Raw genomic sequence first — 72,089 nt, forward strand, 5'->3', positions numbered from 1 at the left:
CCATAGGTGGCGCTACAGCGACCAAAAGTACAAAATCGCCCATAACTCTTAGACCGTTTGTCCCAGGATCAAGTGTCTTATATCGTTGGAATCCTTGGCTCAAGGCGGACAAAATGGCTATCTCCGATTTTGATTTAGGCAGGGAAAAATTTCTGCTATATCGAATTTTGTCCGAAACCTACTTTTGCGAACTAGTCCTAGGTTTTTCGCCAGATCGGAACCAAACCAGTCTAGGACATTTCTCTGGACTCTCTCGATCAATAGTTATCGAAAAAAAGTAGAATTTTTGCATTTGGTTGGCTATAACAGGGTCATTTGGAAAATGGCCGGGGCAAAATACAGTCAAAAGCCTATAAATCCTAAACAAAAACTCAGAACATCACGAAAATCGCTGAGCATATGTGTCCTGACATGGTGAACAAGCGTGCCGAGTTTCATGCAGATCGGAGCATAGGTGGCGCTATAAATGGCAAAAAGGTTCCCTTATTATTAGGGGCCAAGCACAGAATGTGCGTAGGCACCTATTGTATCTGTTAGCGTACCAAAAATAATTCTTCTTTTTCTTCCGCTCTGGGAGTCTATGGCAGCCCATAGAACCGCTTGCGGGAAAGTTGTGCAATTTGGCACACTGATAGAGGACAGACTGAACAGTCACCATAGCAAATTTGGAGTCTCCAACTCATTCCCTCTAGCGCCACCAGCTGTCCAAATTTGCACTCATGTTTAGGCTAATAACTTTTGAACCACAAGGGCTAGAAACAAAATTCCTTTTTCCTCTGATTCCCTAGCTCAAGACGATTCGATTGCACCCTATGACGTCATTTTCCGTCATGGAAAGTTTTCCGCCATTTAGAATTTTCCGAAAAACCTACTTTTTCGAACTCCTCCTAGGCCGTTGCTCCGATTTTCACGAAAATTGAACCAGATCATCTACAGACCATGCCGACAAAAAGTTATGGAATTCAAGTTGATTTGCTTAGCAATTTTCGAAAAAAACCACCAACAAATTTTACGTAGCGCTTGCGAAAACAGACGTAAGGCTGTATCTCCGCAACGCTTTATTGGATTCAGACCAAACTCGGTACATGTCATCCCAACCATGACCTGAGGCTACATGCTGCGTTTCGGCGCAGCGCCACCTACTGGTCCGGAGATATGAAAAATGGCTATTTTTGCTTATAACTTCTGAATAGTTTGCCCAAAAACCATAAAATTGGTCTCGTTAGATTCAGGCCGACATGCTGAGTCGACTGATATCCAATTTTACCATATCGGCCATTTTGGCTGTCGGCCATTTTGAATTTTGTGCTAAAATGCTGTATTTTAAGAACGCATGAATGGATTCTTACGAAACATGGTATGGGTCATCAGCACGATGCCCTGAAGGAGCGTGAGAAGTTTCGAAACAGCGCCACCTTGTGGTCGAAAGTTATAACAACATTTCCAAAAAGGCTAATAACCTTTGAATAAATCTGCCAATTGAAATGCCACTGTTCTTAATAGATTCCCTGGGTCACGCTGAGAACATAGATACCAAGTTTGCCATATTTGGCCGAACTTCCTGTCCGCCATCTTGATTTTCAGTCAAAACCTACTTTTTCGAACTCCTCCTAGACCGTTTGTCCGATTTTCACCAAAATCGAATCGTATCATCTCCACACTGTACCGACAAAAAGTTATGGAATTCGTGTTGATTCGTCAAACCGTTCTCGAATACCGCGCAAACAAATTTTACGTTGTGCTACAGCTACAGATTTAGTGCAAAAGTACTAAATCGCCCATAACTCCTAGACCGTTTGTCCTAGACTCAAGTGTCTTACACCACTGTGATCCCTGGCTCAAGGCGGACAAAATGGCTATCTCCAAATTCGATTTAGGCCAGAATTTCTTTTTGCTATGTCGAATTTTGTCCGAAACCTACTTTTGCGAACTAGTCCTAGGTTTTTCGCCAGATCGGAACCAAACCAGTCTAGGACATTTCTCTGGACTCTCTAGATCAATAATTATCGAAAAAAAGTTGAACTTTTGCATTTGGGTGGCTGTAACAGGGTCATTTAGAAAAGGGGCGTGGCAAAATACACTAAAAATCCTATAAATCCCAAATGAAAACTCAGGACTTCACCAAAATTGATGAGCATATGTGTCAGAACATGGTGAGGAAGCATGCAGAGTTTCATGGAGATCGGACCATAGGTGGCGCTATAACTGGCAAAAAGCCTTCATTCTTATTAGGGGTTCAAGCATGAAATGCTGAAACCCTATTGTAATTGTAAGGATTCGTAAAACGCATCGTGCAGGCCAAACCGTAAGGCCTAGAGACGTGAAACCTGGCCAGATGGTAGGCCTCGATTTGGGGACAACCTATCAGAGTATGACCCCGAATGGCCCATAGGTGGCGCTACAGCGACCAAAAGTACAAAATCGCCCATAACTCTTAGACCGTTTGTCCCAGGATCAAGTGTCTTATATCGTTGGAATCCTTGGCTCAAGGCGGACAAAATGGCTATCTCCGATTTTGATTTAGGCAGGGAAAAATTTCTGCTATATCGAATTTTGTCCGAAACCTACTTTTGCGAACTAGTCCTAGGTTTTTCGCCAGATCGGAACCAAACCAGTCTAGGACATTTCTCTGGACTCTCTCGATCAATAGTTATCGAAAAAAAGTAGAATTTTTGCATTTGGTTGGCTATAACAGGGTCATTTGGAAAATGGCCGGGGCAAAATACAGTCAAAAGCCTATAAATCCTAAACAAAAACTCAGAACATCACGAAAATCGCTGAGCATATGTGTCCTGACATGGTGAACAAGCGTGCCGAGTTTCATGCAGATCGGAGCATAGGTGGCGCTATAAATGGCAAAAAGGTTCCCTTATTATTAGGGGCCAAGCACAGAATGTGCGTAGGCACCTATTGTATCTGTTAGCGTACCAAAAATAATTCTTCTTTTTCTTCCGCTCTGGGAGTCTATGGCAGCCCATAGAACCGCTTGCGGGAAAGTTGTGCAATTTGGCACACTGATAGAGGACAGACTGAACAGTCACCATAGCAAATTTGGAGTCTCCAACTCATTCCCTCTAGCGCCACCAGCTGTCCAAATTTGCACTCATGTTTAGGCTAATAACTTTTGAACCACAAGGGCTAGAAACAAAATTCCTTTTTCCTCTGATTCCCTAGCTCAAGACGATTCGATTGCACCCTATGACGTCATTTTCCGTCATGGAAAGTTTTCCGCCATTTAGAATTTTCCGAAAAACCTACTTTTTCGAACTCCTCCTAGGCCGTTGCTCCGATTTTCACGAAAATTGAACCAGATCATCTACAGACCATGCCGACAAAAAGTTATGGAATTCAAGTTGATTTGCTTAGCAATTTTCGAAAAAAACCACCAACAAATTTTACGTAGCGCTTGCGAAAACAGACGTAAGGCTGTATCTCCGCAACGCTTTATTGGATTCAGACCAAACTCGGTACATGTCATCCCAACCATGACCTGAGGCTACATGCTGCGTTTCGGCGCAGCGCCACCTACTGGTCCGGAGATATGAAAAATGGCTATTTTTGCTTATAACTTCTGAATAGTTTGCCCAAAAACCATAAAATTGGTCTCGTTAGATTCAGGCCGACATGCTGAGTCGACTGATATCCAATTTTACCATATCGGCCATTTTGGCTGTCGGCCATTTTGAATTTTGTGCTAAAATGCTGTATTTTAAGAACGCATGAATGGATTCTTACGAAACATGGTATGGGTCATCAGCACGATGCCCTGAAGGAGCGTGAGAAGTTTCGAAACAGCGCCACCTTGTGGTCGAAAGTTATAACAACATTTCCAAAAAGGCTAATAACCTTTGAATAAATCTGCCAATTGAAATGCCACTGTTCTTAATAGATTCCCTGGGTCACGCTGAGAACATAGATACCAAGTTTGCCATATTTGGCCGAACTTCCTGTCCGCCATCTTGATTTTCAGTCAAAACCTACTTTTTCGAACTCCTCCTAGACCGTTTGTCCGATTTTCACCAAAATCGAATCGTATCATCTCCACACTGTACCGACAAAAAGTTATGGAATTCGTGTTGATTCGTCAAACCGTTCTCGAATACCGCGCAAACAAATTTTACGTTGTGCTACAGCTACAGATTTAGTGCAAAAGTACTAAATCGCCCATAACTCCTAGACCGTTTGTCCTAGACTCAAGTGTCTTACACCACTGTGATCCCTGGCTCAAGGCGGACAAAATGGCTATCTCCAAATTCGATTTAGGCCAGAATTTCTTTTTGCTATGTCGAATTTTGTCCGAAACCTACTTTTGCGAACTAGTCCTAGGTTTTTCGCCAGATCGGAACCAAACCAGTCTAGGACATTTCTCTGGACTCTCTAGATCAATAATTATCGAAAAAAAGTTGAACTTTTGCATTTGGGTGGCTGTAACAGGGTCATTTAGAAAAGGGGCGTGGCAAAATACACTAAAAATCCTATAAATCCCAAATGAAAACTCAGGACTTCACCAAAATTGATGAGCATATGTGTCAGAACATGGTGAGGAAGCATGCAGAGTTTCATGGAGATCGGACCATAGGTGGCGCTATAACTGGCAAAAAGCCTTCATTCTTATTAGGGGTTCAAGCATGAAATGCTGAAACCCTATTGTAATTGTAAGGATTCGTAAAACGCATCGTGCAGGCCAAACCGTAAGGCCTAGAGACGTGAAACCTGGCCAGATGGTAGGCCTCGATTTGGGGACAACCTATCAGAGTATGACCCCGAATGGCCCATAGGTGGCGCTACAGCGACCAAAAGTACAAAATCGCCCATAACTCTTAGACCGTTTGTCCCAGGATCAAGTGTCTTATATCGTTGGAATCCTTGGCTCAAGGCGGACAAAATGGCTATCTCCGATTTTGATTTAGGCAGGGAAAAATTTCTGCTATATCGAATTTTGTCCGAAACCTACTTTTGCGAACTAGTCCTAGGTTTTTCGCCAGATCGGAACCAAACCAGTCTAGGACATTTCTCTGGACTCTCTCGATCAATAGTTATCGAAAAAAAGTAGAATTTTTGCATTTGGTTGGCTATAACAGGGTCATTTGGAAAATGGCCGGGGCAAAATACAGTCAAAAGCCTATAAATCCTAAACAAAAACTCAGAACATCACGAAAATCGCTGAGCATATGTGTCCTGACATGGTGAACAAGCGTGCCGAGTTTCATGCAGATCGGAGCATAGGTGGCGCTATAAATGGCAAAAAGGTTCCCTTATTATTAGGGGCCAAGCACAGAATGTGCGTAGGCACCTATTGTATCTGTTAGCGTACCAAAAATAATTCTTCTTTTTCTTCCGCTCTGGGAGTCTATGGCAGCCCATAGAACCGCTTGCGGGAAAGTTGTGCAATTTGGCACACTGATAGAGGACAGACTGAACAGTCACCATAGCAAATTTGGAGTCTCCAACTCATTCCCTCTAGCGCCACCAGCTGTCCAAATTTGCACTCATGTTTAGGCTAATAACTTTTGAACCACAAGGGCTAGAAACAAAATTCCTTTTTCCTCTGATTCCCTAGCTCAAGACGATTCGATTGCACCCTATGACGTCATTTTCCGTCATGGAAAGTTTTCCGCCATTTAGAATTTTCCGAAAAACCTACTTTTTCGAACTCCTCCTAGGCCGTTGCTCCGATTTTCACGAAAATTGAACCAGATCATCTACAGACCATGCCGACAAAAAGTTATGGAATTCAAGTTGATTTGCTTAGCAATTTTCGAAAAAAACCACCAACAAATTTTACGTAGCGCTTGCGAAAACAGACGTAAGGCTGTATCTCCGCAACGCTTTATTGGATTCAGACCAAACTCGGTACATGTCATCCCAACCATGACCTGAGGCTACATGCTGCGTTTCGGCGCAGCGCCACCTACTGGTCCGGAGATATGAAAAATGGCTATTTTTGCTTATAACTTCTGAATAGTTTGCCCAAAAACCATAAAATTGGTCTCGTTAGATTCAGGCCGACATGCTGAGTCGACTGATATCCAATTTTACCATATCGGCCATTTTGGCTGTCGGCCATTTTGAATTTTGTGCTAAAATGCTGTATTTTAAGAACGCATGAATGGATTCTTACGAAACATGGTATGGGTCATCAGCACGATGCCCTGAAGGAGCGTGAGAAGTTTCGAAACAGCGCCAGCTTGTGGTCGAAAGTTATAACAACATTTCCAAAAAGGCTAATAACCTTTGAATAAATCTGCCAATTGAAATGCCACTGTTCTTAATAGATTCCCTGGGTCACGCTGAGAACATAGATACCAAGTTTGCCATATTTGGCCGAACTTCCTGTCCGCCATCTTGATTTTCAGTCAAAACCTACTTTTTCGAACTCCTCCTAGACCGTTTGTCCGATTTTCACCAAAATCGAATCGTATCATCTCCACACTGTACCGACAAAAAGTTATGGAATTCGTGTTGATTCGTCAAACCGTTCTCGAATACCGCGCAAACAAATTTTACGTTGTGCTACAGCTACAGATTTAGTGCAAAAGTACTAAATCGCCCATAACTCCTAGACCGTTTGTCCTAGACTCAAGTGTCTTACACCACTGTGATCCCTGGCTCAAGGCGGACAAAATGGCTATCTCCAAATTCGATTTAGGCCAGAATTTCTTTTTGCTATGTCGAATTTTGTCCGAAACCTACTTTTGCGAACTAGTCCTAGGTTTTTCGCCAGATCGGAACCAAACCAGTCTAGGACATTTCTCTGGACTCTCTAGATCAATAATTATCGAAAAAAAGTTGAACTTTTGCATTTGGGTGGCTGTAACAGGGTCATTTAGAAAAGGGGCGTGGCAAAATACACTAAAAATCCTATAAATCCCAAATGAAAACTCAGGACTTCACCAAAATTGATGAGCATATGTGTCAGAACATGGTGAGGAAGCATGCAGAGTTTCATGGAGATCGGACCATAGGTGGCGCTATAACTGGCAAAAAGCCTTCATTCTTATTAGGGGTTCAAGCATGAAATGCTGAAACCCTATTGTAATTGTAAGGATTCGTAAAACGCATCGTGCAGGCCAAACCGTAAGGCCTAGAGACGTGAAACCTGGCCAGATGGTAGGCCTCGATTTGGGGACAACCTATCAGAGTATGACCCCGAATGGCCCATAGGTGGCGCTACAGCGACCAAAAGTACAAAATCGCCCATAACTCTTAGACCGTTTGTCCCAGGATCAAGTGTCTTATATCGTTGGAATCCTTGGCTCAAGGCGGACAAAATGGCTATCTCCGATTTTGATTTAGGCAGGGAAAAATTTCTGCTATATCGAATTTTGTCCGAAACCTACTTTTGCGAACTAGTCCTAGGTTTTTCGCCAGATCGGAACCAAACCAGTCTAGGACATTTCTCTGGACTCTCTCGATCAATAGTTATCGAAAAAAAGTTGAACTTTTGCATTTGGGTGGCTGTAACAGGGTCATTTAGAAAAGGGGCGTGGCAAAATACACTAAAAATCCTATAAATCCCAAATGAAAACTCAGGACTTCACCAAAATTGATGAGCATATGTGTCAGAACATGGTGAGGAAGCATGCAGAGTTTCATGGAGATCGGACCATAGGTGGCGCTATAACTGGCAAAAAGCCTTCATTCTTATTAGGGGTTCAAGCATGAAATGCTGAAACCCTATTGTAATTGTAAGGATTCGTAAAACGCATCGTGCAGGCCAAACCGTAAGGCCTAGAGACGTGAAACCTGGCCAGATGGTAGGCCTCGATTTGGGGACAACCTATCAGAGTATGACCCCGAATGGCCCATAGGTGGCGCTACAGCGACCAAAAGTACAAAATCGCCCATAACTCTTAGACCGTTTGTCCCAGGATCAAGTGTCTTATATCGTTGGAATCCTTGGCTCAAGGCGGACAAAATGGCTATCTCCGATTTTGATTTAGGCAGGGAAAAATTTCTGCTATATCGAATTTTGTCCGAAACCTACTTTTGCGAACTAGTCCTAGGTTTTTCGCCAGATCGGAACCAAACCAGTCTAGGACATTTCTCTGGACTCTCTCGATCAATAGTTATCGAAAAAAAGTAGAATTTTTGCATTTGGTTGGCTATAACAGGGTCATTTGGAAAATGGCCGGGGCAAAATACAGTCAAAAGCCTATAAATCCTAAACAAAAACTCAGAACATCACGAAAATCGCTGAGCATATGTGTCCTGACATGGTGAACAAGCGTGCCGAGTTTCATGCAGATCGGAGCATAGGTGGCGCTATAAATGGCAAAAAGGTTCCCTTATTATTAGGGGCCAAGCACAGAATGTGCGTAGGCACCTATTGTATCTGTTAGCGTACCAAAAATAATTCTTCTTTTTCTTCCGCTCTGGGAGTCTATGGCAGCCCATAGAACCGCTTGCGGGAAAGTTGTGCAATTTGGCACACTGATAGAGGACAGACTGAACAGTCACCATAGCAAATTTGGAGTCTCCAACTCATTCCCTCTAGCGCCACCAGCTGTCCAAATTTGCACTCATGTTTAGGCTAATAACTTTTGAACCACAAGGGCTAGAAACAAAATTCCTTTTTCCTCTGATTCCCTAGCTCAAGACGATTCGATTGCACCCTATGACGTCATTTTCCGTCATGGAAAGTTTTCCGCCATTTAGAATTTTCCGAAAAACCTACTTTTTCGAACTCCTCCTAGGCCGTTGCTCCGATTTTCACGAAAATTGAACCAGATCATCTACAGACCATGCCGACAAAAAGTTATGGAATTCAAGTTGATTTGCTTAGCAATTTTCGAAAAAAACCACCAACAAATTTTACGTAGCGCTTGCGAAAACAGACGTAAGGCTGTATCTCCGCAACGCTTTATTGGATTCAGACCAAACTCGGTACATGTCATCCCAACCATGACCTGAGGCTACATGCTGCGTTTCGGCGCAGCGCCACCTACTGGTCCGGAGATATGAAAAATGGCTATTTTTGCTTATAACTTCTGAATAGTTTGCCCAAAAACCATAAAATTGGTCTCGTTAGATTCAGGCCGACATGCTGAGTCGACTGATATCCAATTTTACCATATCGGCCATTTTGGCTGTCGGCCATTTTGAATTTTGTGCTAAAATGCTGTATTTTAAGAACGCATGAATGGATTCTTACGAAACATGGTATGGGTCATCAGCACGATGCCCTGAAGGAGCGTGAGAAGTTTCGAAACAGCGCCAGCTTGTGGTCGAAAGTTATAACAACATTTCCAAAAAGGCTAATAACCTTTGAATAAATCTGCCAATTGAAATGCCACTGTTCTTAATAGATTCCCTGGGTCACGCTGAGAACATAGATACCAAGTTTGCCATATTTGGCCGAACTTCCTGTCCGCCATCTTGATTTTCAGTCAAAACCTACTTTTTCGAACTCCTCCTAGACCGTTTGTCCGATTTTCACCAAAATCGAATCGTATCATCTCCACACTGTACCGACAAAAAGTTATGGAATTCGTGTTGATTCGTCAAACCGTTCTCGAATACCGCGCAAACAAATTTTACGTTGTGCTACAGCTACAGATTTAGTGCAAAAGTACTAAATCGCCCATAACTCCTAGACCGTTTGTCCTAGACTCAAGTGTCTTACACCACTGTGATCCCTGGCTCAAGGCGGACAAAATGGCTATCTCCAAATTCGATTTAGGCCAGAATTTCTTTTTGCTATGTCGAATTTTGTCCGAAACCTACTTTTGCGAACTAGTCCTAGGTTTTTCGCCAGATCGGAACCAAACCAGTCTAGGACATTTCTCTGGACTCTCTAGATCAATAATTATCGAAAAAAAGTTGAACTTTTGCATTTGGGTGGCTGTAACAGGGTCATTTAGAAAAGGGGCGTGGCAAAATACACTAAAAATCCTATAAATCCCAAATGAAAACTCAGGACTTCACCAAAATTGATGAGCATATGTGTCAGAACATGGTGAGGAAGCATGCAGAGTTTCATGGAGATCGGACCATAGGTGGCGCTATAACTGGCAAAAAGCCTTCATTCTTATTAGGGGTTCAAGCATGAAATGCTGAAACCCTATTGTAATTGTAAGGATTCGTAAAACGCATCGTGCAGGCCAAACCGTAAGGCCTAGAGACGTGAAACCTGGCCAGATGGTAGGCCTCGATTTGGGGACAACCTATCAGAGTATGACCCCGAATGGCCCATAGGTGGCGCTACAGCGACCAAAAGTACAAAATCGCCCATAACTCTTAGACCGTTTGTCCCAGGATCAAGTGTCTTATATCGTTGGAATCCTTGGCTCAAGGCGGACAAAATGGCTATCTCCGATTTTGATTTAGGCAGGGAAAAATTTCTGCTATATCGAATTTTGTCCGAAACCTACTTTTGCGAACTAGTCCTAGGTTTTTCGCCAGATCGGAACCAAACCAGTCTAGGACATTTCTCTGGACTCTCTCGATCAATAGTTATCGAAAAAAAGTTGAACTTTTGCATTTGGGTGGCTGTAACAGGGTCATTTAGAAAAGGGGCGTGGCAAAATACACTAAAAATCCTATAAATCCCAAATGAAAACTCAGGACTTCACCAAAATTGATGAGCATATGTGTCAGAACATGGTGAGGAAGCATGCAGAGTTTCATGGAGATCGGACCATAGGTGGCGCTATAACTGGCAAAAAGCCTTCATTCTTATTAGGGGTTCAAGCATGAAATGCTGAAACCCTATTGTAATTGTAAGGATTCGTAAAACGCATCGTGCAGGCCAAACCGTAAGGCCTAGAGACGTGAAACCTGGCCAGATGGTAGGCCTCGATTTGGGGACAACCTATCAGAGTATGACCCCGAATGGCCCATAGGTGGCGCTACAGCGACCAAAAGTACAAAATCGCCCATAACTCTTAGACCGTTTGTCCCAGGATCAAGTGTCTTATATCGTTGGAATCCTTGGCTCAAGGCGGACAAAATGGCTATCTCCGATTTTGATTTAGGCAGGGAAAAATTTCTGCTATATCGTATTTTGTCCGAAACCTACTTTTGCGAACTAGTCCTAGGTTTTTCGCCAGATCGGAACCAAACCAGTCTAGGACATTTCTCTGGACTCTCTCGATCAATAGTTATCGAAAAAAAGTAGAATTTTTGCATTTGGTTGGCTATAACAGGGTCATTTGGAAAATGGCCGGGGCAAAATACAGTCAAAAGCCTATAAATCCTAAACAAAAACTCAGAACATCACGAAAATCGCTGAGCATATGTGTCCTGACATGGTGAACAAGCGTGCCGAGTTTCATGCAGATCGGAGCATAGGTGGCGCTATAAATGGCAAAAAGGTTCCCTTATTATTAGGGGCCAAGCACAGAATGTGCGTAGGCACCTATTGTATCTGTTAGCGTACCAAAAATAATTCTTCTTTTTCTTCCGCTCTGGGAGTCTATGGCAGCCCATAGAACCGCTTGCGGGAAAGTTGTGCAATTTGGCACACTGATAGAGGACAGACTGAACAGTCACCATAGCAAATTTGGAGTCTCCAACTCATTCCCTCTAGCGCCACCAGCTGTCCAAATTTGCACTCATGTTTAGGCTAATAACTTTTGAACCACAAGGGCTAGAAACAAAATTCCTTTTTCCTCTGATTCCCTAGCTCAAGACGATTCGATTGCACCCTATGACGTCATTTTCCGTCATGGAAAGTTTTCCGCCATTTAGAATTTTCCGAAAAACCTACTTTTTCGAACTCCTCCTAGGCCGTTGCTCCGATTTTCACGAAAATTGAACCAGATCATCTACAGACCATGCCGACAAAAAGTTATGGAATTCAAGTTGATTTGCTTAGCAATTTTCGAAAAAAACCACCAACAAATTTTACGTAGCGCTTGCGAAAACAGACGTAAGGCTGTATCTCCGCAACGCTTTATTGGATTCAGACCAAACTCGGTACATGTCATCCCAACCATGACCTGAGGCTACATGCTGCGTTTCGGCGCAGCGCCACCTACTGGTCCGGAGATATGAAAAATGGCTATTTTTGCTTATAACTTCTGAATAGTTTGCCCAAAAACCATAAAATTGGTCTCGTTAGATTCAGGCCGACATGCTGAGTCGACTGATATCCAATTTTACCATATCGGCCATTTTGGCTGTCGGCCATTTTGAATTTTGTGCTAAAATGCTGTATTTTAAGAACGCATGAATGGATTCTTACGAAACATGGTATGGGTCATCAGCACGATGCCCTGAAGGAGCGTGAGAAGTTTCGAAACAGCGCCACCTTGTGGTCGAAAGTTATAACAACATTTCCAAAAAGGCTAATAACCTTTGAATAAATCTGCCAATTGAAATGCCACTGTTCTTAATAGATTCCCTGGGTCACGCTGAGAACATAGATACCAAGTTTGCCATATTTGGCCGAACTTCCTGTCCGCCATCTTGATTTTCAGTCAAAACCTACTTTTTCGAACTCCTCCTAGACCGTTTGTCCGATTTTCACCAAAATCGAATCGTATCATCTCCACACTGTACCGACAAAAAGTTATGGAATTCGTGTTGATTCGTCAAACCGTTCTCGAATACCGCGCAAACAAATTTTACGTTGTGCTACAGCTACAGATTTAGTGCAAAAGTACTAAATCGCCCATAACTCCTAGACCGTTTGTCCTAGACTCAAGTGTCTTACACCACTGTGATCCCTGGCTCAAGGCGGACAAAATGGCTATCTCCAAATTCGATTTAGGCCAGAATTTCTTTTTGCTATGTCGAATTTTGTCCGAAACCTACTTTTGCGAACTAGTCCTAGGTTTTTCGCCAGATCGGAACCAAACCAGTCTAGGACATTTCTCTGGACTCTCTAGATCAATAATTATCGAAAAAAAGTTGAACTTTTGCATTTGGGTGGCTGTAACAGGGTCATTTAGAAAAGGGGCGTGGCAAAATACACTAAAAATCCTATAAATCCCAAATGAAAACTCAGGACTTCACCAAAATTGATGAGCATATGTGTCAGAACATGGTGAGGAAGCATGCAGAGTTTCATGGAGATCGGACCATAGGTGGCGCTATAACTGGCAAAAAGCCTTCATTCTTATTAGGGGTTCAAGCATGAAATGCTGAAACCCTATTGTAATTGTAAGGATTCGTAAAACGCATCGTGCAGGCCAAACCGTAAGGCCTAGAGACGTGAAACCTGGCCAGATGGTAGGCCTCGATTTGGGGACAACCTATCAGAGTATGACCCCGAATGGCCCATAGGTGGCGCTACAGCGACCAAAAGTACAAAATCGCCCATAACTCTTAGACCGTTTGTCCCAGGATCAAGTGTCTTATATCGTTGGAATCCTTGGCTCAAGGCGGACAAAATGGCTATCTCCGATTTTGATTTAGGCAGGGAAAAATTTCTGCTATATCGAATTTTGTCCGAAACCTACTTTTGCGAACTAGTCCTAGGTTTTTCGCCAGATCGGAACCAAACCAGTCTAGGACATTTCTCTGGACTCTCTCGATCAATAGTTATCGAAAAAAAGTAGAATTTTTGCATTTGGTTGGCTATAACAGGGTCATTTGGAAAATGGCCGGGGCAAAATACAGTCAAAAGCCTATAAATCCTAAACAAAAACTCAGAACATCACGAAAATCGCTGAGCATATGTGTCCTGACATGGTGAACAAGCGTGCCGAGTTTCATGCAGATCGGAGCATAGGTGGCGCTATAAATGGCAAAAAGGTTCCCTTATTATTAGGGGCCAAGCACAGAATGTGCGTAGGCACCTATTGTATCTGTTAGCGTACCAAAAATAATTCTTCTTTTTCTTCCGCTCTGGGAGTCTATGGCAGCCCATAGAACCGCTTGCGGGAAAGTTGTGCAATTTGGCACACTGATAGAGGACAGACTGAACAGTCACCATAGCAAATTTGGAGTCTCCAACTCATTCCCTCTAGCGCCACCAGCTGTCCAAATTTGCACTCATGTTTAGGCTAATAACTTTTGAACCACAAGGGCTAGAAACAAAATTCCTTTTTCCTCTGATTCCCTAGCTCAAGACGATTCGATTGCACCCTATGACGTCATTTTCCGTCATGGAAAGTTTTCCGCCATTTAGAATTTTCCGAAAAACCTACTTTTTCGAACTCCTCCTAGGCCGTTGCTCCGATTTTCACGAAAATTGAACCAGATCATCTACAGACCATGCCGACAAAAAGTTATGGAATTCAAGTTGATTTGCTTAGCAATTTTCGAAAAAAACCACCAACAAATTTTACGTAGCGCTTGCGAAAACAGACGTAAGGCTGTATCTCCGCAACGCTTTATTGGATTCAGACCAAACTCGGTACATGTCATCCCAACCATGACCTGAGGCTACATGCTGCGTTTCGGCGCAGCGCCACCTACTGGTCCGGAGATATGAAAAATGGCTATTTTTGCTTATAACTTCTGAATAGTTTGCCCAAAAACCATAAAATTGGTCTCGTTAGATTCAGGCCGACATGCTGAGTCGACTGATATCCAATTTTACCATATCGGCCATTTTGGCTGTCGGCCATTTTGAATTTTGTGCTAAAATGCTGTATTTTAAGAACGCATGAATGGATTCTTACGAAACATGGTATGGGTCATCAGCACGATGCCCTGAAGGAGCGTGAGAAGTTTCGAAACAGCGCCAGCTTGTGGTCGAAAGTTATAACAACATTTCCAAAAAGGCTAATAACCTTTGAATAAATCTGCCAATTGAAATGCCACTGTTCTTAATAGATTCCCTGGGTCACGCTGAGAACATAGATACCAAGTTTGCCATATTTGGCCGAACTTCCTGTCCGCCATCTTGATTTTCAGTCAAAACCTACTTTTTCGAACTCCTCCTAGACCGTTTGTCCGATTTTCACCAAAATCGAATCGTATCATCTCCACACTGTACCGACAAAAAGTTATGGAATTCGTGTTGATTCGTCAAACCGTTCTCGAATACCGCGCAAACAAATTTTACGTTGTGCTACAGCTACAGATTTAGTGCAAAAGTACTAAATCGCCCATAACTCCTAGACCGTTTGTCCTAGACTCAAGTGTCTTACACCACTGTGATCCCTGGCTCAAGGCGGACAAAATGGCTATCTCCAAATTCGATTTAGGCCAGAATTTCTTTTTGCTATGTCGAATTTTGTCCGAAACCTACTTTTGCGAACTAGTCCTAGGTTTTTCGCCAGATCGGAACCAAACCAGTCTAGGACATTTCTCTGGACTCTCTAGATCAATAATTATCGAAAAAAAGTTGAACTTTTGCATTTGGGTGGCTGTAACAGGGTCATTTAGAAAAGGGGCGTGGCAAAATACACTAAAAATCCTATAAATCCCAAATGAAAACTCAGGACTTCACCAAAATTGATGAGCATATGTGTCAGAACATGGTGAGGAAGCATGCAGAGTTTCATGGAGATCGGACCATAGGTGGCGCTATAACTGGCAAAAAGCCTTCATTCTTATTAGGGGTTCAAGCATGAAATGCTGAAACCCTATTGTAATTGTAAGGATTCGTAAAACGCATCGTGCAGGCCAAACCGTAAGGCCTAGAGACGTGAAACCTGGCCAGATGGTAGGCCTCGATTTGGGGACAACCTATCAGAGTATGACCCCGAATGGCCCATAGGTGGCGCTACAGCGACCAAAAGTACAAAATCGCCCATAACTCTTAGACCGTTTGTCCCAGGATCAAGTGTCTTATATCGTTGGAATCCTTGGCTCAAGGCGGACAAAATGGCTATCTCCGATTTTGATTTAGGCAGGGAAAAATTTCTGCTATATCGAATTTTGTCCGAAACCTACTTTTGCGAACTAGTCCTAGGTTTTTCGCCAGATCGGAACCAAACCAGTCTAGGACATTTCTCTGGACTCTCTCGATCAATAGTTATCGAAAAAAAGTAGAATTTTTGCATTTGGTTGGCTATAACAGGGTCATTTGGAAAATGGCCGGGGCAAAATACAGTCAAAAGCCTATAAATCCTAAACAAAAACTCAGAACATCACGAAAATCGCTGAGCATATGTGTCCTGACATGGTGAACAAGCGTGCCGAGTTTCATGCAGATCGGAGCATAGGTGGCGCTATAAATGGCAAAAAGGTTCCCTTATTATTAGGGGCCAAGCACAGAATGTGCGTAGGCACCTATTGTATCTGTTAGCGTACCAAAAATAATTCTTCTTTTTCTTCCGCTCTGGGAGTCTATGGCAGCCCATAGAACCGCTTGCGGGAAAGTTGTGCAATTTGGCACACTGATAGAGGACAGACTGAACAGTCACCATAGCAAATTTGGAGTCTCCAACTCATTCCCTCTAGCGCCACCAGCTGTCCAAATTTGCACTCATGTTTAGGCTAATAACTTTTGAACCACAAGGGCTAGAAACAAAATTCCTTTTTCCTCTGATTCCCTAGCTCAAGACGATTCGATTGCACCCTATGACGTCATTTTCCGTCATGGAAAGTTTTCCGCCATTTAGAATTTTCCGAAAAACCTACTTTTTCGAACTCCTCCTAGGCCGTTGCTCCGATTTTCACGAAAATTGAACCAGATCATCTACAGACCATGCCGACAAAAAGTTATGGAATTCAAGTTGATTTGCTTAGCAATTTTCGAAAAAAACCACCAACAAATTTTACGTAGCGCTTGCGAAAACAGACGTAAGGCTGTATCTCCGCAACGCTTTATTGGATTCAGACCAAACTCGGTACATGTCATCCCAACCATGACCTGAGGCTACATGCTGCGTTTCGGCGCAGCGCCACCTACTGGTCCGGAGATATGAAAAATGGCTATTTTTGCTTATAACTTCTGAATAGTTTGCCCAAAAACCATAAAATTGGTCTCGTTAGATTCAGGCCGACATGCTGAGTCGACTGATATCCAATTTTACCATATCGGCCATTTTGGCTGTCGGCCATTTTGAATTTTGTGCTAAAATGCTGTATTTTAAGAACGCATGAATGGATTCTTACGAAACATGGTATGGGTCATCAGCACGATGCCCTGAAGGAGCGTGAGAAGTTTCGAAACAGCGCCAGCTTGTGGTCGAAAGTTATAACAACATTTCCAAAAAGGCTAATAACCTTTGAATAAATCTGCCAATTGAAATGCCACTGTTCTTAATAGATTCCCTGGGTCACGCTGAGAACATAGATACCAAGTTTGCCATATTTGGCCGAACTTCCTGTCCGCCATCTTGATTTTCAGTCAAAACCTACTTTTTCGAACTCCTCCTAGACCGTTTGTCCGATTTTCACCAAAATCGAATCGTATCATCTCCACACTGTACCGACAAAAAGTTATGGAATTCGTGTTGATTCGTCAAACCGTTCTCGAATACCGCGCAAACAAATTTTACGTTGTGCTACAGCTACAGATTTAGTGCAAAAGTACTAAATCGCCCATAACTCCTAGACCGTTTGTCCTAGACTCAAGTGTCTTACACCACTGTGATCCCTGGCTCAAGGCGGACAAAATGGCTATCTCCAAATTCGATTTAGGCCAGAATTTCTTTTTGCTATGTCGAATTTTGTCCGAAACCTACTTTTGCGAACTAGTCCTAGGTTTTTCGCCAGATCGGAACCAAACCAGTCTAGGACATTTCTCTGGACTCTCTAGATCAATAATTATCGAAAAAAAGTTGAACTTTTGCATTTGGGTGGCTGTAACAGGGTCATTTAGAAAAGGGGCGTGGCAAAATACACTAAAAATCCTATAAATCCCAAATGAAAACTCAGGACTTCACCAAAATTGATGAGCATATGTGTCAGAACATGGTGAGGAAGCATGCAGAGTTTCATGGAGATCGGACCATAGGTGGCGCTATAACTGGCAAAAAGCCTTCATTCTTATTAGGGGTTCAAGCATGAAATGCTGAAACCCTATTGTAATTGTAAGGATTCGTAAAACGCATCGTGCAGGCCAAACCGTAAGGCCTAGAGACGTGAAACCTGGCCAGATGGTAGGCCTCGATTTGGGGACAACCTATCAGAGTATGACCCCGAATGGCCCATAGGTGGCGCTACAGCGACCAAAAGTACAAAATCGCCCATAACTCTTAGACCGTTTGTCCCAGGATCAAGTGTCTTATATCGTTGGAATCCTTGGCTCAAGGCGGACAAAATGGCTATCTCCGATTTTGATTTAGGCAGGGAAAAATTTCTGCTATATCGAATTTTGTCCGAAACCTACTTTTGCGAACTAGTCCTAGGTTTTTCGCCAGATCGGAACCAAACCAGTCTAGGACATTTCTCTGGACTCTCTCGATCAATAGTTATCGAAAAAAAGTTGAACTTTTGCATTTGGGTGGCTGTAACAGGGTCATTTAGAAAAGGGGCGTGGCAAAATACACTAAAAATCCTATAAATCCCAAATGAAAACTCAGGACTTCACCAAAATTGATGAGCATATGTGTCAGAACATGGTGAGGAAGCATGCAGAGTTTCATGGAGATCGGACCATAGGTGGCGCTATAACTGGCAAAAAGCCTTCATTCTTATTAGGGGTTCAAGCATGAAATGCTGAAACCCTATTGTAATTGTAAGGATTCGTAAAACGCATCGTGCAGGCCAAACCGTAAGGCCTAGAGACGTGAAACCTGGCCAGATGGTAGGCCTCGATTTGGGGACAACCTATCAGAGTATGACCCCGAATGGCCCATAGGTGGCGCTACAGCGACCAAAAGTACAAAATCGCCCATAACTCTTAGACCGTTTGTCCCAGGATCAAGTGTCTTATATCGTTGGAATCCTTGGCTCAAGGCGGACAAAATGGCTATCTCCGATTTTGATTTAGGCAGGGAAAAATTTCTGCTATATCGTATTTTGTCCGAAACCTACTTTTGCGAACTAGTCCTAGGTTTTTCGCCAGATCGGAACCAAACCAGTCTAGGACATTTCTCTGGACTCTCTCGATCAATAGTTATCGAAAAAAAGTAGAATTTTTGCATTTGGTTGGCTATAACAGGGTCATTTGGAAAATGGCCGGGGCAAAATACAGTCAAAAGCCTATAAATCCTAAACAAAAACTCAGAACATCACGAAAATCGCTGAGCATATGTGTCCTGACATGGTGAACAAGCGTGCCGAGTTTCATGCAGATCGGAGCATAGGTGGCGCTATAAATGGCAAAAAGGTTCCCTTATTATTAGGGGCCAAGCACAGAATGTGCGTAGGCACCTATTGTATCTGTTAGCGTACCAAAAATAATTCTTCTTTTTCTTCCGCTCTGGGAGTCTATGGCAGCCCATAGAACCGCTTGCGGGAAAGTTGTGCAATTTGGCACACTGATAGAGGACAGACTGAACAGTCACCATAGCAAATTTGGAGTCTCCAACTCATTCCCTCTAGCGCCACCAGCTGTCCAAATTTGCACTCATGTTTAGGCTAATAACTTTTGAACCACAAGGGCTAGAAACAAAATTCCTTTTTCCTCTGATTCCCTAGCTCAAGACGATTCGATTGCACCCTATGACGTCATTTTCCGTCATGGAAAGTTTTCCGCCATTTAGAATTTTCCGAAAAACCTACTTTTTCGAACTCCTCCTAGGCCGTTGCTCCGATTTTCACGAAAATTGAACCAGATCATCTACAGACCATGCCGACAAAAAGTTATGGAATTCAAGTTGATTTGCTTAGCAATTTTCGAAAAAAACCACCAACAAATTTTACGTAGCGCTTGCGAAAACAGACGTAAGGCTGTATCTCCGCAACGCTTTATTGGATTCAGACCAAACTCGGTACATGTCATCCCAACCATGACCTGAGGCTACATGCTGCGTTTCGGCGCAGCGCCACCTACTGGTCCGGAGATATGAAAAATGGCTATTTTTGCTTATAACTTCTGAATAGTTTGCCCAAAAACCATAAAATTGGTCTCGTTAGATTCAGGCCGACATGCTGAGTCGACTGATATCCAATTTTACCATATCGGCCATTTTGGCTGTCGGCCATTTTGAATTTTGTGCTAAAATGCTGTATTTTAAGAACGCATGAATGGATTCTTACGAAACATGGTATGGGTCATCAGCACGATGCCCTGAAGGAGCGTGAGAAGTTTCGAAACAGCGCCACCTTGTGGTCGAAAGTTATAACAACATTTCCAAAAAGGCTAATAACCTTTGAATAAATCTGCCAATTGAAATGCCACTGTTCTTAATAGATTCCCTGGGTCACGCTGAGAACATAGATACCAAGTTTGCCATATTTGGCCGAACTTCCTGTCCGCCATCTTGATTTTCAGTCAAAACCTACTTTTTCGAACTCCTCCTAGACCGTTTGTCCGATTTTCACCAAAATCGAATCGTATCATCTCCACACTGTACCGACAAAAAGTTATGGAATTCGTGTTGATTCGTCAAACCGTTCTCGAATACCGCGCAAACAAATTTTACGTTGTGCTACAGCTACAGATTTAGTGCAAAAGTACTAAATCGCCCATAACTCCTAGACCGTTTGTCCTAGACTCAAGTGTCTTACACCACTGTGATCCCTGGCTCAAGGCGGACAAAATGGCTATCTCCAAATTCGATTTAGGCCAGAATTTCTTTTTGCTATGTCGAATTTTGTCCGAAACCTACTTTTGCGAACTAGTCCTAGGTTTTTCGCCAGATCGGAACCAAACCAGTCTAGGACATTTCTCTGGACTCTCTAGATCAATAATTATCGAAAAAAAGTTGAACTTTTGCATTTGGGTGGCTGTAACAGGGTCATTTAGAAAAGGGGCGTGGCAAAATACACTAAAAATCCTATAAATCCCAAATGAAAACTCAGGACTTCACCAAAATTGATGAGCATATGTGTCAGAACATGGTGAGGAAGCATGCAGAGTTTCATGGAGATCGGACCATAGGTGGCGCTATAACTGGCAAAAAGCCTTCATTCTTATTAGGGGTTCAAGCATGAAATGCTGAAACCCTATTGTAATTGTAAGGATTCGTAAAACGCATCGTGCAGGCCAAACCGTAAGGCCTAGAGACGTGAAACCTGGCCAGATGGTAGGCCTCGATTTGGGGACAACCTATCAGAGTATGACCCCGAATGGCCCATAGGTGGCGCTACAGCGACCAAAAGTACAAAATCGCCCATAACTCTTAGACCGTTTGTCCCAGGATCAAGTGTCTTATATCGTTGGAATCCTTGGCTCAAGGCGGACAAAATGGCTATCTCCGATTTTGATTTAGGCAGGGAAAAATTTCTGCTATATCGAATTTTGTCCGAAACCTACTTTTGCGAACTAGTCCTAGGTTTTTCGCCAGATCGGAACCAAACCAGTCTAGGACATTTCTCTGGACTCTCTCGATCAATAGTTATCGAAAAAAAGTAGAATTTTTGCATTTGGTTGGCTATAACAGGGTCATTTGGAAAATGGCCGGGGCAAAATACAGTCAAAAGCCTATAAATCCTAAACAAAAACTCAGAACATCACGAAAATCGCTGAGCATATGTGTCCTGACATGGTGAACAAGCGTGCCGAGTTTCATGCAGATCGGAGCATAGGTGGCGCTATAAATGGCAAAAAGGTTCCCTTATTATTAGGGGCCAAGCACAGAATGTGCGTAGGCACCTATTGTATCTGTTAGCGTACCAAAAATAATTCTTCTTTTTCTTCCGCTCTGGGAGTCTATGGCAGCCCATAGAACCGCTTGCGGGAAAGTTGTGCAATTTGGCACACTGATAGAGGACAGACTGAACAGTCACCATAGCAAATTTGGAGTCTCCAACTCATTCCCTCTAGCGCCACCAGCTGTCCAAATTTGCACTCATGTTTAGGCTAATAACTTTTGAACCACAAGGGCTAGAAACAAAATTCCTTTTTCCTCTGATTCCCTAGCTCAAGACGATTCGATTGCACCCTATGACGTCATTTTCCGTCATGGAAAGTTTTCCGCCATTTAGAATTTTCCGAAAAACCTACTTTTTCGAACTCCTCCTAGGCCGTTGCTCCGATTTTCACGAAAATTGAACCAGATCATCTACAGACCATGCCGACAAAAAGTTATGGAATTCAAGTTGATTTGCTTAGCAATTTTCGAAAAAAACCACCAACAAATTTTACGTAGCGCTTGCGAAAACAGACGTAAGGCTGTATCTCCGCAACGCTTTATTGGATTCAGACCAAACTCGGTACATGTCATCCCAACCATGACCTGAGGCTACATGCTGCGTTTCGGCGCAGCGCCACCTACTGGTCCGGAGATATGAAAAATGGCTATTTTTGCTTATAACTTCTGAATAGTTTGCCCAAAAACCATAAAATTGGTCTCGTTAGATTCAGGCCGACATGCTGAGTCGACTGATATCCAATTTTACCATATCGGCCATTTTGGCTGTCGGCCATTTTGAATTTTGTGCTAAAATGCTGTATTTTAAGAACGCATGAATGGATTCTTACGAAACATGGTATGGGTCATCAGCACGATGCCCTGAAGGAGCGTGAGAAGTTTCGAAACAGCGCCACCTTGTGGTCGAAAGTTATAACAACATTTCCAAAAAGGCTAATAACCTTTGAATAAATCTGCCAATTGAAATGCCACTGTTCTTAATAGATTCCCTGGGTCACGCTGAGAACATAGATACCAAGTTTGCCATATTTGGCCGAACTTCCTGTCCGCCATCTTGATTTTCAGTCAAAACCTACTTTTTCGAACTCCTCCTAGACCATTTGTCCGATTTTCACCAAAATCGAATCGTATCATCTCCACACTGTACCGACAAAAAGTTATGGAATTCGTGTTGATTCGTCAAACCGTTCTCGAATACCGCGCAAACAAATTTTACGTTGTGCTACAGCTACAGATTTAGTGCAAAAGTACTAAATCGCCCATAACTCCTAGACCGTTTGTCCTAGACTCAAGTGTCTTACACCACTGTGATCCCTGGCTCAAGGCGGACAAAATGGCTATCTCCAAATTCGATTTAGGCCAGAATTTCTTTTTGCTATGTCGAATTTTGTCCGAAACCTACTTTTGCGAACTAGTCCTAGGTTTTTCGCCAGATCGGAACCAAACCAGTCTAGGACATTTCTCTGGACTCTCTAGATCAATAATTATCGAAAAAAAGTTGAACTTTTGCATTTGGGTGGCTGTAACAGGGTCATTTAGAAAAGGGGCGTGGCAAAATACACTAAAAATCCTATAAATCCCAAATGAAAACTCAGGACTTCACCAAAATTGATGAGCATATGTGTCAGAACATGGTGAGGAAGCATGCAGAGTTTCATGGAGATCGGACCATAGGTGGCGCTATAACTGGCAAAAAGCCTTCATTCTTATTAGGGGTTCAAGCATGAAATGCTGAAACCCTATTGTAATTGTAAGGATTCGTAAAACGCATCGTGCAGGCCAAACCGTAAGGCCTAGAGACGTGAAACCTGGCCAGATGGTAGGCCTCGATTTGGGGACAACCTATCAGAGTATGACCCCGAATGGCCCATAGGTGGCGCTACAGCGACCAAAAGTACAAAATCGCCCATAACTCTTAGACCGTTTGTCCCAGGATCAAGTGTCTTATATCGTTGGAATCCTTGGCTCAAGGCGGACAAAATGGCTATCTCCGATTTTGATTTAGGCAGGGAAAAATTTCTGCTATATCGAATTTTGTCCGAAACCTACTTTTGCGAACTAGTCCTAGGTTTTTCGCCAGATCGGAACCAAACCAGTCTAGGACATTTCTCTGGACTCTCTCGATCAATAGTTATCGAAAAAAAGTTGAACTTTTGCATTTGGGTGGCTGTAACAGGGTCATTTAGAAAAGGGGCGTGGCAAAATACACTAAAAATCCTATAAATCCCAAATGAAAACTCAGGACTTCACCAAAATTGATGAGCATATGTGTCAGAACATGGTGAGGAAGCATGCAGAGTTTCATGGAGATCGGACCATAGGTGGCGCTATAACTGGCAAAAAGCCTTCATTCTTATTAGGGGTTCAAGCATGAAATGCTGAAACCCTATTGTAATTGTAAGGATTCGTAAAACGCATCGTGCAGGCCAAACCGTAAGGCCTAGAGACGTGAAACCTGGCCAGATGGTAGGCCTCGATTTGGGGACAACCTATCAGAGTATGACCCCGAATGGCCCATAGGTGGCGCTACAGCGACCAAAAGTACAAAATCGCCCATAACTCTTAGACCGTTTGTCCCAGGATCAAGTGTCTTATATCGTTGGAATCCTTGGCTCAAGGCGGACAAAATGGCTATCTCCGATTTTGATTTAGGCAGGGAAAAATTTCTGCTATATCGAATTTTGTCCGAAACCTACTTTTGCGAACTAGTCCTAGGTTTTTCGCCAGATCGGAACCAAACCAGTCTAGGACATTTCTCTGGACTCTCTCGATCAATAGTTATCGAAAAAAAGTAGAATTTTTGCATTTGGTTGGCTATAACAGGGTCATTTGGAAAATGGCCGGGGCAAAATACAGTCAAAAGCCTATAAATCCTAAACAAAAACTCAGAACATCACGAAAATCGCTGAGCATATGTGTCCTGACATGGTGAACAAGCGTGCCGAGTTTCATGCAGATCGGAGCATAGGTGGCGCTATAAATGGCAAAAAGGTTCCCTTATTATTAGGGGCCAAGCACAGAATGTGCGTAGGCACCTATTGTATCTGTTAGCGTACCAAAAATAATTCTTCTTTTTCTTCCGCTCTGGGAGTCTATGGCAGCCCATAGAACCGCTTGCGGGAAAGTTGTGCAATTTGGCACACTGATAGAGGACAGACTGAACAGTCACCATAGCAAATTTGGAGTCTCCAACTCATTCCCTCTAGCGCCACCAGCTGTCCAAATTTGCACTCATGTTTAGGCTAATAACTTTTGAACCACAAGGGCTAGAAACAAAATTCCTTTTTCCTCTGATTCCCTAGCTCAAGACGATTCGATTGCACCCTATGACGTCATTTTCCGTCATGGAAAGTTTTCCGCCATTTAGAATTTTCCGAAAAACCTACTTTTTCGAACTCCTCCTAGGCCGTTGCTCCGATTTTCACGAAAATTGAACCAGATCATCTACAGACCATGCCGACAAAAAGTTATGGAATTCAAGTTGATTTGCTTAGCAATTTTCGAAAAAAACCACCAACAAATTTTACGTAGCGCTTGCGAAAACAGACGTAAGGCTGTATCTCCGCAACGCTTTATTGGATTCAGACCAAACTCGGTACATGTCATCCCAACCATGACCTGAGGCTACATGCTGCGTTTCGGCGCAGCGCCACCTACTGGTCCGGAGATATGAAAAATGGCTATTTTTGCTTATAACTTCTGAATAGTTTGCCCAAAAACCATAAAATTGGTCTCGTTAGATTCAGGCCGACATGCTGAGTCGACTGATATCCAATTTTACCATATCGGCCATTTTGGCTGTCGGCCATTTTGAATTTTGTGCTAAAATGCTGTATTTTAAGAACGCATGAATGGATTCTTACGAAACATGGTATGGGTCATCAGCACGATGCCCTGAAGGAGCGTGAGAAGTTTCGAAACAGCGCCACCTTGTGGTCGAAAGTTATAACAACATTTCCAAAAAGGCTAATAACCTTTGAATAAATCTGCCAATTGAAATGCCACTGTTCTTAATAGATTCCCTGGGTCACGCTGAGAACATAGATACCAAGTTTGCCATATTTGGCCGAACTTCCTGTCCGCCATCTTGATTTTCAGTCAAAACCTACTTTTTCGAACTCCTCCTAGACCGTTTGTCCGATTTTCACCAAAATCGAATCGTATCATCTCCACACTGTACCGACAAAAAGTTATGGAATTCGTGTTGATTCGTCAAACCGTTCTCGAATACCGCGCAAACAAATTTTACGTTGTGCTACAGCTACAGATTTAGTGCAAAAGTACTAAATCGCCCATAACTCCTAGACCGTTTGTCCTAGACTCAAGTGTCTTACACCACTGTGATCCCTGGCTCAAGGCGGACAAAATGGCTATCTCCAAATTCGATTTAGGCCAGAATTTCTTTTTGCTATGTCGAATTTTGTCCGAAACCTACTTTTGCGAACTAGTCCTAGGTTTTTCGCCAGATCGGAACCAAACCAGTCTAGGACATTTCTCTGGACTCTCTAGATCAATAATTATCGAAAAAAAGTTGAACTTTTGCATTTGGGTGGCTGTAACAGGGTCATTTAGAAAAGGGGCGTGGCAAAATACACTAAAAATCCTATAAATCCCAAATGAAAACTCAGGACTTCACCAAAATTGATGAGCATATGTGTCAGAACATGGTGAGGAAGCATGCAGAGTTTCATGGAGATCGGACCATAGGTGGCGCTATAACTGGCAAAAAGCCTTCATTCTTATTAGGGGTTCAAGCATGAAATGCTGAAACCCTATTGTAATTGTAAGGATTCGTAAAACGCATCGTGCAGGCCAAACCGTAAGGCCTAGAGACGTGAAACCTGGCCAGATGGTAGGCCTCGATTTGGGGACAACCTATCAGAGTATGACCCCGAATGGCCCATAGGTGGCGCTACAGCGACCAAAAGTACAAAATCGCCCATAACTCTTAGACCGTTTGTCCCAGGATCAAGTGTCTTATATCGTTGGAATCCTTGGCTCAAGGCGGACAAAATGGCTATCTCCGATTTTGATTTAGGCAGGGAAAAATTTCTGCTATATCGAATTTTGTCCGAAACCTACTTTTGCGAACTAGTCCTAGGTTTTTCGCCAGATCGGAACCAAACCAGTCTAGGACATTTCTCTGGACTCTCTCGATCAATAGTTATCGAAAAAAAGTAGAATTTTTGCATTTGGTTGGCTATAACAGGGTCATTTGGAAAATGGCCGGGGCAAAATACAGTCAAAAGCCTATAAATCCTAAACAAAAACTCAGAACATCACGAAAATCGCTGAGCATATGTGTCCTGACATGGTGAACAAGCGTGCCGAGTTTCATGCAGATCGGAGCATAGGTGGCGCTATAAATGGCAAAAAGGTTCCCTTATTATTAGGGGCCAAGCACAGAATGTGCGTAGGCACCTATTGTATCTGTTAGCGTACCAAAAATAATTCTTCTTTTTCTTCCGCTCTGGGAGTCTATGGCAGCCCATAGAACCGCTTGCGGGAAAGTTGTGCAATTTGGCACACTGATAGAGGACAGACTGAACAGTCACCATAGCAAATTTGGAGTCTCCAACTCATTCCCTCTAGCGCCACCAGCTGTCCAAATTTGCACTCATGTTTAGGCTAATAACTTTTGAACCACAAGGGCTAGAAACAAAATTCCTTTTTCCTCTGATTCCCTAGCTCAAGACGATTCGATTGCACCCTATGACGTCATTTTCCGTCATGGAAAGTTTTCCGCCATTTAGAATTTTCCGAAAAACCTACTTTTTCGAACTCCTCCTAGGCCGTTGCTCCGATTTTCACGAAAATTGAACCAGATCATCTACAGACCATGCCGACAAAAAGTTATGGAATTCAAGTTGATTTGCTTAGCAATTTTCGAAAAAAACCACCAACAAATTTTACGTAGCGCTTGCGAAAACAGACGTAAGGCTGTATCTCCGCAACGCTTTATTGGATTCAGACCAAACTCGGTACATGTCATCCCAACCATGACCTGAGGCTACATGCTGCGTTTCGGCGCAGCGCCACCTACTGGTCCGGAGATATGAAAAATGGCTATTTTTGCTTATAACTTCTGAATAGTTTGCCCAAAAACCATAAAATTGGTCTCGTTAGATTCAGGCCGACATGCTGAGTCGACTGATATCCAATTTTACCATATCGGCCATTTTGGCTGTCGGCCATTTTGAATTTTGTGCTAAAATGCTGTATTTTAAGAACGCATGAATGGATTCTTACGAAACATGGTATGGGTCATCAGCACGATGCCCTGAAGGAGCGTGAGAAGTTTCGAAACAGCGCCACCTTGTGGTCGAAAGTTATAACAACATTTCCAAAAAGGCTAATAACCTTTGAATAAATCTGCCAATTGAAATGCCACTGTTCTTAATAGATTCCCTGGGTCACGCTGAGAACATAGATACCAAGTTTGCCATATTTGGCCGAACTTCCTGTCCGCCATCTTGATTTTCAGTCAAAACCTACTTTTTCGAACTCCTCCTAGACCGTTTGTCCGATTTTCACCAAAATCGAATCGTATCATCTCCACACTGTACCGACAAAAAGTTATGGAATTCGTGTTGATTCGTCAAACCGTTCTCGAATACCGCGCAAACAAATTTTACGTTGTGCTACAGCTACAGATTTAGTGCAAAAGTACTAAATCGCCCATAACTCCTAGACCGTTTGTCCTAGACTCAAGTGTCTTACACCACTGTGATCCCTGGCTCAAGGCGGACAAAATGGCTATCTCCAAATTCGATTTAGGCCAGAATTTCTTTTTGCTATGTCGAATTTTGTCCGAAACCTACTTTTGCGAACTAGTCCTAGGTTTTTCGCCAGATCGGAACCAAACCAGTCTAGGACATTTCTCTGGACTCTCTAGATCAATAATTATCGAAAAAAAGTTGAACTTTTGCATTTGGGTGGCTGTAACAGGGTCATTTAGAAAAGGGGCGTGGCAAAATACACTAAAAATCCTATAAATCCCAAATGAAAACTCAGGACTTCACCAAAATTGATGAGCATATGTGTCAGAACATGGTGAGGAAGCATGCAGAGTTTCATGGAGATCGGACCATAGGTGGCGCTATAACTGGCAAAAAGCCTTCATTCTTATTAGGGGTTCAAGCATGAAATGCTGAAACCCTATTGTAATTGTAAGGATTCGTAAAACGCATCGTGCAGGCCAAACCGTAAGGCCTAGAGACGTGAAACCTGGCCAGATGGTAGGCCTCGATTTGGGGACAACCTATCAGAGTATGACCCCGAATGGCCCATAGGTGGCGCTACAGCGACCAAAAGTACAAAATCGCCCATAACTCTTAGACCGTTTGTCCCAGGATCAAGTGTCTTATATCGTTGGAATCCTTGGCTCAAGGCGGACAAAATGGCTATCTCCGATTTTGATTTAGGCAGGGAAAAATTTCTGCTATATCGAATTTTGTCCGAAACCTACTTTTGCGAACTAGTCCTAGGTTTTTCGCCAGATCGGAACCAAACCAGTCTAGGACATTTCTCTGGACTCTCTCGATCAATAGTTATCGAAAAAAAGTAGAATTTTTGCATTTGGTTGGCTATAACAGGGTCATTTGGAAAATGGCCGGGGCAAAATACAGTCAAAAGCCTATAAATCCTAAACAAAAACTCAGAACATCACGAAAATCGCTGAGCATATGTGTCCTGACATGGTGAACAAGCGTGCCGAGTTTCATGCAGATCGGAGCATAGGTGGCGCTATAAATGGCAAAAAGGTTCCCTTATTATTAGGGGCCAAGCACAGAATGTGCGTAGGCACCTATTGTATCTGTTAGCGTACCAAAAATAATTCTTCTTTTTCTTCCGCTCTGGGAGTCTATGGCAGCCCATAGAACCGCTTGCGGGAAAGTTGTGCAATTTGGCACACTGATAGAGGACAGACTGAACAGTCACCATAGCAAATTTGGAGTCTCCAACTCATTCCCTCTAGCGCCACCAGCTGTCCAAATTTGCACTCATGTTTAGGCTAATAACTTTTGAACCACAAGGGCTAGAAACAAAATTCCTTTTTCCTCTGATTCCCTAGCTCAAGACGATTCGATTGCACCCTATGACGTCATTTTCCGTCATGGAAAGTTTTCCGCCATTTAGAATTTTCCGAAAAACCTACTTTTTCGAACTCCTCCTAGGCCGTTGCTCCGATTTTCACGAAAATTGAACCAGATCATCTACAGACCATGCCGACAAAAAGTTATGGAATTCAAGTTGATTTGCTTAGCAATTTTCGAAAAAAACCACCAACAAATTTTACGTAGCGCTTGCGAAAACAGACGTAAGGCTGTATCTCCGCAACGCTTTATTGGATTCAGACCAAACTCGGTACATGTCATCCCAACCATGACCTGAGGCTACATGCTGCGTTTCGGCGCAGCGCCACCTACTGGTCCGGAGATATGAAAAATGGCTATTTTTGCTTATAACTTCTGAATAGTTTGCCCAAAAACCATAAAATTGGTCTCGTTAGATTCAGGCCGACATGCTGAGTCGACTGATATCCAATTTTACCATATCGGCCATTTTGGCTGTCGGCCATTTTGAATTTTGTGCTAAAATGCTGTATTTTAAGAACGCATGAATGGATTCTTACGAAACATGGTATGGGTCATCAGCACGATGCCCTGAAGGAGCGTGAGAAGTTTCGAAACAGCGCCACCTTGTGGTCGAAAGTTATAACAACATTTCCAAAAAGGCTAATAACCTTTGAATAAATCTGCCAATTGAAATGCCACTGTTCTTAATAGATTCCCTGGGTCACGCTGAGAACATAGATACCAAGTTTGCCATATTTGGCCGAACTTCCTGTCCGCCATCTTGATTTTCAGTCAAAACCTACTTTTTCGAACTCCTCCTAGACCGTTTGTCCGATTTTCACCAAAATCGAATCGTATCATCTCCACACTGTACCGACAAAAAGTTATGGAATTCGTGTTGATTCGTCAAACCGTTCTCGAATACCGCGCAAACAAATTTTACGTTGTGCTACAGCTACAGATTTAGTGCAAAAGTACTAAATCGCCCATAACTCCTAGACCGTTTGTCCTAGACTCAAGTGTCTTACACCACTGTGATCCCTGGCTCAAGGCGGACAAAATGGCTATCTCCAAATTCGATTTAGGCCAGAATTTCTTTTTGCTATGTCGAATTTTGTCCGAAACCTACTTTTGCGAACTAGTCCTAGGTTTTTCGCCAGATCGGAACCAAACCAGTCTAGGACATTTCTCTGGACTCTCTAGATCAATAATTATCGAAAAAAAGTTGAACTTTTGCATTTGGGTGGCTGTAACAGGGTCATTTAGAAAAGGGGCGTGGCAAAATACACTAAAAATCCTATAAATCCCAAATGAAAACTCAGGACTTCACCAAAATTGATGAGCATATGTGTCAGAACATGGTGAGGAAGCATGCAGAGTTTCATGGAGATCGGACCATAGGTGGCGCTATAACTGGCAAAAAGCCTTCATTCTTATTAGGGGTTCAAGCATGAAATGCTGAAACCCTATTGTAATTGTAAGGATTCGTAAAACGCATCGTGCAGGCCAAACCGTAAGGCCTAGAGACGTGAAACCTGGCCAGATGGTAGGCCTCGATTTGGGGACAACCTATCAGAGTATGACCCCGAATGGCCCATAGGTGGCGCTACAGCGACCAAAAGTACAAAATCGCCCATAACTCTTAGACCGTTTGTCCCAGGATCAAGTGTCTTATATCGTTGGAATCCTTGGCTCAAGGCGGACAAAATGGCTATCTCCGATTTTGATTTAGGCAGGGAAAAATTTCTGCTATATCGAATTTTGTCCGAAACCTACTTTTGCGAACTAGTCCTAGGTTTTTCGCCAGATCGGAACCAAACCAGTCTAGGACATTTCTCTGGACTCTCTCGATCAATAGTTATCGAAAAAAAGTAGAATTTTTGCATTTGGTTGGCTATAACAGGGTCATTTGGAAAATGGCTGGGGCAAAATACAGTCAAAAGCCTATAAATCCTAAACAAAAACTCAGAACATCACGAAAATCGCTGAGCATATGTGTCCTGACATGGTGAACAAGCGTGCCGAGTTTCATGCAGATCGGAGCATAGGTGTTGCTATAAATGGCAAAAAGGTTCCCTTATTATTAGGGGCCAAGCACAGAATGTGCGTAGGCACCTATTGTATCTGTTAGCGTACCAAAAATAATTCTTCTTTTTCTTCCGCTCTGGGAGTCTATGGCAGCCCATAGAACCGCTTGCGGGAAAGTTGTGCAATTTGGCACACTGATAGAGGACAGACTGAACAGTCACCATAGCAAATTTGGAGTCTCCAACTCATTCCCTCTAGCGCCACCAGCTGTCCAAATTTGCACTCATGTTTAGGCTAATAACTTTTGAACCACAAGGGCTAGAAACAAAATTCCTTTTTCCTCTGATTCCCTAGCTCAAGACGATTCGATTGCACCCTATGACGTCATTTTCCGTCATGGAAAGTTTTCCGCCATTTAGAATTTTCCGAAAAACCTACTTTTTCGAACTCCTCCTAGGCCGTTGCTCCGATTTTCACGAAAATTGAACCAGATCATCTACAGACCATGCCGACAAAAAGTTATGGAATTCAAGTTGATTTGCTTAGCAATTTTCGAAAAAAACCACCAACAAATTTTACGTAGCGCTTGCGAAAACAGACGTAAGGCTGTATCTCCGCAACGCTTTATTGGATTCAGACCAAACTCGGTACATGTCATCCCAACCATGACCTGAGGCTACATGCTGCGTTTCGGCGCAGCGCCACCTACTGGTCCGGAGATATGAAAAATGGCTATTTTTGCTTATAACTTCTGAATAGTTTGCCCAAAAACCATAAAATTGGTCTCGTTAGATTCAGGCCGACATGCTGAGTCGACTGATATCCAATTTTACCATATCGGCCATTTTGGCTGTCGGCCATTTTGAATTTTGTGCTAAAATGCTGTATTTTAAGAACGCATGAATGGATTCTTACGAAACATGGTATGGGTCATCAGCACGATGCCCTGAAGGAGCGTGAGAAGTTTCGAAACAGCGCCACCTTGTGGTCGAAAGTTATAACAACATTTCCAAAAAGGCTAATAACCTTTGAATAAATCTGCCAATTGAAATGCCACTGTTCTTAATAGATTCCCTGGGTCACGCTGAGAACATAGATACCAAGTTTGCCATATTTGGCCGAACTTCCTGTCCGCCATCTTGATTTTCAGTCAAAACCTACTTTTTCGAACTCCTCCTAGACCGTTTGTCCGATTTTCACCAAAATCGAATCGTATCATCTCCACACTGTACCGACAAAAAGTTATGGAATTCGTGTTGATTCGTCAAACCGTTCTCGAATACCGCGCAAACAAATTTTACGTTGTGCTACAGCTACAGATTTAGTGCAAAAGTACTAAATCGCCCATAACTCCTAGACCGTTTGTCCTAGACTCAAGTGTCTTACACCACTGTGATCCCTGGCTCAAGGCGGACAAAATGGCTATCTCCAAATTCGATTTAGGCCAGAATTTCTTTTTGCTATGTCGAATTTTGTCCGAAACCTACTTTTGCGAACTAGTCCTAGGTTTTTCGCCAGATCGGAACCAAACCAGTCTAGGACATTTCTCTGGACTCTCTAGATCAATAATTATCGAAAAAAAGTTGAACTTTTGCATTTGGGTGGCTGTAACAGGGTCATTTAGAAAAGGGGCGTGGCAAAATACACTAAAAATCCTATAAATCCCAAATGAAAACTCAGGACTTCACCAAAATTGATGAGCATATGTGTCAGAACATGGTGAGGAAGCATGCAGAGTTTCATGGAGATCGGACCATAGGTGGCGCTATAACTGGCAAAAAGCCTTCATTCTTATTAGGGGTTCAAGCATGAAATGCTGAAACCCTATTGTAATTGTAAGGATTCGTAAAACGCATCGTGCAGGCCAAACCGTAAGGCCTAGAGACGTGAAACCTGGCCAGATGGTAGGCCTCGATTTGGGGACAACCTATCAGAGTATGACCCCGAATGGCCCATAGGTGGCGCTACAGCGACCAAAAGTACAAAATCGCCCATAACTCTTAGACCGTTTGTCCCAGGATCAAGTGTCTTATATCGTTGGAATCCTTGGCTCAAGGCGGACAAAATGGCTATCTCCGATTTTGATTTAAGCAGGGAAAAATTTCTGCTATATCGAATTTTGTCCGAAACCTACTTTTGCGAACTAGTCCTAGGTTTTTCGCCAGATCGGAACCAAACCAGTCTAGGACATTTCTCTGGACTCTCTCGATCAATAGTTATCGAAAAAAAGTAGAATTTTTGCATTTGGTTGGCTATAACAGGGTCATTTGGAAAATGGCCGGGGCAAAATACAGTCAAAAGCCTATAAATCCTAAACAAAAACTCAGAACATCACGAAAATCGCTGAGCATATGTGTCCTGACATGGTGAACAAGCGTGCCGAGTTTCATGCAGATCGGAGCATAGGTGGCGCTATAAATGGCAAAAAGGTTCCCTTATTATTAGGGGCCAAGCACAGAATGTGCGTAGGCACCTATTGTATCTGTTAGCGTACCAAAAATAATTCTTCTTTTTCTTCCGCTCTGGGAGTCTATGGCAGCCCATAGAACCGCTTGCGGGAAAGTTGTGCAATTTGGCACACTGATAGAGGACAGACTGAACAGTCACCATAGCAAATTTGGAGTCTCCAACTCATTCCCTCTAGCGCCACCAGCTGTCCAAATTTGCACTCATGTTTAGGCTAATAACTTTTGAACCACAAGGGCTAGAAACAAAATTCCTTTTTCCTCTGATTCCCTAGCTCAAGACGATTCGATTGCACCCTATGACGTCATTTTCCGTCATGGAAAGTTTTCCGCCATTTAGAATTTTCCGAAAAACCTACTTTTTCGAACTCCTCCTAGGCCGTTGCTCCGATTTTCACGAAAATTGAACCAGATCATCTACAGACCATGCCGACAAAAAGTTATGGAATTCAAGTTGATTTGCTTAGCAATTTTCGAAAAAAACCACCAACAAATTTTACGTAGCGCTTGCGAAAACAGACGTAAGGCTGTATCTCCGCAACGCTTTATTGGATTCAGACCAAACTCGGTACATGTCATCCCAACCATGACCTGAGGCTACATGCTGCGTTTCGGCGCAGCGCCACCTACTGGTCCGGAGATATGAAAAATGGCTATTTTTGCTTATAACTTCTGAATAGTTTGCCCAAAAACCATAAAATTGGTCTCGTTAGATTCAGGCCGACATGCTGAGTCGACTGATATCCAATTTTACCATATCGGCCATTTTGGCTGTCGGCCATTTTGAATTTTGTGCTAAAATGCTGTATTTTAAGAACGCATGAATGGATTCTTACGAAACATGGTATGGGTCATCAGCACGATGCCCTGAAGGAGCGTGAGAAGTTTCGAAACAGCGCCACCTTGTGGTCGAAAGTTATAACAACATTTCCAAAAAGGCTAATAACCTTTGAATAAATCTGCCAATTGAAATGCCACTGTTCTTAATAGATTCCCTGGGTCACGCTGAGAACATAGATACCAAGTTTGCCATATTTGGCCGAACTTCCTGTCCGCCATCTTGATTTTCAGTCAAAACCTACTTTTTCGAACTCCTCCTAGACCGTTTGTCCGATTTTCACCAAAATCGAATCATATCATCTCCACACTGTACCGACAAAAAGTTATGGAATTCGTGTTGATTCGTCAAACCGTTCTCGAATACCGCGCAAACAAATTTTACGTTGTGCTACAGCTACAGATTTAGTGCAAAAGTACTAAATCGCCCATAACTCCTAGACCGTTTGTCCTAGACTCAAGTGTCTTACACCACTGTGATCCCTGGCTCAAGGCGGACAAAATGGCTATCTCCAAATTCGATTTAGGCCAGAATTTCTTTTTGCTATGTCGAATTTTGTCCGAAACCTACTTTTGCGAAGTAGTCCTAGGTTTTTCGCCAGATCGGAACCAAACCAGTCTAGGACATTTCTCTGGACTCTCTAGATCAATAATTATCGAAAAAAAGTTGAACTTTTGCATTTGGGTGGCTGTAACAGGGTCATTTAGAAAAGGGGCGTGGCAAAATACACTAAAAATCCTATAAATCCCAAATGAAAACTCAGGACTTCACCAAAATTGATGAGCATATGTGTCAGAACATGGTGAGGAAGCATGCAGAGTTTCATGGAGATCGGACCATAGGTGGCGCTATAACTGGCAAAAAGCCTTCATTCTTATTAGGGGTTCAAGCATGAAATGCTGAAACCCTATTGTAATTGTAAGGATTCGTAAAACGCATCGTGCAGGCCAAACCGTAAGGCCTAGAGACGTGAAACCTGGCCAGATGGTAGGCCTCGATTTGGGGACAACCTATCAGAGTATGACCCCGAATGGCCCATAGGTGGCGCTACAGCGACCAAAAGTACAAAATCGCCCATAACTCTTAGACCGTTTGTCCCAGGATCAAGTGTCTTATATCGTTGGAATCCTTGGCTCAAGGCGGACAAAATGGCTATCTCCGATTTTGATTTAAGCAGGGAAAAATTTCTGCTATGTCGAATTTTGTCCGAAACCTACTTTTGCGAACTAGTCCTAGGTTTTTCGCCAGATCGGAACCAAACCAGTCTAGGACATTTCTCTGGACTCTCTAGATCAATAATTATCGAAAAAAAGTTGAACTTTTGCATTTGGGTGGCTGTAACAGGGTCATTTAGAAAAGGGGCGTGGCAAAATACACTAAAAATCCTATAAATCCCAAATGAAAACTCAGGACTTCACCAAAATTGATGAGCATATGTGTCAGAACATGGTGAGGAAGCATGCAGAGTTTCATGGAGATCGGACCATAGGTGGCGCTATAACTGGCAAAAAGCCTTCATTCTTATTAGGGGTTCAAGCATGAAATGCTGAAACCCTATTGTAATTGTAAGGATTCGTAAAACGCATCGTGCAGGCCAAACCGTAAGGCCTAGAGACGTGAAACCTGGCCAGATGGTAGGCCTCGATTTGGGGACAACCTATCAGAGTATGACCCCGAATGGCCCATAGGTGGCGCTACAGCGACCAAAAGTACAAAATCGCCCATAACTCTTAGACCGTTTGTCCCAGGATCAAGTGTCTTATATCGTTGGAATCCTTGGCTCAAGGCGGACAAAATGGCTATCTCCGATTTTGATTTAGGCAGGGAAAAATTTCTGCTATATCGAATTTTTACCGAAACCTACTTTTGCGAACTAGTCCTAGGTTTTTCGCCAGATCGGAACCAAACCAGTCTAGGACATTTCTCTGGACTCTCTCGATCAATAGTTATCGAAAAAAAGTAGAATTTTTGCATTTGGTTGGCTATAACAGGGTCATTTGGAAAATGGCCGGGGCAAAATACAGTCAAAAGCCTATAAATCCTAAACAAAAACTCAGAACATCACGAAAATCGCTGAGCATATGTGTCCTGACATGGTGAACAAGCGTGCCGAGTTTCATGCAGATCGGAGCATAGGTGGCGCTATAAATGGCAAAAAGGTTCCCTTATTATTAGGGGCCAAGCACAGAATGTGCGTAGGCACCTATTGTATCTGTTAGCGTACCAAAAATAATTCTTCTTTTTCTTCCGCTCTGGGAGTCTATGGCAGCCCATAGAACCGCTTGCGGGAAAGTTGTGCAATTTGGCACACTGATAGAGGACAGACTGAACAGTCACCATAGCAAATTTGGAGTCTCCAACTCATTCCCTCTAGCGCCACCAGCTGTCCAAATTTGCACTCATGTTTAGGCTAATAACTTTTGAACCACAAGGGCTAGAAACAAAATTCCTTTTTCCTCTGATTCCCTAGCTCAAGACGATTCGATTGCACCCTATGACGTCATTTTCCGTCATGGAAAGTTTTCCGCCATTTAGAATTTTCCGAAAAACCTACTTTTTCGAACTCCTCCTAGGCCGTTGCTCCGATTTTCACGAAAATTGAACCAGATCATCTACAGACCATGCCGACAAAAAGTTATGGAATTCAAGTTGATTTGCTTAGCAATTTTCGAAAAAAACCACCAACAAATTTTACGTAGCGCTTGCGAAAACAGACGTAAGGCTGTATCTCCGCAACGCTTTATTGGATTCAGACCAAACTCGGTACATGTCATCCCAACCATGACCTGAGGCTACATGCTGCGTTTCGGCGCAGCGCCACCTACTGGTCCGGAGATATGAAAAATGGCTATTTTTGCTTATAACTTCTGAATAGTTTGCCCAAAAACCATAAAATTGGTCTCGTTAGATTCAGGCCGACATGCTGAGTCGACTGATATCCAATTTTACCATATCGGCCATTTTGGCTGTCGGCCATTTTGAATTTTGTGCTAAAATGCTGTATTTTAAGAACGCATGAATGGATTCTTACGAAACATGGTATGGGTCATCAGCACGATGCCCTGAAGGAGCGTGAGAAGTTTCGAAACAGCGCCACCTTGTGGTCGAAAGTTATAACAACATTTCCAAAAAGGCTAATAACCTTTGAATAAATCTGCCAATTGAAATGCCACTGTTCTTAATAGATTCCCTGGGTCACGCTGAGAACATAGATACCAAGTTTGCCATATTTGGCCGAACTTCCTGTCCGCCATCTTGATTTTCAGTCAAAACCTACTTTTTCGAACTCCTCCTAGACCGTTTGTCCGATTTTCACCAAAATCGAATCGTATCATCTCCACACTGTACCGACAAAAAGTTATGGAATTCGTGTTGATTCGTCAAACCGTTCTCGAATACCGCGCAAACAAATTTTACGTTGTGCTACAGCTACAGATTTAGTGCAAAAGTACTAAATCGCCCATAACTCCTAGACCGTTTGTCCTAGACTCAAGTGTCTTACACCACTGTGATCCCTGGCTCAAGGCGGACAAAATGGCTATCTCCAAATTCGATTTAGGCCAGAATTTCTTTTTGCTATGTCGAATTTTGTCCGAAACCTACTTTTGCGAACTAGTCCTAGGTTTTTCGCCAGATCGGAACCAAACCAGTCTAGGACATTTCTCTGGACTCTCTAGATCAATAATTATCGAAAAAAAGTTGAACTTTTGCATTTGGGTGGCTGTAACAGGGTCATTTAGAAAAGGGGCGTGGCAAAATACACTAAAAATCCTATAAATCCCAAATGAAAACTCAGGACTTCACCAAAATTGATGAGCATATGTGTCAGAACATGGTGAGGAAGCATGCAGAGTTTCATGGAGATCGGACCATAGGTGGCGCTATAACTGGCAAAAAGCCTTCATTCTTATTAGGGGTTCAAGCATGAAATGCTGAAACCCTATTGTAATTGTAAGGATTCGTAAAACGCATCGTGCAGGCCAAACCGTAAGGCCTAGAGACGTGAAACCTGGCCAGATGGTAGGCCTCGATTTGGGGACAACCTATCAGAGTATGACCCCGAATGGCCCATAGGTGGCGCTACAGCGACCAAAAGTACAAAATCGCCCATAACTCTTAGACCGTTTGTCCCAGGATCAAGTGTCTTATATCGTTGGAATCCTTGGCTCAAGGCGGACAAAATGGCTATCTCCGATTTTGATTTAAGCAGGGAAAAATTTCTGCTATATCGAATTTTGTCCGAAACCTACTTTTGCGAACTAGTCCTAGGTTTTTCGCCAGATCGGAACCAAACCAGTCTAGGACATTTCTCTGGACTCTCTCGATCAATAGTTATCGAAAAAAAGTAGAATTTTTGCATTTGGTTGGCTATAACAGGGTCATTTGGAAAATGGCCGGGGCAAAATACAGTCAAAAGCCTATAAATCCTAAACAAAAACTCAGAACATCACGAAAATCGCTGAGCATATGTGTCCTGACATGGTGAACAAGCGTGCCGAGTTTCATGCAGATCGGAGCATAGGTGGCGCTATAAATGGCAAAAAGGTTCCCTTATTATTAGGGGCCAAGCACAGAATGTGCGTAGGCACCTATTGTATCTGTTAGCGTACCAAAAATAATTCTTCTTTTTCTTCCGCTCTGGGAGTCTATGGCAGCCCATAGAACCGCTTGCGGGAAAGTTGTGCAATTTGGCACACTGATAGAGGACAGACTGAACAGTCACCATAGCAAATTTGGAGTCTCCAACTCATTCCCTCTAGCGCCACCAGCTGTCCAAATTTGCACTCATGTTTAGGCTAATAACTTTTGAACCACAAGGGCTAGAAACAAAATTCCTTTTTCCTCTGATTCCCTAGCTCAAGACGATTCGATTGCACCCTATGACGTCATTTTCCGTCATGGAAAGTTTTCCGCCATTTAGAATTTTCCGAAAAACCTACTTTTTCGAACTCCTCCTAGGCCGTTGCTCCGATTTTCACGAAAATTGAACCAGATCATCTACAGACCATGCCGACAAAAAGTTATGGAATTCAAGTTGATTTGCTTAGCAATTTTCGAAAAAAACCACCAACAAATTTTACGTAGCGCTTGCGAAAACAGACGTAAGGCTGTATCTCCGCAACGCTTTATTGGATTCAGACCAAACTCGGTACATGTCATCCCAACCATGACCTGAGGCTACATGCTGCGTTTCGGCGCAGCGCCACCTACTGGTCCGGAGATATGAAAAATGGCTATTTTTGCTTATAACTTCTGAATAGTTTGCCCAAAAACCATAAAATTGGTCTCGTTAGATTCAGGCCGACATGCTGAGTCGACTGATATCCAATTTTACCATATCGGCCATTTTGGCTGTCGGCCATTTTGAATTTTGTGCTAAAATGCTGTATTTTAAGAACGCATGAATGGATTCTTACGAAACATGGTATGGGTCATCAGCACGATGCCCTGAAGGAGCGTGAGAAGTTTCGAAACAGCGCCACCTTGTGGTCGAAAGTTATAACAACATTTCCAAAAAGGCTAATAACCTTTGAATAAATCTGCCAATTGAAATGCCACTGTTCTTAATAGATTCCCTGGGTCACGCTGAGAACATAGATACCAAGTTTGCCATATTTGGCCGAACTTCCTGTCCGCCATCTTGATTTTCAGTCAAAACCTACTTTTTCGAACTCCTCCTAGACCGTTTGTCCGATTTTCACCAAAATCGAATCATATCATCTCCACACTGTACCGACAAAAAGTTATGGAATTCGTGTTGATTCGTCAAACCGTTCTCGAATACCGCGCAAACAAATTTTACGTTGTGCTACAGCTACAGATTTAGTGCAAAAGTACTAAATCGCCCATAACTCCTAGACCGTTTGTCCTAGACTCAAGTGTCTTACACCACTGTGATCCCTGGCTCAAGGCGGACAAAATGGCTATCTCCAAATTCGATTTAGGCCAGAATTTCTTTTTGCTATGTCGAATTTTGTCCGAAACCTACTTTTGCGAACTAGTCCTAGGTTTTTCGCCAGATCGGAACCAAACCAGTCTAGGACATTTCTCTGGACTCTCTAGATCAATAATTATCGAAAAAAAGTTGAACTTTTGCATTTGGGTGGCTGTAACAGGGTCATTTAGAAAAGGGGCGTGGCAAAATACACTAAAAATCCTATAAATCCCAAATGAAAACTCAGGACTTCACCAAAATTGATGAGCATATGTGTCAGAACATGGTGAGGAAGCATGCAGAGTTTCATGGAGATCGGACCATAGGTGGCGCTATAACTGGCAAAAAGCCTTCATTCTTATTAGGGGTTCAAGCATGAAATGCTGAAACCCTATTGTAATTGTAAGGATTCGTAAAACGCATCGTGCAGGCCAAACCGTAAGGCCTAGAGACGTGAAACCTGGCCAGATGGTAGGCCTCGATTTGGGGACAACCTATCAGAGTATGACCCCGAATGGCCCATAGGTGGCGCTACAGCGACCAAAAGTACAAAATCGCCCATAACTCTTAGACCGTTTGTCCCAGGATCAAGTGTCTTATATCGTTGGAATCCTTGGCTCAAGGCGGACAAAATGGCTATCTCCGATTTTGATTTAAGCAGGGAAAAATTTCTGCTATGTCGAATTTTGTCCGAAACCTACTTTTGCGAACTAGTCCTAGGTTTTTCGCCAGATCGGAACCAAACCAGTCTAGGACATTTCTCTGGACTCTCTAGATCAATAATTATCGAAAAAAAGTTGAACTTTTGCATTTGGGTGGCTGTAACAGGGTCATTTAGAAAAGGGGCGTGGCAAAATACACTAAAAATCCTATAAATCCCAAATGAAAACTCAGGACTTCACCAAAATTGATGAGCATATGTGTCAGAACATGGTGAGGAAGCATGCAGAGTTTCATGGAGATCGGACCATAGGTGGCGCTATAACTGGCAAAAAGCCTTCATTCTTATTAGGGGTTCAAGCATGAAATGCTGAAACCCTATTGTAATTGTAAGGATTCGTAAAACGCATCGTGCAGGCCAAACCGTAAGGCCTAGAGACGTGAAACCTGGCCAGATGGTAGGCCTCGATTTGGGGACAACCTATCAGAGTATGACCCCGAATGGCCCATAGGTGGCGCTACAGCGACCAAAAGTACAAAATCGCCCATAACTCTTAGACCGTTTGTCCCAGGATCAAGTGTCTTATATCGTTGGAATCCTTGGCTCAAGGCGGACAAAATGGCTATCTCCGATTTTGATTTAGGCAGGGAAAAATTTCTGCTATATCGAATTTTTACCGAAACCTACTTTTGCGAACTAGTCCTAGGTTTTTCGCCAGATCGGAACCAAACCAGTCTAGGACATTTCTCTGGACTCTCTCGATCAATAGTTATCGAAAAAAAGTAGAATTTTTGCATTTGGTTGGCTATAACAGGGTCATTTGGAAAATGGCCGGGGCAAAATACAGTCAAAAGCCTATAAATCCTAAACAAAAACTCAGAACATCACGAAAATCGCTGAGCATATGTGTCCTGACATGGTGAACAAGCGTGCCGAGTTTCATGCAGATCGGAGCATAGGTGGCGCTATAAATGGCAAAAAGGTTCCCTTATTATTAGGGGCCAAGCACAGAATGTGCGTAGGCACCTATTGTATCTGTTAGCGTACCAAAAATAATTCTTCTTTTTCTTCCGCTCTGGGAGTCTATGGCAGCCCATAGAACCGCTTGCGGGAAAGTTGTGCAATTTGGCACACTGATAGAGGACAGACTGAACAGTCACCATAGCAAATTTGGAGTCTCCAACTCATTCCCTCTAGCGCCACCAGCTGTCCAAATTTGCACTCATGTTTAGGCTAATAACTTTTGAACCACAAGGGCTAGAAACAAAATTCCTTTTTCCTCTGATTCCCTAGCTCAAGACGATTCGATTGCACCCTATGACGTCATTTTCCGTCATGGAAAGTTTTCCGCCATTTAGAATTTTCCGAAAAACCTACTTTTTCGAACTCCTCCTAGGCCGTTGCTCCGATTTTCACGAAAATTGAACCAGATCATCTACAGACCATGCCGACAAAAAGTTATGGAATTCAAGTTGATTTGCTTAGCAATTTTCGAAAAAAACCACCAACAAATTTTACGTAGCGCTTGCGAAAACAGACGTAAGGCTGTATCTCCGCAACGCTTTATTGGATTCAGACCAAACTCGGTACATGTCATCCCAACCATGACCTGAGGCTACATGCTGCGTTTCGGCGCAGCGCCACCTACTGGTCCGGAGATATGAAAAATGGCTATTTTTGCTTATAACTTCTGAATAGTTTGCCCAAAAACCATAAAATTGGTCTCGTTAGATTCAGGCCGACATGCTGAGTCGACTGATATCCAATTTTACCATATCGGCCATTTTGGCTGTCGGCCATTTTGAATTTTGTGCTAAAATGCTGTATTTTAAGAACGCATGAATGGATTCTTACGAAACATGGTATGGGTCATCAGCACGATGCCCTGAAGGAGCGTGAGAAGTTTCGAAACAGCGCCACCTTGTGGTCGAAAGTTATAACAACATTTCCAAAAAGGCTAATAACCTTTGAATAAATCTGCCAATTGAAATGCCACTGTTCTTAATAGATTCCCTGGGTCACGCTGAGAACATAGATACCAAGTTTGCCATATTTGGCCGAACTTCCTGTCCGCCATCTTGATTTTCAGTCAAAACCTACTTTTTCGAACTCCTCCTAGACCGTTTGTCCGATTTTCACCAAAATCGAATCGTATCATCTCCACACTGTACCGACAAAAAGTTATGGAATTCGTGTTGATTCGTCAAACCGTTCTCGAATACCGCGCAAACAAATTTTACGTTGTGCTACAGCTACAGATTTAGTGCAAAAATACTAAATCGCCCATAACTCCTAGACCGTTTGTCCTAGACTCAAGTGTCTTACACCACTGTGATCCCTGGCTCAAGGCGGACAAAATGGCTATCTCCAAATTCGATTTAGGCCAGAATTTCTTTTTGCTATGTCGAATTTTGTCCGAAACCTACTTTTGCGAACTAGTCCTAGGTTTTTCGCCAGATCGGAACCAAACCAGTCTAGGACATTTCTCTGGACTCTCTAGATCAATAATTATCGAAAAAAAGTTGAACTTTTGCATTTGGGTGGCTGTAACAGGGTCATTTAGAAAAGGGGCGTGGCAAAATACACTAAAAATCCTATAAATCCCAAATGAAAACTCAGGACTTCACCAAAATTGATGAGCATATGTGTCAGAACATGGTGAGGAAGCATGCAGAGTTTCATGGAGATCGGACCATAGGTGGCGCTATAACTGGCAAAAAGCCTTCATTCTTATTAGGGGTTCAAGCATGAAATGCTGAAACCCTATTGTAATTGTAAGGATTCGTAAAACGCATCGTGCAGGCCAAACCGTAAGGCCTAGAGACGTGAAACCTGGCCAGATGGTAGGCCTCGATTTGGGGACAACCTATCAGAGTATGACCCCGAATGGCCCATAGGTGGCGCTACAGCGACCAAAAGTACAAAATCGCCCATAACTCTTAGACCGTTTGTCCCAGGATCAAGTGTCTTATATCGTTGGAATCCTTGGCTCAAGGCGGACAAAATGGCTATCTCCGATTTTGATTTAGGCAGGGAAAAATTTCTGCTATATCGAATTTTGTCCGAAACCTACTTTTGCGAACTAGTCCTAGGTTTTTCGCCAGATCGGAACCAAACCAGTCTAGGACATTTCTCTGGACTCTCTCGATCAATAGTTATCGAAAAAAAGTAGAATTTTTGCATTTGGTTGGCTATAACAGGGTCATTTGGAAAATGGCCGGGGCAAAATACAGTCAAAAGCCTATAAATCCTAAACAAAAACTCAGAACATCACGAAAATCGCTGAGCATATGTGTCCTGACATGGTGAACAAGCGTGCCGAGTTTCATGCAGATCGGAGCATAGGTGGCGCTATAAATGGCAAAAAGGTTCCCTTATTATTAGGGGCCAAGCACAGAATGTGCGTAGGCACCTATTGTATCTGTTAGCGTACCAAAAATAATTCTTCTTTTTCTTCCGCTCTGGGAGTCTATGGCAGCCCATAGAACCGCTTGCGGGAAAGTTGTGCAATTTGGCACACTGATAGAGGACAGACTGAACAGTCACCATAGCAAATTTGGAGTCTCCAACTCATTCCCTCTAGCGCCACCAGCTGTCCAAATTTGCACTCATGTTTAGGCTAATAACTTTTGAACCACAAGGGCTAGAAACAAAATTCCTTTTTCCTCTGATTCCCTAGCTCAAGACGATTCGATTGCACCCTATGACGTCATTTTCCGTCATGGAAAGTTTTCCGCCATTTAGAATTTTCCGAAAAACCTACTTTTTCGAACTCCTCCTAGGCCGTTGCTCCGATTTTCACGAAAATTGAACCAGATCATCTACAGACCATGCCGACAAAAAGTTATGGAATTCAAGTTGATTTGCTTAGCAATTTTCGAAAAAAACCACCAACAAATTTTACGTAGCGCTTGCGAAAACAGACGTAAGGCTGTATCTCCGCAACGCTTTATTGGATTCAGACCAAACTCGGTACATGTCATCCCAACCATGACCTGAGGCTACATGCTGCGTTTCGGCGCAGCGCCACCTACTGGTCCGGAGATATGAAAAATGGCTATTTTTGCTTATAACTTCTGAATAGTTTGCCCAAAAACCATAAAATTGGTCTCGTTAGATTCAGGCCGACATGCTGAGTCGACTGATATCCAATTTTACCATATCGGCCATTTTGGCTGTCGGCCATTTTGAATTTTGTGCTAAAATGCTGTATTTTAAGAACGCATGAATGGATTCTTACGAAACATGGTATGGGTCATCAGCACGATGCCCTGAAGGAGCGTGAGAAGTTTCGAAACAGCGCCACCTTGTGGTCGAAAGTTATAACAACATTTCCAAAAAGGCTAATAACCTTTGAATAAATCTGCCAATTGAAATGCCACTGTTCTTAATAGATTCCCTGGGTCACGCTGAGAACATAGATACCAAGTTTGCCATATTTGGCCGAACTTCCTGTCCGCCATCTTGATTTTCAGTCAAAACCTACTTTTTCGAACTCCTCCTAGACCGTTTGTCCGATTTTCACCAAAATCGAATCGTATCATCTCCACACTGTACCGACAAAAAGTTATGGAATTCGTGTTGATTCGTCAAACCGTTCTCGAATACCGCGCAAACAAATTTTACGTTGTGCTACAGCTACAGATTTAGTGCAAAAGTACTAAATCGCCCATAACTCCTAGACCGTTTGTCCTAGACTCAAGTGTCTTACACCACTGTGATCCCTGGCTCAAGGCGGACAAAATGGCTATCTCCAAATTCGATTTAGGCCAGAATTTCTTTTTGCTATGTCGAATTTTGTCCGAAACCTACTTTTGCGAACTAGTCCTAGGTTTTTCGCCAGATCGGAACCAAACCAGTCTAGGACATTTCTCTGGACTCTCTAGATCAATAATTATCGAAAAAAAGTTGAACTTTTGCATTTGGGTGGCTGTAACAGGGTCATTTAGAAAAGGGGCGTGGCAAAATACACTAAAAATCCTATAAATCCCAAATGAAAACTCAGGACTTCACCAAAATTGATGAGCATATGTGTCAGAACATGGTGAGGAAGCATGCAGAGTTTCATGGAGATCGGACCATAGGTGGCGCTATAACTGGCAAAAAGCCTTCATTCTTATTAGGGGTTCAAGCATGAAATGCTGAAACCCTATTGTAATTGTAAGGATTCGTAAAACGCATCGTGCAGGCCAAACCGTAAGGCCTAGAGACGTGAAACCTGGCCAGATGGTAGGCCTCGATTTGGGGACAACCTATCAGAGTATGACCCCGAATGGCCCATAGGTGGCGCTACAGCGACCAAAAGTACAAAATCGCCCATAACTCTTAGACCGTTTGTCCCAGGATCAAGTGTCTTATATCGTTGGAATCCTTGGCTCAAGGCGGACAAAATGGCTATCTCCGATTTTGATTTAGGCAGGGAAAAATTTCTGCTATATCGAATTTTGTCCGAAACCTACTTTTGCGAACTAGTCCTAGGTTTTTCGCCAGATCGGAACCAAACCAGTCTAGGACATTTCTCTGGACTCTCTCGATCAATAGTTATCGAAAAAAAGTAGAATTTTTGCATTTGGTTGGCTATAACAGGGTCATTTGGAAAATGGCCGGGGCAAAATACAGTCAAAAGCCTATAAATCCTAAACAAAAACTCAGAACATCACGAAAATCGCTGAGCATATGTGTCCTGACATGGTGAACAAGCGTGCCGAGTTTCATGCAGATCGGAGCATAGGTGGCGCTATAAATGGCAAAAAGGTTCCCTTATTATTAGGGGCCAAGCACAGAATGTGCGTAGGCACCTATTGTATCTGTTAGCGTACCAAAAATAATTCTTCTTTTTCTTCCGCTCTGGGAGTCTATGGCAGCCCATAGAACCGCTTGCGGGAAAGTTGTGCAATTTGGCACACTGATAGAGGACAGACTGAACAGTCACCATAGCAAATTTGGAGTCTCCAACTCATTCCCTCTAGCGCCACCAGCTGTCCAAATTTGCACTCATGTTTAGGCTAATAACTTTTGAACCACAAGGGCTAGAAACAAAATTCCTTTTTCCTCTGATTCCCTAGCTCAAGACGATTCGATTGCACCCTATGACGTCATTTTCCGTCATGGAAAGTTTTCCGCCATTTAGAATTTTCCGAAAAACCTACTTTTTCGAACTCCTCCTAGGCCGTTGCTCCGATTTTCACGAAAATTGAACCAGATCATCTACAGACCATGCCGACAAAAAGTTATGGAATTCAAGTTGATTTGCTTAGCAATTTTCGAAAAAAACCACCAACAAATTTTACGTAGCGCTTGCGAAAACAGACGTAAGGCTGTATCTCCGCAACGCTTTATTGGATTCAGACCAAACTCGGTACATGTCATCCCAACCATGACCTGAGGCTACATGCTGCGTTTCGGCGCAGCGCCACCTACTGGTCCGGAGATATGAAAAATGGCTATTTTTGCTTATAACTTCTGAATAGTTTGCCCAAAAACCATAAAATTGGTCTCGTTAGATTCAGGCCGACATGCTGAGTCGACTGATATCCAATTTTACCATATCGGCCATTTTGGCTGTCGGCCATTTTGAATTTTGTGCTAAAATGCTGTATTTTAAGAACGCATGAATGGATTCTTACGAAACATGGTATGGGTCATCAGCACGATGCCCTGAAGGAGCGTGAGAAGTTTCGAAACAGCGCCACCTTGTGGTCGAAAGTTATAACAACATTTCCAAAAAGGCTAATAACCTTTGAATAAATCTGCCAATTGAAATGCCACTGTTCTTAATAGATTCCCTGGGTCACGCTGAGAACATAGATACCAAGTTTGCCATATTTGGCCGAACTTCCTGTCCGCCATCTTGATTTTCAGTCAAAACCTACTTTTTCGAACTCCTCCTAGACCGTTTGTCCGATTTTCACCAAAATCGAATCGTATCATCTCCACACTGTACCGACAAAAAGTTATGGAATTCGTGTTGATTCGTCAAACCGTTCTCGAATACCGCGCAAACAAATTTTACGTTGTGCTACAGCTACAGATTTAGTGCAAAAGTACTAAATCGCCCATAACTCCTAGACCGTTTGTCCTAGACTCAAGTGTCTTACACCACTGTGATCCCTGGCTCAAGGCGGACAAAATGGCTATCTCCAAATTCGATTTAGGCCAGAATTTCTTTTTGCTATGTCGAATTTTGTCCGAAACCTACTTTTGCGAACTAGTCCTAGGTTTTTCGCCAGATCGGAACCAAACCAGTCTAGGACATTTCTCTGGACTCTCTAGATCAATAATTATCGAAAAAAAGTTGAACTTTTGCATTTGGGTGGCTGTAACAGGGTCATTTAGAAAAGGGGCGTGGCAAAATACACTAAAAATCCTATAAATCCCAAATGAAAACTCAGGACTTCACCAAAATTGATGAGCATATGTGTCAGAACATGGTGAGGAAGCATGCAGAGTTTCATGGAGATCGGACCATAGGTGGCGCTATAACTGGCAAAAAGCCTTCATTCTTATTAGGGGTTCAAGCATGAAATGCTGAAACCCTATTGTAATTGTAAGGATTCGTAAAACGCATCGTGCAGGCCAAACCGTAAGGCCTAGAGACGTGAAACCTGGCCAGATGGTAGGCCTCGATTTGGGGACAACCTATCAGAGTATGACCCCGAATGGCCCATAGGTGGCGCTACAGCGACCAAAAGTACAAAATCGCCCATAACTCTTAGACCGTTTGTCCCAGGATCAAGTGTCTTATATCGTTGGAATCCTTGGCTCAAGGCGGACAAAATGGCTATCTCCGATTTTGATTTAGGCAGGGAAAAATTTCTGCTATATCGAATTTTGTCCGAAACCTACTTTTGCGAACTAGTCCTAGGTTTTTCGCCAGATCGGAACCAAACCAGTCTAGGACATTTCTCTGGACTCTCTCGATCAATAGTTATCGAAAAAAAGTAGAATTTTTGCATTTGGTTGGCTATAACAGGGTCATTTGGAAAATGGCCGGGGCAAAATACAGTCAAAAGCCTATAAATCCTAAACAAAAACTCAGAACATCACGAAAATCGCTGAGCATATGTGTCCTGACATGGTGAACAAGCGTGCCGAGTTTCATGCAGATCGGAGCATAGGTGGCGCTATAAATGGCAAAAAGGTTCCCTTATTATTAGGGGCCAAGCACAGAATGTGCGTAGGCACCTATTGTATCTGTTAGCGTACCAAAAATAATTCTTCTTTTTCTTCCGCTCTGGGAGTCTATGGCAGCCCATAGAACCGCTTGCGGGAAAGTTGTGCAATTTGGCACACTGATAGAGGACAGACTGAACAGTCACCATAGCAAATTTGGAGTCTCCAACTCATTCCCTCTAGCGCCACCAGCTGTCCAAATTTGCACTCATGTTTAGGCTAATAACTTTTGAACCACAAGGGCTAGAAACAAAATTCCTTTTTCCTCTGATTCCCTAGCTCAAGACGATTCGATTGCACCCTATGACGTCATTTTCCGTCATGGAAAGTTTTCCGCCATTTAGAATTTTCCGAAAAACCTACTTTTTCGAACTCCTCCTAGGCCGTTGCTCCGATTTTCACGAAAATTGAACCAGATCATCTACAGACCATGCCGACAAAAAGTTATGGAATTCAAGTTGATTTGCTTAGCAATTTTCGAAAAAAACCACCAACAAATTTTACGTAGCGCTTGCGAAAACAGACGTAAGGCTGTATCTCCGCAACGCTTTATTGGATTCAGACCAAACTCGGTACATGTCATCCCAACCATGACCTGAGGCTACATGCTGCGTTTCGGCGCAGCGCCACCTACTGGTCCGGAGATATGAAAAATGGCTATTTTTGCTTATAACTTCTGAATAGTTTGCCCAAAAACCATAAAATTGGTCTCGTTAGATTCAGGCCGACATGCTGAGTCGACTGATATCCAATTTTACCATATCGGCCATTTTGGCTGTCGGCCATTTTGAATTTTGTGCTAAAATGCTGTATTTTAAGAACGCATGAATGGATTCTTACGAAACATGGTATGGGTCATCAGCACGATGCCCTGAAGGAGCGTGAGAAGTTTCGAAACAGCGCCACCTTGTGGTCGAAAGTTATAACAACATTTCCAAAAAGGCTAATAACCTTTGAATAAATCTGCCAATTGAAATGCCACTGTTCTTAATAGATTCCCTGGGTCACGCTGAGAACATAGATACCAAGTTTGCCATATTTGGCCGAACTTCCTGTCCGCCATCTTGATTTTCAGTCAAAACCTACTTTTTCGAACTCCTCCTAGACCGTTTGTCCGATTTTCACCAAAATCGAATCGTATCATCTCCACACTGTACCGACAAAAAGTTATGGAATTCGTGTTGATTCGTCAAACCGTTCTCGAATACCGCGCAAACAAATTTTACGTTGTGCTACAGCTACAGATTTAGTGCAAAAGTACTAAATCGCCCATAACTCCTAGACCGTTTGTCCTAGACTCAAGTGTCTTACACCACTGTGATCCCTGGCTCAAGGCGGACAAAATGGCTATCTCCAAATTCGATTTAGGCCAGAATTTCTTTTTGCTATGTCGAATTTTGTCCGAAACCTACTTTTGCGAACTAGTCCTAGGTTTTTCGCCAGATCGGAACCAAACCAGTCTAGGACATTTCTCTGGACTCTCTAGATCAATAATTATCGAAAAAAAGTTGAACTTTTGCATTTGGGTGGCTGTAACAGGGTCATTTAGAAAAGGGGCGTGGCAAAATACACTAAAAATCCTATAAATCCCAAATGAAAACTCAGGACTTCACCAAAATTGATGAGCATATGTGTCAGAACATGGTGAGGAAGCATGCAGAGTTTCATGGAGATCGGACCATAGGTGGCGCTATAACTGGCAAAAAGCCTTCATTCTTATTAGGGGTTCAAGCATGAAATGCTGAAACCCTATTGTAATTGTAAGGATTCGTAAAACGCATCGTGCAGGCCAAACCGTAAGGCCTAGAGACGTGAAACCTGGCCAGATGGTAGGCCTCGATTTGGGGACAACCTATCAGAGTATGACCCCGAATGGCCCATAGGTGGCGCTACAGCGACCAAAAGTACAAAATCGCCCATAACTCTTAGACCGTTTGTCCCAGGATCAAGTGTCTTATATCGTTGGAATCCTTGGCTCAAGGCGGACAAAATGGCTATCTCCGATTTTGATTTAGGCAGGGAAAAATTTCTGCTATATCGAATTTTGTCCGAAACCTACTTTTGCGAACTAGTCCTAGGTTTTTCGCCAGATCGGAACCAAACCAGTCTAGGACATTTCTCTGGACTCTCTCGATCAATAGTTATCGAAAAAAAGTAGAATTTTTGCATTTGGTTGGCTATAACAGGGTCATTTGGAAAATGGCCGGGGCAAAATACAGTCAAAAGCCTATAAATCCTAAACAAAAACTCAGAACATCACGAAAATCGCTGAGCATATGTGTCCTGACATGGTGAACAAGCGTGCCGAGTTTCATGCAGATCGGAGCATAGGTGGCGCTATAAATGGCAAAAAGGTTCCCTTATTATTAGGGGCCAAGCACAGAATGTGCGTAGGCACCTATTGTATCTGTTAGCGTACCAAAAATAATTCTTCTTTTTCTTCCGCTCTGGGAGTCTATGGCAGCCCATAGAACCGCTTGCGGGAAAGTTGTGCAATTTGGCACACTGATAGAGGACAGACTGAACAGTCACCATAGCAAATTTGGAGTCTCCAACTCATTCCCTCTAGCGCCACCAGCTGTCCAAATTTGCACTCATGTTTAGGCTAATAACTTTTGAACCACAAGGGCTAGAAACAAAATTCCTTTTTCCTCTGATTCCCTAGCTCAAGACGATTCGATTGCACCCTATGACGTCATTTTCCGTCATGGAAAGTTTTCCGCCATTTAGAATTTTCCGAAAAACCTACTTTTTCGAACTCCTCCTAGGCCGTTGCTCCGATTTTCACGAAAATTGAACCAGATCATCTACAGACCATGCCGACAAAAAGTTATGGAATTCAAGTTGATTTGCTTAGCAATTTTCGAAAAAAACCACCAACAAATTTTACGTAGCGCTTGCGAAAACAGACGTAAGGCTGTATCTCCGCAACGCTTTATTGGATTCAGACCAAACTCGGTACATGTCATCCCAACCATGACCTGAGGCTACATGCTGCGTTTCGGCGCAGCGCCACCTACTGGTCCGGAGATATGAAAAATGGCTATTTTTGCTTATAACTTCTGAATAGTTTGCCCAAAAACCATAAAATTGGTCTCGTTAGATTCAGGCCGACATGCTGAGTCGACTGATATCCAATTTTACCATATCGGCCATTTTGGCTGTCGGCCATTTTGAATTTTGTGCTAAAATGCTGTATTTTAAGAACGCATGAATGGATTCTTACGAAACATGGTATGGGTCATCAGCACGATGCCCTGAAGGAGCGTGAGAAGTTTCGAAACAGCGCCACCTTGTGGTCGAAAGTTATAACAACATTTCCAAAAAGGCTAATAACCTTTGAATAAATCTGCCAATTGAAATGCCACTGTTCTTAATAGATTCCCTGGGTCACGCTGAGAACATAGATACCAAGTTTGCCATATTTGGCCGAACTTCCTGTCCGCCATCTTGATTTTCAGTCAAAACCTACTTTTTCGAACTCCTCCTAGACCGTTTGTCCGATTTTCACCAAAATCGAATCGTATCATCTCCACACTGTACCGACAAAAAGTTATGGAATTCGTGTTGATTCGTCAAACCGTTCTCGAATACCGCGCAAACAAATTTTACGTTGTGCTACAGCTACAGATTTAGTGCAAAAGTACTAAATCGCCCATAACTCCTAGACCGTTTGTCCTAGACTCAAGTGTCTTACACCACTGTGATCCCTGGCTCAAGGCGGACAAAATGGCTATCTCCAAATTCGATTTAGGCCAGAATTTCTTTTTGCTATGTCGAATTTTGTCCGAAACCTACTTTTGCGAACTAGTCCTAGGTTTTTCGCCAGATCGGAACCAAACCAGTCTAGGACATTTCTCTGGACTCTCTAGATCAATAATTATCGAAAAAAAGTTGAACTTTTGCATTTGGGTGGCTGTAACAGGGTCATTTAGAAAAGGGGCGTGGCAAAATACACTAAAAATCCTATAAATCCCAAATGAAAACTCAGGACTTCACCAAAATTGATGAGCATATGTGTCAGAACATGGTGAGGAAGCATGCAGAGTTTCATGGAGATCGGACCATAGGTGGCGCTATAACTGGCAAAAAGCCTTCATTCTTATTAGGGGTTCAAGCATGAAATGCTGAAACCCTATTGTAATTGTAAGGATTCGTAAAACGCATCGTGCAGGCCAAACCGTAAGGCCTAGAGACGTGAAACCTGGCCAGATGGTAGGCCTCGATTTGGGGACAACCTATCAGAGTATGACCCCGAATGGCCCATAGGTGGCGCTACAGCGACCAAAAGTACAAAATCGCCCATAACTCTTAGACCGTTTGTCCCAGGATCAAGTGTCTTATATCGTTGGAATCCTTGGCTCAAGGCGGACAAAATGGCTATCTCCGATTTTGATTTAGGCAGGGAAAAATTTCTGCTATATCGAATTTTGTCCGAAACCTACTTTTGCGAACTAGTCCTAGGTTTTTCGCCAGATCGGAACCAAACCAGTCTAGGACATTTCTCTGGACTCTCTCGATCAATAGTTATCGAAAAAAAGTAGAATTTTTGCATTTGGTTGGCTATAACAGGGTCATTTGGAAAATGGCCGGGGCAAAATACAGTCAAAAGCCTATAAATCCTAAACAAAAACTCAGAACATCACGAAAATCGCTGAGCATATGTGTCCTGACATGGTGAACAAGCGTGCCGAGTTTCATGCAGATCGGAGCATAGGTGGCGCTATAAATGGCAAAAAGGTTCCCTTATTATTAGGGGCCAAGCACAGAATGTGCGTAGGCACCTATTGTATCTGTTAGCGTACCAAAAATAATTCTTCTTTTTCTTCCGCTCTGGGAGTCTATGGCAGCCCATAGAACCGCTTGCGGGAAAGTTGTGCAATTTGGCACACTGATAGAGGACAGACTGAACAGTCACCATAGCAAATTTGGAGTCTCCAACTCATTCCCTCTAGCGCCACCAGCTGTCCAAATTTGCACTCATGTTTAGGCTAATAACTTTTGAACCACAAGGGCTAGAAACAAAATTCCTTTTTCCTCTGATTCCCTAGCTCAAGACGATTCGATTGCACCCTATGACGTCATTTTCCGTCATGGAAAGTTTTCCGCCATTTAGAATTTTCCGAAAAACCTACTTTTTCGAACTCCTCCTAGGCCGTTGCTCCGATTTTCACGAAAATTGAACCAGATCATCTACAGACCATGCCGACAAAAAGTTATGGAATTCAAGTTGATTTGCTTAGCAATTTTCGAAAAAAACCACCAACAAATTTTACGTAGCGCTTGCGAAAACAGACGTAAGGCTGTATCTCCGCAACGCTTTATTGGATTCAGACCAAACTCGGTACATGTCATCCCAACCATGACCTGAGGCTACATGCTGCGTTTCGGCGCAGCGCCACCTACTGGTCCGGAGATATGAAAAATGGCTATTTTTGCTTATAACTTCTGAATAGTTTGCCCAAAAACCATAAAATTGGTCTCGTTAGATTCAGGCCGACATGCTGAGTCGACTGATATCCAATTTTACCATATCGGCCATTTTGGCTGTCGGCCATTTTGAATTTTGTGCTAAAATGCTGTATTTTAAGAACGCATGAATGGATTCTTACGAAACATGGTATGGGTCATCAGCACGATGCCCTGAAGGAGCGTGAGAAGTTTCGAAACAGCGCCACCTTGTGGTCGAAAGTTATAACAACATTTCCAAAAAGGCTAATAACCTTTGAATAAATCTGCCAATTGAAATGCCACTGTTCTTAATAGATTCCCTGGGTCACGCTGAGAACATAGATACCAAGTTTGCCATATTTGGCCGAACTTCCTGTCCGCCATCTTGATTTTCAGTCAAAACCTACTTTTTCGAACTCCTCCTAGACCGTTTGTCCGATTTTCACCAAAATCGAATCGTATCATCTCCACACTGTACCGACAAAAAGTTATGGAATTCGTGTTGATTCGTCAAACCGTTCTCGAATACCGCGCAAACAAATTTTACGTTGTGCTACAGCTACAGATTTAGTGCAAAAGTACTAAATCGCCCATAACTCCTAGACCGTTTGTCCTAGACTCAAGTGTCTTACACCACTGTGATCCCTGGCTCAAGGCGGACAAAATGGCTATCTCCAAATTCGATTTAGGCCAGAATTTCTTTTTGCTATGTCGAATTTTGTCCGAAACCTACTTTTGCGAACTAGTCCTAGGTTTTTCGCCAGATCGGAACCAAACCAGTCTAGGACATTTCTCTGGACTCTCTAGATCAATAATTATCGAAAAAAAGTTGAACTTTTGCATTTGGGTGGCTGTAACAGGGTCATTTAGAAAAGGGGCGTGGCAAAATACACTAAAAATCCTATAAATCCCAAATGAAAACTCAGGACTTCACCAAAATTGATGAGCATATGTGTCAGAACATGGTGAGGAAGCATGCAGAGTTTCATGGAGATCGGACCATAGGTGGCGCTATAACTGGCAAAAAGCCTTCATTCTTATTAGGGGTTCAAGCATGAAATGCTGAAACCCTATTGTAATTGTAAGGATTCGTAAAACGCATCGTGCAGGCCAAACCGTAAGGCCTAGAGACGTGAAACCTGGCCAGATGGTAGGCCTCGATTTGGGGACAACCTATCAGAGTATGACCCCGAATGGCCCATAGGTGGCGCTACAGCGACCAAAAGTACAAAATCGCCCATAACTCTTAGACCGTTTGTCCCAGGATCAAGTGTCTTATATCGTTGGAATCCTTGGCTCAAGGCGGACAAAATGGCTATCTCCGATTTTGATTTAGGCAGGGAAAAATTTCTGCTATATCGAATTTTGTCCGAAACCTACTTTTGCGAACTAGTCCTAGGTTTTTCGCCAGATCGGAACCAAACCAGTCTAGGACATTTCTCTGGACTCTCTCGATCAATAGTTATCGAAAAAAAGTAGAATTTTTGCATTTGGTTGGCTATAACAGGGTCATTTGGAAAATGGCCGGGGCAAAATACAGTCAAAAGCCTATAAATCCTAAACAAAAACTCAGAACATCACGAAAATCGCTGAGCATATGTGTCCTGACATGGTGAACAAGCGTGCCGAGTTTCATGCAGATCGGAGCATAGGTGGCGCTATAAATGGCAAAAAGGTTCCCTTATTATTAGGGGCCAAGCACAGAATGTGCGTAGGCACCTATTGTATCTGTTAGCGTACCAAAAATAATTCTTCTTTTTCTTCCGCTCTGGGAGTCTATGGCAGCCCATAGAACCGCTTGCGGGAAAGTTGTGCAATTTGGCACACTGATAGAGGACAGACTGAACAGTCACCATAGCAAATTTGGAGTCTCCAACTCATTCCCTCTAGCGCCACCAGCTGTCCAAATTTGCACTCATGTTTAGGCTAATAACTTTTGAACCACAAGGGCTAGAAACAAAATTCCTTTTTCCTCTGATTCCCTAGCTCAAGACGATTCGATTGCACCCTATGACGTCATTTTCCGTCATGGAAAGTTTTCCGCCATTTAGAATTTTCCGAAAAACCTACTTTTTCGAACTCCTCCTAGGCCGTTGCTCCGATTTTCACGAAAATTGAACCAGATCATCTACAGACCATGCCGACAAAAAGTTATGGAATTCAAGTTGATTTGCTTAGCAATTTTCGAAAAAAACCACCAACAAATTTTACGTAGCGCTTGCGAAAACAGACGTAAGGCTGTATCTCCGCAACGCTTTATTGGATTCAGACCAAACTCGGTACATGTCATCCCAACCATGACCTGAGGCTACATGCTGCGTTTCGGCGCAGCGCCACCTACTGGTCCGGAGATATGAAAAATGGCTATTTTTGCTTATAACTTCTGAATAGTTTGCCCAAAAACCATAAAATTGGTCTCGTTAGATTCAGGCCGACATGCTGAGTCGACTGATATCCAATTTTACCATATCGGCCATTTTGGCTGTCGGCCATTTTGAATTTTGTGCTAAAATGCTGTATTTTAAGAACGCATGAATGGATTCTTACGAAACATGGTATGGGTCATCAGCACGATGCCCTGAAGGAGCGTGAGAAGTTTCGAAACAGCGCCACCTTGTGGTCGAAAGTTATAACAACATTTCCAAAAAGGCTAATAACCTTTGAATAAATCTGCCAATTGAAATGCCACTGTTCTTAATAGATTCCCTGGGTCACGCTGAGAACATAGATACCAAGTTTGCCATATTTGGCCGAACTTCCTGTCCGCCATCTTGATTTTCAGTCAAAACCTACTTTTTCGAACTCCTCCTAGACCGTTTGTCCGATTTTCACCAAAATCGAATCGTATCATCTCCACACTGTACCGACAAAAAGTTATGGAATTCGTGTTGATTCGTCAAACCGTTCTCGAATACCGCGCAAACAAATTTTACGTTGTGCTACAGCTACAGATTTAGTGCAAAAGTACTAAATCGCCCATAACTCCTAGACCGTTTGTCCTAGACTCAAGTGTCTTACACCACTGTGATCCCTGGCTCAAGGCGGACAAAATGGCTATCTCCAAATTCGATTTAGGCCAGAATTTCTTTTTGCTATGTCGAATTTTGTCCGAAACCTACTTTTGCGAACTAGTCCTAGGTTTTTCGCCAGATCGGAACCAAACCAGTCTAGGACATTTCTCTGGACTCTCTAGATCAATAATTATCGAAAAAAAGTTGAACTTTTGCATTTGGGTGGCTGTAACAGGGTCATTTAGAAAAGGGGCGTGGCAAAATACACTAAAAATCCTATAAATCCCAAATGAAAACTCAGGACTTCACCAAAATTGATGAGCATATGTGTCAGAACATGGTGAGGAAGCATGCAGAGTTTCATGGAGATCGGACCATAGGTGGCGCTATAACTGGCAAAAAGCCTTCATTCTTATTAGGGGTTCAAGCATGAAATGCTGAAACCCTATTGTAATTGTAAGGATTCGTAAAACGCATCGTGCAGGCCAAACCGTAAGGCCTAGAGACGTGAAACCTGGCCAGATGGTAGGCCTCAATTTGGGGACAACCTATCAGAGTATGACCCCGAATGGCCCATAGGTGGCGCTACAGCGACCAAAAGTACAAAATCGCCCATAACTCTTAGACCGTTTGTCCCAGGATCAAGTGTCTTATATCGTTGGAATCCTTGGCTCAAGGCGGACAAAATGGCTATCTCCGATTTTGATTTAGGCAGGGAAAAATTTCTGCTATATCGAATTTTGTCCGAAACCTACTTTTGCGAACTAGTCCTAGGTTTTTCGCCAGATCGGAACCAAACCAGTCTAGGACATTTCTCTGGACTCTCTCGATCAATAGTTATCGAAAAAAAGTAGAATTTTTGCATTTGGTTGGCTATAACAGGGTCATTTGGAAAATGGCCGGGGCAAAATACAGTCAAAAGCCTATAAATCCTAAACAAAAACTCAGAACATCACGAAAATCGCTGAGCATATGTGTCCTGACATGGTGAACAAGCGTGCCGAGTTTCATGCAGATCGGAGCATAGGTGGCGCTATAAATGGCAAAAAGGTTCCCTTATTATTAGGGGCCAAGCACAGAATGTGCGTAGGCACCTATTGTATCTGTTAGCGTACCAAAAATAATTCTTCTTTTTCTTCCGCTCTGGGAGTCTATGGCAGCCCATAGAACCGCTTGCGGGAAAGTTGTGCAATTTGGCACACTGATAGAGGACAGACTGAACAGTCACCATAGCAAATTTGGAGTCTCCAACTCATTCCCTCTAGCGCCACCAGCTGTCCAAATTTGCACTCATGTTTAGGCTAATAACTTTTGAACCACAAGGGCTAGAAACAAAATTCCTTTTTCCTCTGATTCCCTAGCTCAAGACGATTCGATTGCACCCTATGACGTCATTTTCCGTCATGGAAAGTTTTCCGCCATTTAGAATTTTCCGAAAAACCTACTTTTTCGAACTCCTCCTAGGCCGTTGCTCCGATTTTCACGAAAATTGAACCAGATCATCTACAGACCATGCCGACAAAAAGTTATGGAATTCAAGTTGATTTGCTTAGCAATTTTCGAAAAAAACCACCAACAAATTTTACGTAGCGCTTGCGAAAACAGACGTAAGGCTGTATCTCCGCAACGCTTTATTGGATTCAGACCAAACTCGGTACATGTCATCCCAACCATGACCTGAGGCTACATGCTGCGTTTCGGCGCAGCGCCACCTACTGGTCCGGAGATATGAAAAATGGCTATTTTTGCTTATAACTTCTGAATAGTTTGCCCAAAAACCATAAAATTGGTCTCGTTAGATTCAGGCCGACATGCTGAGTCGACTGATATCCAATTTTACCATATCGGCCATTTTGGCTGTCGGCCATTTTGAATTTTGTGCTAAAATGCTGTATTTTAAGAACGCATGAATGGATTCTTACGAAACATGGTATGGGTCATCAGCACGATGCCCTGAAGGAGCGTGAGAAGTTTCGAAACAGCGCCACCTTGTGGTCGAAAGTTATAACAACATTTCCAAAAAGGCTAATAACCTTTGAATAAATCTGCCAATTGAAATGCCACTGTTCTTAATAGATTCCCTGGGTCACGCTGAGAACATAGATACCAAGTTTGCCATATTTGGCCGAACTTCCTGTCCGCCATCTTGATTTTCAGTCAAAACCTACTTTTTCGAACTCCTCCTAGACCATTTGTCCGATTTTCACCAAAATCGAATCGTATCATCTCCACACTGTACCGACAAAAAGTTATGGAATTCGTGTTGATTCGTCAAACCGTTCTCGAATACCGCGCAAACAAATTTTACGTTGTGCTACAGCTACAGATTTAGTGCAAAAGTACTAAATCGCCCATAACTCCTAGACCGTTTGTCCTAGACTCAAGTGTCTTACACCACTGTGATCCCTGGCTCAAGGCGGACAAAATGGCTATCTCCAAATTCGATTTAGGCCAGAATTTCTTTTTGCTATGTCGAATTTTGTCCGAAACCTACTTTTGCGAACTAGTCCTAGGTTTTTCGCCAGATCGGAACCAAACCAGTCTAGGACATTTCTCTGGACTCTCTAGATCAATAATTATCGAAAAAAAGTTGAACTTTTGCATTTGGGTGGCTGTAACAGGGTCATTTAGAAAAGGGGCGTGGCAAAATACACTAAAAATCCTATAAATCCCAAATGAAAACTCAGGACTTCACCAAAATTGATGAGCATATGTGTCAGAACATGGTGAGGAAGCATGCAGAGTTTCATGGAGATCGGACCATAGGTGGCGCTATAACTGGCAAAAAGCCTTCATTCTTATTAGGGGTTCAAGCATGAAATGCTGAAACCCTATTGTAATTGTAAGGATTCGTAAAACGCATCGTGCAGGCCAAACCGTAAGGCCTAGAGACGTGAAACCTGGCCAGATGGTAGGCCTCGATTTGGGGACAACCTATCAGAGTATGACCCCGAATGGCCCATAGGTGGCGCTACAGCGACCAAAAGTACAAAATCGCCCATAACTCTTAGACCGTTTGTCCCAGGATCAAGTGTCTTATATCGTTGGAATCCTTGGCTCAAGGCGGACAAAATGGCTATCTCCGATTTTGATTTAGGCAGGGAAAAATTTCTGCTATATCGAATTTTGTCCGAAACCTACTTTTGCGAACTAGTCCTAGGTTTTTCGCCAGATCGGAACCAAACCAGTCTAGGACATTTCTCTGGACTCTCTCGATCAATAGTTATCGAAAAAAAGTAGAATTTTTGCATTTGGTTGGCTATAACAGGGTCATTTGGAAAATGGCCGGGGCAAAATACAGTCAAAAGCCTATAAATCCTAAACAAAAACTCAGAACATCACGAAAATCGCTGAGCATATGTGTCCTGACATGGTGAACAAGCGTGCCGAGTTTCATGCAGATCGGAGCATAGGTGGCGCTATAAATGGCAAAAAGGTTCCCTTATTATTAGGGGCCAAGCACAGAATGTGCGTAGGCACCTATTGTATCTGTTAGCGTACCAAAAATAATTCTTCTTTTTCTTCCGCTCTGGGAGTCTATGGCAGCCCATAGAACCGCTTGCGGGAAAGTTGTGCAATTTGGCACACTGATAGAGGACAGACTGAACAGTCACCATAGCAAATTTGGAGTCTCCAACTCATTCCCTCTAGCGCCACCAGCTGTCCAAATTTGCACTCATGTTTAGGCTAATAACTTTTGAACCACAAGGGCTAGAAACAAAATTCCTTTTTCCTCTGATTCCCTAGCTCAAGACGATTCGATTGCACCCTATGACGTCATTTTCCGTCATGGAAAGTTTTCCGCCATTTAGAATTTTCCGAAAAACCTACTTTTTCGAACTCCTCCTAGGCCGTTGCTCCGATTTTCACGAAAATTGAACCAGATCATCTACAGACCATGCCGACAAAAAGTTATGGAATTCAAGTTGATTTGCTTAGCAATTTTCGAAAAAAACCACCAACAAATTTTACGTAGCGCTTGCGAAAACAGACGTAAGGCTGTATCTCCGCAACGCTTTATTGGATTCAGACCAAACTCGGTACATGTCATCCCAACCATGACCTGAGGCTACATGCTGCGTTTCGGCGCAGCGCCACCTACTGGTCCGGAGATATGAAAAATGGCTATTTTTGCTTATAACTTCTGAATAGTTTGCCCAAAAACCATAAAATTGGTCTCGTTAGATTCAGGCCGACATGCTGAGTCGACTGATATCCAATTTTACCATATCGGCCATTTTGGCTGTCGGCCATTTTGAATTTTGTGCTAAAATGCTGTATTTTAAGAACGCATGAATGGATTCTTACGAAACATGGTATGGGTCATCAGCACGATGCCCTGAAGGAGCGTGAGAAGTTTCGAAACAGCGCCACCTTGTGGTCGAAAGTTATAACAACATTTCCAAAAAGGCTAATAACCTTTGAATAAATCTGCCAATTGAAATGCCACTGTTCTTAATAGATTCCCTGGGTCACGCTGAGAACATAGATACCAAGTTTGCCATATTTGGCCGAACTTCCTGTCCGCCATCTTGATTTTCAGTCAAAACCTACTTTTTCGAACTCCTCCTAGACCGTTTGTCCGATTTTCACCAAAATCGAATCGTATCATCTCCACACTGTACCGACAAAAAGTTATGGAATTCGTGTTGATTCGTCAAACCGTTCTCGAATACCGCGCAAACAAATTTTACGTTGTGCTACAGCTACAGATTTAGTGCAAAAGTACTAAATCGCCCATAACTCCTAGACCGTTTGTCCTAGACTCAAGTGTCTTACACCACTGTGATCCCTGGCTCAAGGCGGACAAAATGGCTATCTCCAAATTCGATTTAGGCCAGAATTTCTTTTTGCTATGTCGAATTTTGTCCGAAACCTACTTTTGCGAACTAGTCCTAGGTTTTTCGCCAGATCGGAACCAAACCAGTCTAGGACATTTCTCTGGACTCTCTAGATCAATAATTATCGAAAAAAAGTTGAACTTTTGCATTTGGGTGGCTGTAACAGGGTCATTTAGAAAAGGGGCGTGGCAAAATACACTAAAAATCCTATAAATCCCAAATGAAAACTCAGGACTTCACCAAAATTGATGAGCATATGTGTCAGAACATGGTGAGGAAGCATGCAGAGTTTCATGGAGATCGGACCATAGGTGGCGCTATAACTGGCAAAAAGCCTTCATTCTTATTAGGGGTTCAAGCATGAAATGCTGAAACCCTATTGTAATTGTAAGGATTCGTAAAACGCATCGTGCAGGCCAAACCGTAAGGCCTAGAGACGTGAAACCTGGCCAGATGGTAGGCCTCGATTTGGGGACAACCTATCAGAGTATGACCCCGAATGGCCCATAGGTGGCGCTACAGCGACCAAAAGTACAAAATCGCCCATAACTCTTAGACCGTTTGTCCCAGGATCAAGTGTCTTATATCGTTGGAATCCTTGGCTCAAGGCGGACAAAATGGCTATCTCCGATTTTGATTTAGGCAGGGAAAAATTTCTGCTATATCGAATTTTGTCCGAAACCTACTTTTGCGAACTAGTCCTAGGTTTTTCGCCAGATCGGAACCAAACCAGTCTAGGACATTTCTCTGGACTCTCTCGATCAATAGTTATCGAAAAAAAGTAGAATTTTTGCATTTGGTTGGCTATAACAGGGTCATTTGGAAAATGGCCGGGGCAAAATACAGTCAAAAGCCTATAAATCCTAAACAAAAACTCAGAACATCACGAAAATCGCTGAGCATATGTGTCCTGACATGGTGAACAAGCGTGCCGAGTTTCATGCAGATCGGAGCATAGGTGGCGCTATAAATGGCAAAAAGGTTCCCTTATTATTAGGGGCCAAGCACAGAATGTGCGTAGGCACCTATTGTATCTGTTAGCGTACCAAAAATAATTCTTCTTTTTCTTCCGCTCTGGGAGTCTATGGCAGCCCATAGAACCGCTTGCGGGAAAGTTGTGCAATTTGGCACACTGATAGAGGACAGACTGAACAGTCACCATAGCAAATTTGGAGTCTCCAACTCATTCCCTCTAGCGCCACCAGCTGTCCAAATTTGCACTCATGTTTAGGCTAATAACTTTTGAACCACAAGGGCTAGAAACAAAATTCCTTTTTCCTCTGATTCCCTAGCTCAAGACGATTCGATTGCACCCTATGACGTCATTTTCCGTCATGGAAAGTTTTCCGCCATTTAGAATTTTCCGAAAAACCTACTTTTTCGAACTCCTCCTAGGCCGTTGCTCCGATTTTCACGAAAATTGAACCAGATCATCTACAGACCATGCCGACAAAAAGTTATGGAATTCAAGTTGATTTGCTTAGCAATTTTCGAAAAAAACCACCAACAAATTTTACGTAGCGCTTGCGAAAACAGACGTAAGGCTGTATCTCCGCAACGCTTTATTGGATTCAGACCAAACTCGGTACATGTCATCCCAACCATGACCTGAGGCTACATGCTGCGTTTCGGCGCAGCGCCACCTACTGGTCCGGAGATATGAAAAATGGCTATTTTTGCTTATAACTTCTGAATAGTTTGCCCAAAAACCATAAAATTGGTCTCGTTAGATTCAGGCCGACATGCTGAGTCGACTGATATCCAATTTTACCATATCGGCCATTTTGGCTGTCGGCCATTTTGAATTTTGTGCTAAAATGCTGTATTTTAAGAACGCATGAATGGATTCTTACGAAACATGGTATGGGTCATCAGCACGATGCCCTGAAGGAGCGTGAGAAGTTTCGAAACAGCGCCACCTTGTGGTCGAAAGTTATAACAACATTTCCAAAAAGGCTAATAACCTTTGAATAAATCTGCCAATTGAAATGCCACTGTTCTTAATAGATTCCCTGGGTCACGCTGAGAACATAGATACCAAGTTTGCCATATTTGGCCGAACTTCCTGTCCGCCATCTTGATTTTCAGTCAAAACCTACTTTTTCGAACTCCTCCTAGACCGTTTGTCCGATTTTCACCAAAATCGAATCGTATCATCTCCACACTGTACCGACAAAAAGTTATGGAATTCGTGTTGATTCGTCAAACCGTTCTCGAATACCGCGCAAACAAATTTTACGTTGTGCTACAGCTACAGATTTAGTGCAAAAGTACTAAATCGCCCATAACTCCTAGACCGTTTGTCCTAGACTCAAGTGTCTTACACCACTGTGATCCCTGGCTCAAGGCGGACAAAATGGCTATCTCCAAATTCGATTTAGGCCAGAATTTCTTTTTGCTATGTCGAATTTTGTCCGAAACCTACTTTTGCGAACTAGTCCTAGGTTTTTCGCCAGATCGGAACCAAACCAGTCTAGGACATTTCTCTGGACTCTCTAGATCAATAATTATCGAAAAAAAGTTGAACTTTTGCATTTGGGTGGCTGTAACAGGGTCATTTAGAAAAGGGGCGTGGCAAAATACACTAAAAATCCTATAAATCCCAAATGAAAACTCAGGACTTCACCAAAATTGATGAGCATATGTGTCAGAACATGGTGAGGAAGCATGCAGAGTTTCATGGAGATCGGACCATAGGTGGCGCTATAACTGGCAAAAAGCCTTCATTCTTATTAGGGGTTCAAGCATGAAATGCTGAAACCCTATTGTAATTGTAAGGATTCGTAAAACGCATCGTGCAGGCCAAACCGTAAGGCCTAGAGACGTGAAACCTGGCCAGATGGTAGGCCTCAATTTGGGGACAACCTATCAGAGTATGACCCCGAATGGCCCATAGGTGGCGCTACAGCGACCAAAAGTACAAAATCGCCCATAACTCTTAGACCGTTTGTCCCAGGATCAAGTGTCTTATATCGTTGGAATCCTTGGCTCAAGGCGGACAAAATGGCTATCTCCGATTTTGATTTAGGCAGGGAAAAATTTCTGCTATATCGAATTTTGTCCGAAACCTACTTTTGCGAACTAGTCCTAGGTTTTTCGCCAGATCGGAACCAAACCAGTCTAGGACATTTCTCTGGACTCTCTCGATCAATAGTTATCGAAAAAAAGTAGAATTTTTGCATTTGGTTGGCTATAACAGGGTCATTTGGAAAATGGCCGGGGCAAAATACAGTCAAAAGCCTATAAATCCTAAACAAAAACTCAGAACATCACGAAAATCGCTGAGCATATGTGTCCTGACATGGTGAACAAGCGTGCCGAGTTTCATGCAGATCGGAGCATAGGTGGCGCTATAAATGGCAAAAAGGTTCCCTTATTATTAGGGGCCAAGCACAGAATGTGCGTAGGCACCTATTGTATCTGTTAGCGTACCAAAAATAATTCTTCTTTTTCTTCCGCTCTGGGAGTCTATGGCAGCCCATAGAACCGCTTGCGGGAAAGTTGTGCAATTTGGCACACTGATAGAGGACAGACTGAACAGTCACCATAGCAAATTTGGAGTCTCCAACTCATTCCCTCTAGCGCCACCAGCTGTCCAAATTTGCACTCATGTTTAGGCTAATAACTTTTGAACCACAAGGGCTAGAAACAAAATTCCTTTTTCCTCTGATTCCCTAGCTCAAGACGATTCGATTGCACCCTATGACGTCATTTTCCGTCATGGAAAGTTTTCCGCCATTTAGAATTTTCCGAAAAACCTACTTTTTCGAACTCCTCCTAGGCCGTTGCTCCGATTTTCACGAAAATTGAACCAGATCATCTACAGACCATGCCGACAAAAAGTTATGGAATTCAAGTTGATTTGCTTAGCAATTTTCGAAAAAAACCACCAACAAATTTTACGTAGCGCTTGCGAAAACAGACGTAAGGCTGTATCTCCGCAACGCTTTATTGGATTCAGACCAAACTCGGTACATGTCATCCCAACCATGACCTGAGGCTACATGCTGCGTTTCGGCGCAGCGCCACCTACTGGTCCGGAGATATGAAAAATGGCTATTTTTGCTTATAACTTCTGAATAGTTTGCCCAAAAACCATAAAATTGGTCTCGTTAGATTCAGGCCGACATGCTGAGTCGACTGATATCCAATTTTACCATATCGGCCATTTTGGCTGTCGGCCATTTTGAATTTTGTGCTAAAATGCTGTATTTTAAGAACGCATGAATGGATTCTTACGAAACATGGTATGGGTCATCAGCACGATGCCCTGAAGGAGCGTGAGAAGTTTCGAAACAGCGCCACCTTGTGGTCGAAAGTTATAACAACATTTCCAAAAAGGCTAATAACCTTTGAATAAATCTGCCAATTGAAATGCCACTGTTCTTAATAGATTCCCTGGGTCACGCTGAGAACATAGATACCAAGTTTGCCATATTTGGCCGAACTTCCTGTCCGCCATCTTGATTTTCAGTCAAAACCTACTTTTTCGAACTCCTCCTAGACCGTTTGTCCGATTTTCACCAAAATCGAATCGTATCATCTCCACACTGTACCGACAAAAAGTTATGGAATTCGTGTTGATTCGTCAAACCGTTCTCGAATACCGCGCAAACAAATTTTACGTTGTGCTACAGCTACAGATTTAGTGCAAAAGTACTAAATCGCCCATAACTCCTAGACCGTTTGTCCTAGACTCAAGTGTCTTACACCACTGTGATCCCTGGCTCAAGGCGGACAAAATGGCTATCTCCAAATTCGATTTAGGCCAGAATTTCTTTTTGCTATGTCGAATTTTGTCCGAAACCTACTTTTGCGAACTAGTCCTAGGTTTTTCGCCAGATCGGAACCAAACCAGTCTAGGACATTTCTCTGGACTCTCTAGATCAATAATTATCGAAAAAAAGTTGAACTTTTGCATTTGGGTGGCTGTAACAGGGTCATTTAGAAAAGGGGCGTGGCAAAATACACTAAAAATCCTATAAATCCCAAATGAAAACTCAGGACTTCACCAAAATTGATGAGCATATGTGTCAGAACATGGTGAGGAAGCATGCAGAGTTTCATGGAGATCGGACCATAGGTGGCGCTATAACTGGCAAAAAGCCTTCATTCTTATTAGGGGTTCAAGCATGAAATGCTGAAACCCTATTGTAATTGTAAGGATTCGTAAAACGCATCGTGCAGGCCAAACCGTAAGGCCTAGAGACGTGAAACCTGGCCAGATGGTAGGCCTCGATTTGGGGACAACCTATCAGAGTATGACCCCGAATGGCCCATAGGTGGCGCTACAGCGACCAAAAGTACAAAATCGCCCATAACTCTTAGACCGTTTGTCCCAGGATCAAGTGTCTTATATCGTTGGAATCCTTGGCTCAAGGCGGACAAAATGGCTATCTCCGATTTTGATTTAGGCAGGGAAAAATTTCTGCTATATCGAATTTTGTCCGAAACCTACTTTTGCGAACTAGTCCTAGGTTTTTCGCCAGATCGGAACCAAACCAGTCTAGGACATTTCTCTGGACTCTCTCGATCAATAGTTATCGAAAAAAAGTAGAATTTTTGCATTTGGTTGGCTATAACAGGGTCATTTGGAAAATGGCCGGGGCAAAATACAGTCAAAAGCCTATAAATCCTAAACAAAAACTCAGAACATCACGAAAATCGCTGAGCATATGTGTCCTGACATGGTGAACAAGCGTGCCGAGTTTCATGCAGATCGGAGCATAGGTGGCGCTATAAATGGCAAAAAGGTTCCCTTATTATTAGGGGCCAAGCACAGAATGTGCGTAGGCACCTATTGTATCTGTTAGCGTACCAAAAATAATTCTTCTTTTTCTTCCGCTCTGGGAGTCTATGGCAGCCCATAGAACCGCTTGCGGGAAAGTTGTGCAATTTGGCACACTGATAGAGGACAGACTGAACAGTCACCATAGCAAATTTGGAGTCTCCAACTCATTCCCTCTAGCGCCACCAGCTGTCCAAATTTGCACTCATGTTTAGGCTAATAACTTTTGAACCACAAGGGCTAGAAACAAAATTCCTTTTTCCTCTGATTCCCTAGCTCAAGACGATTCGATTGCACCCTATGACGTCATTTTCCGTCATGGAAAGTTTTCCGCCATTTAGAATTTTCCGAAAAACCTACTTTTTCGAACTCCTCCTAGGCCGTTGCTCCGATTTTCACGAAAATTGAACCAGATCATCTACAGACCATGCCGACAAAAAGTTATGGAATTCAAGTTGATTTGCTTAGCAATTTTCGAAAAAAACCACCAACAAATTTTACGTAGCGCTTGCGAAAACAGACGTAAGGCTGTATCTCCGCAACGCTTTATTGGATTCAGACCAAACTCGGTACATGTCATCCCAACCATGACCTGAGGCTACATGCTGCGTTTCGGCGCAGCGCCACCTACTGGTCCGGAGATATGAAAAATGGCTATTTTTGCTTATAACTTCTGAATAGTTTGCCCAAAAACCATAAAATTGGTCTCGTTAGATTCAGGCCGACATGCTGAGTCGACTGATATCCAATTTTACCATATCGGCCATTTTGGCTGTCGGCCATTTTGAATTTTGTGCTAAAATGCTGTATTTTAAGAACGCATGAATGGATTCTTACGAAACATGGTATGGGTCATCAGCACGATGCCCTGAAGGAGCGTGAGAAGTTTCGAAACAGCGCCACCTTGTGGTCGAAAGTTATAACAACATTTCCAAAAAGGCTAATAACCTTTGAATAAATCTGCCAATTGAAATGCCACTGTTCTTAATAGATTCCCTGGGTCACGCTGAGAACATAGATACCAAGTTTGCCATATTTGGCCGAACTTCCTGTCCGCCATCTTGATTTTCAGTCAAAACCTACTTTTTCGAACTCCTCCTAGACCATTTGTCCGATTTTCACCAAAATCGAATCGTATCATCTCCACACTGTACCGACAAAAAGTTATGGAATTCGTGTTGATTCGTCAAACCGTTCTCGAATACCGCGCAAACAAATTTTACGTTGTGCTACAGCTACAGATTTAGTGCAAAAGTACTAAATCGCCCATAACTCCTAGACCGTTTGTCCTAGACTCAAGTGTCTTACACCACTGTGATCCCTGGCTCAAGGCGGACAAAATGGCTATCTCCAAATTCGATTTAGGCCAGAATTTCTTTTTGCTATGTCGAATTTTGTCCGAAACCTACTTTTGCGAACTAGTCCTAGGTTTTTCGCCAGATCGGAACCAAACCAGTCTAGGACATTTCTCTGGACTCTCTAGATCAATAATTATCGAAAAAAAGTTGAACTTTTGCATTTGGGTGGCTGTAACAGGGTCATTTAGAAAAGGGGCGTGGCAAAATACACTAAAAATCCTATAAATCCCAAATGAAAACTCAGGACTTCACCAAAATTGATGAGCATATGTGTCAGAACATGGTGAGGAAGCATGCAGAGTTTCATGGAGATCGGACCATAGGTGGCGCTATAACTGGCAAAAAGCCTTCATTCTTATTAGGGGTTCAAGCATGAAATGCTGAAACCCTATTGTAATTGTAAGGATTCGTAAAACGCATCGTGCAGGCCAAACCGTAAGGCCTAGAGACGTGAAACCTGGCCAGATGGTAGGCCTCGATTTGGGGACAACCTATCAGAGTATGACCCCGAATGGCCCATAGGTGGCGCTACAGCGACCAAAAGTACAAAATCGCCCATAACTCTTAGACCGTTTGTCCCAGGATCAAGTGTCTTATATCGTTGGAATCCTTGGCTCAAGGCGGACAAAATGGCTATCTCCGATTTTGATTTAGGCAGGGAAAAATTTCTGCTATATCGAATTTTGTCCGAAACCTACTTTTGCGAACTAGTCCTAGGTTTTTCGCCAGATCGGAACCAAACCAGTCTAGGACATTTCTCTGGACTCTCTCGATCAATAGTTATCGAAAAAAAGTAGAATTTTTGCATTTGGTTGGCTATAACAGGGTCATTTGGAAAATGGCCGGGGCAAAATACAGTCAAAAGCCTATAAATCCTAAACAAAAACTCAGAACATCACGAAAATCGCTGAGCATATGTGTCCTGACATGGTGAACAAGCGTGCCGAGTTTCATGCAGATCGGAGCATAGGTGGCGCTATAAATGGCAAAAAGGTTCCCTTATTATTAGGGGCCAAGCACAGAATGTGCGTAGGCACCTATTGTATCTGTTAGCGTACCAAAAATAATTCTTCTTTTTCTTCCGCTCTGGGAGTCTATGGCAGCCCATAGAACCGCTTGCGGGAAAGTTGTGCAATTTGGCACACTGATAGAGGACAGACTGAACAGTCACCATAGCAAATTTGGAGTCTCCAACTCATTCCCTCTAGCGCCACCAGCTGTCCAAATTTGCACTCATGTTTAGGCTAATAACTTTTGAACCACAAGGGCTAGAAACAAAATTCCTTTTTCCTCTGATTCCCTAGCTCAAGACGATTCGATTGCACCCTATGACGTCATTTTCCGTCATGGAAAGTTTTCCGCCATTTAGAATTTTCCGAAAAACCTACTTTTTCGAACTCCTCCTAGGCCGTTGCTCCGATTTTCACGAAAATTGAACCAGATCATCTACAGACCATGCCGACAAAAAGTTATGGAATTCAAGTTGATTTGCTTAGCAATTTTCGAAAAAAACCACCAACAAATTTTACGTAGCGCTTGCGAAAACAGACGTAAGGCTGTATCTCCGCAACGCTTTATTGGATTCAGACCAAACTCGGTACATGTCATCCCAACCATGACCTGAGGCTACATGCTGCGTTTCGGCGCAGCGCCACCTACTGGTCCGGAGATATGAAAAATGGCTATTTTTGCTTATAACTTCTGAATAGTTTGCCCAAAAACCATAAAATTGGTCTCGTTAGATTCAGGCCGACATGCTGAGTCGACTGATATCCAATTTTACCATATCGGCCATTTTGGCTGTCGGCCATTTTGAATTTTGTGCTAAAATGCTGTATTTTAAGAACGCATGAATGGATTCTTACGAAACATGGTATGGGTCATCAGCACGATGCCCTGAAGGAGCGTGAGAAGT

The sequence above is a fragment of the Scardinius erythrophthalmus genome (genome assembly GCF_964197995.2).
Source record: "Scardinius erythrophthalmus genome assembly, chromosome: 11".
NCBI classification, from domain to species: domain Eukaryota; kingdom Metazoa; phylum Chordata; class Actinopteri; order Cypriniformes; family Leuciscidae; genus Scardinius; species Scardinius erythrophthalmus.